This window comes from Anser anser, assembly GCF_964211835.1.
Source record: "Anser anser genome assembly, chromosome: Z".
In the NCBI taxonomy this organism is placed as follows: Eukaryota; Metazoa; Chordata; class Aves; order Anseriformes; family Anatidae; genus Anser; species Anser anser.
The window spans coordinates 43,288,036-43,360,124 of NC_139723.1; the positions used below are offsets into that span (position 1 = coordinate 43,288,036).

A 72,089-nucleotide genomic window follows, 5' to 3' on the forward strand; every position below is an offset into this window, starting at 1 on the left:
GCTGCTGGCATCAGGATGGAACATGTTGAATGACATTTTCAGGCTTCAGTCTCATTCGCAAAGCCAACAGCTTCCAAAGTCGGAAATGAGTCTGAGCACTCTTAGCACTATGCTCAGTGGTGTTATACCCACTTTGGATTCCCGCTGATGGTTTTCCAAATGCAAATATCCTTTCATACTCCCTACTTGCTAGCAAGGTAGCAACAACATCATCTTACACCACTGCATTATACACTGTCTTCCTGATCCATCATTACAAGACAGTGTAATGATATCCTGGTGTGATAAACCCATACTGTCAAGATGCCAGATGACAGAGGGCAAAACATACTTCTAAAATCTATATTTTTGAGGAGATAAAGAAGTATGCTCTGTTGACATCTTGCTGCCCACCCTGCATGGATTCCCAGTGTCCCCATGGATATACACACAACACTCCCCTGAGTCTGTCTTGTTACCTGGGCTGTGCCTCAAACCAGCAGTAGCCAGGCTAGTAGAGGCCACCTGTGCCCCCCAGGTAGACCGGTGGCCCCAACTGCCCAAGCACCCCATGAGGTTCGACCATCACCTGCCCCCTGCAAGGCCCTGTGTGGGAGTGGGCTGCTCTGGTTGAGCAAAGCCCACATGGGATCTGCCTATAAACCACCTCACAGGGAGGTGAAGTTTACCACTTGCTCTTATTCTGATCATCCCTTCCCACCAAGGAACCTGTAAATTCAATTCATCAGGGCCGACAGCAGAATCTTGGGGACATTTTGGCAGGTCTTTTTTTCCGTAATCACGTTTTCATAGCTGTGTTATTATATCTTGTATTTTATCTTCACTTGAAAAAGAGTTGAGTTTTTTTTCAGAGAAAAACCTACAGCCCTGGTATTATTCCTCATCATGGGTACAAAGCTCTCTAGCCTTATGCTCCTTAATATATGTAAATAAAACATTAATCACATTTGTTATTTAAGATTAGTTAAATGAACACTGGCCGCTGGCATTCAGTGTTATGTTTCAGCCAGAGGGGCCCATTAACTATAATTTTCTTTCCTTTTTTTTCCTCCACAATAATGAAACATTTTGTGAAAAAAAAAAATAACAAAACAAACAAACAAAAAACATTCTCCTGAAATCTCTTCTCTAAAATCCTTTAAAACTGGCAGAAAAAAAAAAAAAAAAGTACTATGATTCTAAATCCTCTCACACAAATGTCTGCTTGGGAATTTTTTCTTTTTTTGGGGGTAGACTTTAGGAAGCTGGAAGCCAAAACAAGTTTAGAATAGTAACTCAGTAGGCTCACAGCCACTTCTTCCCCTGCAGTGCAAGCAGGGAGTGAGGCACGCTGGCCCTAACTTCTGTGCCCTGGCTTTTGTCATTTTTGCGCTGACCCTCTGAGTTATTTAAATTTCTCCTTGTGTGTGTGTGTGCGTTTAATTTAATATAGGCCCGCATCTCCGCTGGAATGCCGGGGCCCAGCCTCACCGCAGCAGGCTGTAATGAAAACCACCCGCGGCCTGCTGCCATCGGGGGCTGCTGCCGCTGTCCCTGCCCCAGTGGGGACCCAGCCCACGGCCCTTGGCTGTCCTTGCTGGGCTCACCACGGGCTGTGCACCACCAGCTGCTTACCATGGGGGTTTGTAGCCAAGGGAAAGGCTTCAGAAGCCCGGCCTGCTGCTCATCAGTGGTTTTCAAGGTGGTGTTTGACTGTGAGGTCTGGAGTCAGGCCTCGCTCCTAATGTCCTTTCGGATTTCTTCCTGCAGCACCTTTCCAGGGGAAGGGAGCGAGCTGGCAAGGCTGGCTCTGCTCACATGCCCTGGCTATCAGCATGTGGGAATGCTAATGGTGAGGGAAATGATCTGTTCTTGAGCCCATGGGAGGGACAGTTTTAACGCTGCACAACACCTCCCAGGGCGTCTAGGAGAGCAGCAATTAAATTGTACGAAATTGTGTGAATGTATCTACCCCTGTTTTAAAATTAAGATCAACAGGGACTTACAGAAATAAAGAAAACAGTTACAGTCATGAATGTGATAGTATGTTTACTGTATTTGTGATCATTCAACATTTGTAAATTCTGCACTCTTCAGCAACCATTCAGCATATCAACCATTCATTCAGCAACCATTGGGCATATAAGAGCACGAAAACTTTCCTTCTGTGATATGCATTTTAAACTCATCATTTCAGGCATGTGCCAGAATAACTGTGTCAGTCAGGGTAGGGGTAGGTGTGATGTCTGAGAGCAGGCCCTGACTGGCAGCACTTTGCTGGTCAAAGCCCTTAAGGATAGACACACTTATGCCAGCAAATTGATGTTTCTGGCAGAGCTGCTTCTTTACTCAAAATATGCTTTTGCTTCTTCTTTACAAGCACAGTAATTGTCTCTGCATTGGACACGTCGTAGTATACTTCCACCCACACTAGTATTAATCCCTAACGTCATTTTCCATAAAACTACTTCCAGTGTTTGCTGTAAACCTGTGAATACAGCTGCAGTAGTGAGAACTCAGACTGGCAGCTAAGAGTTGGGCATTCCCTTCTATAGAGTCATCTGTATTTACCTTATTGTGCTGTGTTTTATTATACTGTATTTTCTTTTCTGTTCAGAAACAGGAATCATAGCTCAGCCAGTATGGGAATAAAACTACACAATTTGAGAAGAATGGCTCTCACGGCTCTGTACTGAGAGGTCTAGGCAAAACTGGAGATGTGCGTGGTATATTGCCAAAAGCATTAGAGTAAAAGTTACCCGAGTAAGTAAAATCTCTGGACCAAAGTCCAGTTGCCATATTTCAATTCAAAGTTAAGGAAAGAGTAAAGTAAAGAGACCTCCTTAGGACAAACATCAGGATTGTTTTGTTATTCTTCAGAAGCATTGCAAAAATGGCTTCAGTTTGTATCGCTCTCCAGAAGGACTGTGTGACTCAAAAATGCTATGTTGACATTTCACCTTATCTTGCCCCTGGTGACATTATCTATCACTGGTAAAGATTTCAAAATCATGTTTTTATGACTCATGTGAAAAAAACATTGGGTACCAATACTAATGATGAGTCATCTTTAAAATTTGGGAATTTTCCCATCTTTGGTCTAACCTACTTTAGTCAGCAATATTCATGAAAAGATCGTATGCTTATCCAGGAACTCAAAGGAAATCTCACCTGTATTTAACTAGACCTCTTATCCTTATTCACAACATTTTAGACCCTCTGTTGTTAGCAATATACAAATAATACAGAAAAAAAATTGAAATACAAAATAAGTTAACTGTAGCCTCACTGGCATCACTTTGATTTTTGGGGTTGGATCAGGGCTAGTTCTTACATTCATTCAAATCAGCTCACAGGGCTAACAGTAAATATGACTCTATTCCATTCAAAGATACAATACCAAGATCAGTTTCCCATGCAGAGAGGAATTTAGTGGCATTTCCATCCAGAACCATAAGGAAAATATAAGCTTGTTGTCCAAAGACTATAGACACGAGAAACTTCTGCCAGAAAAAATAAAATAAATAAATAAATAAATAAATCACAAATTAAACACATCTGAAGTTCAGAAATCCTTTAGAAAATTAGTAGTGTATCTGAGCAAGCCAGAAAAAAAATCAGAACAGATTTTAGGACATGGTAAAAAGTCTGTGTTGATTTTAAGGAGTGGTATAAATATCTTAGCTATCTTTCTTGCAGTACGGTAACATTTTTTAGGATAAGCACATCTGTCATGTTTAATTACATCTTGTTACAAACATAAAACTGGCCAAATTCTGCATCTGGTTTTGCTGGGGTAAATTCAGGGCAAAGCCTGTAAACTCAGTAGAATAGCCTATAAAATCAGCCAAATTGATTAAGATTTGCCTACTGGTAATTCACAGCAGAGGCTGAGCACAGTTGGCTCCAATCTGTGTAAAGTGACAGTGTGAAAAAATGACAAACCAAAGTCTCGCCAAATCAATGGAGTGACTCAGAAAATCATGCCACTGAATCAAAGTCCTCTAAGCAAGCTACTTACTGAAAAATGCTCTGCAGCCTTGCAACGAGACAGATCTAGCAATTTTTCCTTTAATTCTGGCAATAAGCTCAATGTTACATCATGTTTCTGAGGTAGAAAACCAGGATATTTCTTGAGGTTACTATTTTTTTTTTCTGTAGGACCTGTACAGCCTCTGCTTTGTGTATACGCTTTCTCTCCTTTTTTAAAAAAAAAAAATTAAAAAAAAAACAACTTTCATGTATTTTCAGGAAGTGATATCATATGAACATGCTGGTAAAATTAGCCTGAGGCTTTTATTCCATTTATATACAACAAAAGAAATCTTTGTCACTAATTACTTACAAACTTATTATTGGTCCCTTGTAACTGCATAGCCAATGATTACAGCAGAAAAACAATAATTTTATGTAGTTATGACTAAATACCAGCACAACCCTCATATTATCAATAATCACTGTAATAAAGCTGGCTTATTGTTTAGCATTAAAAGGTCCCAGTATATACTTGATGCTTATGTTAACCTGAGCTATGTTTCAGCTTAATATCATTTCTGGGAATAGTGAGATAATCAAAAATTACGGGCTTTCATATGATACACAGATGCCAGAAGGGACTGTCTCTGTTTTTCAGGCTCTCTTATTACTGTTTTTAAAGTTGGCCTCTTCAAAAAGGACTCACATTTTAATAAATCTCAAAGCCCAGGCTTTTTCTTTTCTTTTTTTTTTTTTTTTTTTTCCCTCTGGAGAACTTCAGAAAGATACCAGGCACATACAGCCCCTCACCATTTATTTTTTTTCTCCTAAGAGTGTACAATGTTTTCTTGTTACAGAACAGTACAAGTCAGGTCACTTTGAAACATATTAATGTCATATATAAAACAAATAGTGTTAGCTAAAAAAAAAAAAAAATTAGTTACTTATTGAATTTCAACCCTTACTGGAATGTTTGGATATTAAATTTTATGTTCATGTATGTTTTCTTCTGCAATTTCAGGACATTTTCTGTAGCAAGTAAACCCAATTTTGATAAAGTCAGGCTCACCTACATTGACATTTTCTCCAAATCTCCTGGAAAAATCCAGATTTACTTTTGGGAAAAGAAAGCAGGTCATTTATTTCACACCTCTCTTGCTTTGCAATGTCAGGACAGGACAGGATGGCATCATGGAGCAGTCCCCAGGGTGCTTGGCTATGCATTGAAGCCTCTCTCATGCCTAGAAATCTCTGAATGAGCACCACTGCGTGGCAGCCCCCTGGGCTCCCAAGCACAAAAGCTGCTGGGAGTTGGGCAGGTCCCAAATGCAGTGCCCACCAAATGCTCACAAGAGGGAGGACAGGCAGATCCTGGGGATGGAGACCAGCCACTCCAGCTTTAGAGTCACTCACCCTTTCTGAGTCCCTAACCGACCACATAAAATGCAACACTGTCTAAAGACTTGGGCATTCCTCACCTGCTTAATTTTAATTTTGGCCCACCACAGTGCTGGTGAAGGGCCATGGTTCTAACTCTGTCCCTGCTGGTTCTTTCACTCACGAAGTAGGTGTAATAGTGCACATGTATCAGCTTGAGAAGGAGGCATACTAAGAAGAAGCCCATCATTTCCTAATTCCACTGAGGAAAGTATGGAAAAGAAGCAATGTTTAATTCAGCCTGTGTTTTGGCACTTCATGCAAGCCATGAGTTCACTTTGTGTGCCTCCCCACCTAACTCGCCGTGGGGTGGCCTGCAGATAGAAACACGGGGGGAAATGTCTGCAAAGCTCCTTTCTGAGGACGGCACTGTTGCTGAGAAAGCATTCAAAACGAGCAATACTGCCTCAGGAAGGCTCTTCCCTCCTGACAGATCCATACCAAATAGGGACAGGAGAGGTGCATGCCTGGAGGACCAGGGCAGAGGCTGGACCAAGCTGTAGCATTAAAACACTGCTATAACTTTAAGGAAAAGTAACTTCTTTACAGCTGCAGGAGAACTCCATAGCCTGGCTGAGATGGGAACAGTATACATCATTTGCTGAAACCATGCCAGTTCGTTCTTCTCGTCTCCCCATGCTGCCCAGTTTAATAGCATGAACCAATATGCATGCAAACAGATAGAGGTTTGCCTGACAAAGCTCATTCAAAGTGCAGTATTCAGGCAGGGATATCATGTCAATCAGAAACATTCAATGGCACTGTCTCGCTATTCTTGCATGCAGTGGGAGGGTTTCAGCACTTTCATTTAGATCCCCTCCAAAACATTCTCAACCCCTAAACGCCACTGCTGCCTTTTATATTAAATAACAGAACCAAGAGCAGGAATGAGGAAAGCATGTAAGCATGTGCTTGCAGTTAATGACACTACACACATGCTGAAAATTAAATGTATACTTTGTGCTTTCCTGGATCCCAGCCAGAGTATTCAGCTCACAGGACGGAGTCACTAATGAGTGTAGTATACAGTTCACAGCACACCGCAGGGATCTTTTCCTCCTCTGCTGTCTAGCAGTTTTAAAGGAAAAGATTGTAGTCTTCGTTCTGAACACTGGTGTTTTACACAGAAGGAAAGTGTGATCTTTAAAGGGAGTTTATGTCATGGGTCTTGAGCTGAGTCACATGTGCACACTTCTGATAATGGCAGAGCATTAACCTACCCTGTTCTTACGTGCACACATAGGTAAAACTGAAAGGCAGTATTGAAAAAGAACAAGCCAGGGGCCAGCTCTGCTTGTCATCACCGTACCATTTTTCAGTGTATCTGTATTTCTTTTGTTTGGTTGTGCGTGTATAATTAAGTACAAATTGCCAGTCACAACAGATGGTGCCCTTTCCTGTGCTCCTCTCATCCCTCATGGGGTTGGGCAATAAAAGTGGAAAGAATTTGCCCACCCTTCCCAGAAACATTACAAGCAATTAATAAGTAAGTCTGGGTATTTCTTGCTCAAAACAGAAACCCAGTTCATTTGGAAGTTCCTTCTGGTGGATAAAGAAAATAAGAATTGTTTTGTTTCATTTCTCCTTCACTCAGAAAAAAATAGAAATACAGCATTCTTGCTTTTGATTTAATTGGCTTTCCATGGATTATTATTTCAATGGATTATGGATTACATGAAGGATGAAAGCCTGAAAATTTGAGAACTTGTGTTTATGAGAAGAGGCCAGCATCTCTCGCGTCCAGTGCTGCTTTGCGTTATTCCTTTGTGCACAGTCACTCACATTTGCTGCAGACTCTGGTCCCAGAGCAGAATACATAACAACAGGCCTGGATATCTAATGCTTTTGTGTATAAGGAGAAAACAGCACAGAAGGAAAAGCTATGAGGTTTATTTTACTTTTGGGATCGATCTATTGACTTCAGCTGCATTAACCAGTTCAGCCAATTCTAACCAAGCAGTGAGAAGGACACACTGATCAGCTGCAGGATTGATGTTGGCCTCAACTTAAGAGTTCAGGCAGCAGTGTGGTGCACAGTAAATACAATACACAAAAGCAAGATCAATGGGAAAACAGGAAGGGAGGGAAAGAATGCCTATGATATCTAATTTAAGTAAATACAACTGGACTGTGCCACATACAGTAAATGATCGCATCCACCTCCGTCTACAGTGCCTGCATGTGTCTGCATGTGGAAATCACCTCTGAAAACCCCAGTCCCAGAGTGGAGGAGCAGCCATGATATAGAGCAAAACCTTCAGACGGGAAAAAACACAGTGCTGCACTTGGGGCTTAGCAGGCACCACAGGCTAACCTCCTCTGTCTTCATTCAACACCAACTCTCTCTACTTTGCCTCCAGGAAAAATAGGTTCATCTTTTCAGCCCAAATTCCTTCTGCTGTAATGCTAAGAACTTAGAGAATTGATAGTCTCACCAGATAAATAAATAAAAATCACAGGTATTCAGACTACTGGCAAGTTTTTAAATGAAAAATGCTCTAAGGACATGTCTGTGACCCTAAGAAACTGTAGAACAGGTGAAGTTCCTTTTTTTTCTCTTAATCTGATCTAGTGGAGTGAGAATCAACATAATTAAAAACAAATAAAACATCTCAGTCTGTAGCTGCACTGACAGGACAATGCACTCTACTTCTGCATCAGAAACAGTGTGGACTTCAGGATGAGGGATGTGATTGTCCCTCGTATGCTACACTGGATAGACTGCACCTTGAGTTCTGTGTTCAGAACTCAACTGTTTTGGGCCCCTCACTAAAAGGACAGCGAGGTGCTGGAGTGTGTGCAGAGAACAGCAACAAAGCTGGTGAAAGGGATAGAGAACAAGAGTTATGAGGAGTGACTGGGGGAATTGAGGTTGTTTAGTCTGGAGAAAAGGAGGCTGAAGGGAGATCTCATCACTCTTGACAACTACCTGAAAGGAGGATGCAGCAAGGATGGTATTGGTCTCTTTTTTCAGGTGACAAGTCATAGGACACAAATAAACTTAGATTGGACATTAGGAAGAATTTCTTCATGGAAAGGGTGGTCAAGCATTAGAACGGGCTGCCCAGGGAAGTGGTGGAGTTATCATTCCTAGACGTATTTAAGGATTTAAGAGATGTGTGGATATTGCACTAGGGGAGATGGTTTGGTGAAGGGACTCAGTAGGTCAGGTGGATGGCTGGACTTAGTGATCCTGAAGGTCTTTTCTAACCTTGATGATTCAATGATTCTGCCTTCTGAATACTTGACATATCTTGCTTCCCTTCTTTCTCTACCAAATTGCTTTTAAGTGTTGTGCTGGAGTTCATTCTGAGGAGAAAAAAAAAAAAAAGTGAAAAAAAAAAAAGCTGTGTATGTTGTTTATCTTAACACTCCATGCTCCAATTCACAGATTTCTTTGTCCTCTGCCTGTGGTATTCTATTTATAGATAAGGACCAGCTTGGGAATCATGACTGTCTCCAGTGGCTGGGGACTCTGTCCAGAGCTGGAAATGATCTCACACTGGGTTTGAGGCTACTGATGTAGGTGTTGTGCATTGAACACTGCACTGAAGTGTCATGCAATGAATGCAGCCTTAGTACTGTCCTCTGTCTGAGGCATGAAAGTGTTTTGTCTTCAGAAGATCCACTTCTCTTCCGAAAGCACAGGTCTGTACCTCAGAGAGCAAAAAACATGTCACAAAAAAAACCAAACCAAACCAAAACAAAAAAAACACAAGCACGGAAAGGAAGATCTATGGGTGTATGTATATAATGCAATAGCCAGATGGTGGATGTCATAGTAGAATTATGTGCCAGCTTCTTAACTTATGGCAGTCTGTCTCTGGAACATCTACACTATGGTTGTTCAGCAGTACAGTTCAGCTACAACGTGGGTCCTGTTTTGCCCTCCTTCATCTTTGTTAGTGGCTCTTGTCTTGTTGTCCGCACCCAGTTTCAAAAGGCAAGAAATGGTTTGTATTTTCTTACTTGTCCTTCAACCCTGCATGAGCCCCTGGCTGTTAAGTGGTATCAGAAAGGAGACTTTTAATACATATTTCAAATTTTCCATTAATCTTCTTGTTTTCTTGACTTTTGATGGTAGTCTAGCCCCAAAAGCTGACGCAATTGTGAGGAGGTGTGGTGGTGAAGCAATTGTTGAGAGGGGTCAGACAGAAGTAGAATGTTTCATTCTCTAATCTTCCCCTTGTATATGGCTTTCACAGTGTTTGATTTTTTAATCTTATTTTTTTCTAGCTTTAAATATTTTAAAATCATAAACAAATAAAGATTAGAAAAGTCAAACAGTCTGAGCCTCCCTCTGTGTTAACATAGTGAATAGTTTCATAATAAAAAAAGTTTATTTCTAAATAAGGCAAAGATGAGTTCTTCCCACACAAGCTGGAGTACAAGACGACAAAGTCATCAATGTTGTTGTCCCTCGTATGTGCTAGTGAATTTTATTACAGTCTAGCAGGGCTTTGAGCAAGGGACAGTTTCTGAGACACGAGAATAGCTCATCGAAATAACATCATTGTAAGCACATGTGTGTAGTTACTTGGCTTTGTGAAACTGAACCAAAACTTTTCCCCATATCAGGCAGAAGAAGTACACCCTTTCCTTTGAATGTGGGCACGGACAACTTGATTGATTTGTAAAATGGAATACCTGGTGTCTGCCAGAAATGTTGCTGCAAAACAGACATAAGCAATCTTCACAACAAACCAGCAATATATGCGCTGGTTTTCTTGTCTTGTTCTTTTTCTTGCTTGGTGGGAAACCTGTGCTTGTGAGGGTTTCACCACTCATCTAGGCAAAGAGCTCAATACTGCCTACATTGCTAGACACTAGTAAGATCAGATGTAAAGCACTGGAAGTGATCCTAAAATATAGGATGTAAATACAGGACCAGACCTACATGCAGTTATTAAACATTGTACCTTCACAGGATGATCTCATTCTTTGCTCATTTGGAGTAATTTAGTCCTTTATTGTCTGATCCTTTTTCTCAGGAACTTTTGCCATGTGTCTTTTGTCACTGCTCTTGCTGCTTCCTGGGATCCTTTTCAACACAATCATGTCCAACACAAGCTTACTGGATTAAAATGATAACGTCCACTTGGACCAGTTAGAAATACAGATATTCCACAGTGGTTCTTCATGGCCCTTGAAAAGTCTGTAATCCGCTTCCATCACTCTGTATCTGAGGCATCACTATCTCTGGACATCTCATTGTCATCCCTGACAAATTCCTTCAATGTGTTCTGAAGGCCATGATCGTCTCCCTCATGATAAATCACTTATTGTAATGAGTATCAGTTGCTAAATCCAAAGGAAAAATCTTGGCGTTCTTCTCTCTGAAGAAACCCAACTGCACACACCGACTGTTGCACTGTTCTGAACACCCTCACAGTACTTTTCACAAGTGAAACAGGAACATTTTCCATTAACATTAATTTGCAAAGCATTGTTGCTTTGCTTGGATGACATGAGAAAATTTTTTTTCCACAGATGGTGTATGAGGAAAGCAGAATTTCGATCTTTGCAAATGCAAAAAGCCCCGGGCCCACAGGGGAATGGAGCAGCAGTGTTTGTCACAGCTAAGGGAGACTTTCTGTGGAGACCTCTTGTTTAAATGTTGGCAACACATTATTGATTAGCACCTGCTTCCCGTACTCAAATGGGACATTGTGAGTTTATAGATCATATAAAATGTTTCCTCAGGTGCAAGGACTGCAGTGGTGTGCTTGTGCAGTTATTGTTAAGCTGGGAGTGAAATTAATTCAAATTACTTGTGAATCCCCAGGGAAGCAGGAAAAGGGAAGTACCAATTTCCATGAGGTAGGACATGCTTAGCCAAATTGGGTTCGTGGTTGCACCTCGGACCTTTCATCAGCTCCAGGGTCCCGCAGAGATGGGAACGGAGCCAGGGCCTGGCCTGGAGTTGCTGTGCCTCAGCCCGTGTCTTGGAGTAAAACCTCGGTGGGTTCCCTTGCTCTTCTCCCCCCGCAAGCTTTCTCCTCTTCTGTTTTAATTCCAGCTAACTTATTTTTGGCCAGCGTGTTGCGGGAACCTATCCAAACTTTTTCCACTGACTTTATTCTCCACACCGGCAATCACAGCTGTCATGACTTCATAACTATGAAACAGTACTGCAGGCGGGGGTAACAGGCCTCGGATTGTATTCGTCTGGCAGGAGATATAACATGGCAAATGCAACCTGTGTAATGACTGACCTCATGCTGTGTTATTGCAGAAAAACACTTTTATCATGAACACAAATCACTTTACCTCTTTTTTTTTCCCTCCTTTTTTTTTTTTTTGCTTTTCTTTAGCTCAGAAGGTCAGTATTTTCAACACACTCTAACCATGCCAGAAAAAATGTGTTCACAAATAAAGTCCGTCAATAAGAGTGGGTTACTCTGACCCTGCTTGAATACCTGTGGTAAAAAGCTGGTCCTCCAAAGGCCATGGCAAAACTCCCACTGACTTTATTTGAGCCAAGAGTTCACTCTTAACTTTTATTTTCTCTGTACAGAATGTGACGCTGGCACTACATTCTGATGAAGGACACATGCAGATCTACTCATATGGCAGTTTTATTGCATTTTTGTCTTTTCAGTGGAAACTGTCTGAGAAATAATATGAAGAAATTACAGTCCAATGTATTGCTGATTTTTTTTGCTCTCTTCACCCAGTTTTGTGAGGGAGCTGCTCCACACAGTTCCAGCAATTTGGGTTTGCTTCTGAAATAGGGCGAAGGCTGGAATCCTCCAAAGCTGTGAGTTTCCGAGGTGGGGTAACAAGGCTTAGGCTGTATTATTCAGCAACAGTTGGCTTTTTTCTCTTCTGTCTGCAAATGATTTCCACAACAGTGAAATAGTGAATAGTTGTGACATTTAAGTTAATGACTAATTATCACAGTGAGGAGTCAGATAATTTATCTCTTTTTGAGGATTTCAGTCTCTGGATGCTTTAACAGACATCAAGGCATTGTTTTCCACATTGTGTCTATTTAGAAGAAATATCTGCTCAGTCACACAGGTTAGCAGTTTCTAACACAGAAAGCTCATGCTCTGCAGCACATTTCAAGGTGCTCAGGTCCGTCTTTTCTTTCATCTGTTTCTTTCAGTTTGCAAGCCTTATTTAAGCAATCATTTATATCTAATTTCAGCTTTCCACTGCTAACCTGCCAATGAGTGTGGCTGAACACACCTGCAACCCCCCACAAAACACTGAGTCTGGCTCCATAAAATAAGGCAGGTAACAGTACCAGCATTCACTGAGGCAGAACCTTTCTGTGGTCCATACCCCATCTTATGCTGTATGCTGCTAGCCATGCTGCAGCATTATGTGTTCTCATGAACATTTGAGGGATTTTGGCATATGTATATATATGTATACATTTATACATATAAGTTTTATACACATACATTACATGACATGACTTTTCTTCTCACCCCACATTGCGCAAAAAAAAGAATATACCCACATGGAATGTCCACATAATAATACATTGTCAGGGACATAGGATTGAAAAGCATATGTTTGGTCCCCTGTCTTAACTACTTTCTGTTGCTTTGGCAGTCACATTTTGCTGCAAAGATTTCTCAATGTTTTTGCATCAAGTTGACAGGTACAACGTCAGCTAGATTTTGCTTTGTTGCAGGTCTCCCTTGTCTGCTGGTAGATTGCATCTGTGCAACCAGAATAGTTTTCTAGGCCTTGCAAATTTTTAATTAATATGCAAATCATGCAGCTCCAATGAAGAACTATATTCTCTATGTTCTCTATTCTCTATTTCTCCACAGGGGAAGCTGGCCAGAGCAAAGCCTGTTTTCCTCTATGCAAAACATGACCAAAATATGCTGCATTTCTGTAGTTACTTTTGTTTTCAGTTCAGAGTAGAAAGGAGCACGAACCGAGGCTGAAACTAATTATTTGTAATCTACTTACAAACTCATGGATGTAATCTATGGTCAAAGTCATGCCAAGCACTAACTGCAAAAGGGTCAGCAGGATTCCACCCACAGTAATTAGCTGTAGCTTCTCAAGGGTCAAAGTTAAGGCTGAAATGTGCCTCCTTTGCTGATGGGCTACAGCTCTGAACTATAGAAGGATGAAGAGTTTTCAAACAATTAAAGTGAATGCATCTCCCAAAAGTCTGTGTTTTTGCTTTCTCATTTGTACAACTATAGGTAGCCAACCAAAAACCTCCAGCGAAAGCACTTTTACTGCTGCAGTGACACAAGGGAACATATGTGGACAAAAGTCTTTTAAATATTTCTTTTTTTTTTATTTATTTTAGGTTACAACTCCCTTGACTGAGAAAAACATTTTGCAGCTATAGCATGTTGATTGTACAGTTGCTGAAGAACCCACATAACAGCAGGGGTGAGGTTTTACAGGCTCCACAATAATGTCCAAGCTATTAAACATCAAGCAGCAGCATTTTTTTGGCCTAACCTGAGAGCTCTCCAGGGAGAAGCCATAAAATATAGCCTTGTACGAGATGTCACCCACAGGGGCCACACTGAGTTTGTGGATTAAACTTTAAGTGATTAACACTGATGTTTAATATCTGCTAAACAGTGTGAGTGCAGATGTAACCAGTGTAAGAAAATGTGGTCAGTTCCTTTGTTGCAAACATAGAGTGAATCTGCCCGAAAGCAAAATACTTCTGAAGTCAGACCCAAAGTCATTTACCAATAGTGAAAATAAATAGTCCCAAGTTTGTGTGTTCAATAAGTGCTTATTTAACAAAAGCCAACAACACAGAGCGCCATGGAAAATCCCGTGCTAGACAGGAGCTAGACAAAGATGAAGTGAAAAGAGCAATGGGAGACTTCAGAACTGACCACGATGCTTTGGTTCAGGTCATAGCTGGGAAATCCAGTCAATAGCGCAGAAAACAAAAACAAACACAAACAAACTAACAAACAAAAACAACAGAAGAGTGAAAGAACGGATGAATAAAGCCACTTTATCTTCAATTTAAAAATTGCTCAGCTGGGGCCTGAAAAAAAAAAGCTCTTTAGCCAAATAGCAGACTATCCATGACATGAATACAGTCTTGGGGAAGGAAAGAGTAGGTACAGTTCAACATATGCACATGCAGGACAGGATACCCACATGTTTTGCATATGAAGAACAGTTTGAGACTCCTCCTTTCAATTGGGCTTTGATACTGTACAATATGTTCTGGATTCAAGGCCATGTACATTTTCTTTAAATACACACTGAATCTATGTGGAAGGTTTTATTTTTATTAAGTTAGGAGCATTGGTTGCTGCAAGAGAGTTTTCTTATACCAGCCCTGTTCTCAGTTAACCATTCTAGAGAACAAAAATATTAGATTGACAGTCCTGCAAAGAGCAAGCCTTGAATTAACTGTTGTCTGTGCACTATTTCAAGTATGCAACATTTCAGGCTTCTGCATATCTTCCAACTAACTGACCTCCTTCCTTCCTGTAGACTGCTATGTGTTTAAAGAAATATTGTCTGACAACCATATCCACAGCACTGGTGCCTGTAGCTACTGGCTTTGGGCTTGGAAATATATAGGGTAAGCAGCCATGTATCTCCACCTGTGCATGCACATAAGCAGCATAGACTGCAGGCATCTGCTACTGGCTGCAGGCATCTGCTACTGCTGCTTACTCTGATACCAAGCAGATAAAGCCTGGAGATCCATTATTTTAGGAGATGCAGGTTTTATCAATGAATCTCCCTCAGTCACACCCCAGAGATGGCAATGAATAATCTAGGAAGAAGATGTAATCTTGTGCCACCTACTTCACACCTAGACTCTTGATGTCATTTCTTATTGGTAATATTACCAAGGCTGAGAGTCTTATCGTACTTTACAGTGAGCTGCACTCCCAGGAAACCCCATTTTTTCAAGTATTTAAAGAAAGAAATATGGGGCAGAAAATATAGGGCAGAAAAAAATAGAATTGAAACAGTCTTCTTGTCTCATTATATCCTCCACGAGCCTTCTGTACCAGTTTTAGTGTTGCTTGAGGTTTTGAGCATGTATGTGTGTGCTGTGTCATTCATTTTTCTTGTAGGAAGCAGATATACAGTTACACATTGGGGTGGGGGTACTGGGGAGGAAGGAGGAAAGTGATTTATTGTACAACCAGTTTTTGTCAGGCATTTGCTTTGTATGCATTAGCTCAAATAATTAAAACTGTTTGAATGTGAAAAAAATTACAAAATGATTACAGTCACCCTGTCTGAGAAAGTAAACAGGGGAATAGAGCTAATACATAATTTTAACTTTATGGAGTAGAATTAAGGAAAAATCATATATGCAGTCCAGGAGTCCTGAAGAATTAATTTCCAGCTTCATCTACCAGACAACCCTCCCTAAATTTATTCCCATCTGGGTAGCCATGCTACTGCTAATACATGGCTGACTTTCATGTCATTCCACTCTATTCACTATGGCTCTATAATGCAGCACTTCTATAGGAAATCATTCAATGGGGCATTTCCATGCCGTCTTCTTGCTCCATAATATGTAATGTTGGAACCTGGATCAGCAAAGATTGTGGACACGAGAGATATTGACCACCTGGAATAACAGCCCAGTAGACACATTGCATTCACAGCAAAGGAAAAAGAAGTTTACTCTTTTAGCAAACAGCAGTGAGGACCCTGTTCTGACTTTGAATGGGGAAAAAGTCTTTCGTATGTATATTTTAAAATTCTTTGTGTATTAAGTACCAGTGTCATTCGTCTCTGTTTGCATAGCAGAGGGTTGAAGAAATTAGATGCGCAAAAATGTCTTCCTCACATTCCCAGCCTTCTAACTATTCCTAAAACTCATTCTCTTCTCCCTTGTCTGCAATCTAGGTTCCATTCCAGCCTTCTACACTTAATATATATTCTTTATGAAGTCAAAAAACAGACATCACCAACCTCCAGTTTATTTCCTCCTCCTAATGTACCAGTTGATTACTAGTAGTTAAAATCTCCCATTACTGCCACTTGGCCTCTTTAACTTCTCTTTTCTTCGTCATTATTATTTGTACAGTCATTTCACAGAAGATAAATCACAAATTAGTAATGCCACGGTACTGACAGCTCAGTGTACTTTCCTGGATCTTCAGCATGAGAAAACAGATATGTGCCTGTAGGTCTGTCCCTGTACTCTTTGTGCTGCCTTTTAGTGAGCAGCCTTGTTAGCTCAGGAGCCAAGCAGCAGCAGGAAGTCATTCAAAACCTGCCTAGAAGTGCTACTTATCTTTTTTTTTTTTTTTTTAAATATTACTTTATATTTACAGGCGTGAACCTTTTCAGGCATGAAAGGTATGAAGGGACCATATTTTTAATATGCTTTCATGTATTTAGTTACATTTTATTATATTTAAAGGTTATGTAATGTGTGCGCAGTATAACCGTGAGCCCTGCAAGTACAAGCAGGGCTTGTGTTTTACGGGTTTACCACTACTTAAAGTTGGAGGCCTATTTACAGAGAAAGTTATGCACCTTTGACTTCTCTCCTTTGTTATAAATATTACTGTTGTCCTCATGCACCTGAAGGATGTGTTAGTATATCTGTTCTACTAAGAACAGTCCCTAAGAATTGTACGTTTTATTTTGAATAAATATGAGACAATTGGTGTGCCCCAGAAGATCCTTCCGTGGTTCTACACACTCACAGAAATGGAAAAGTTAAAAAAAAAAAAAAAAAATCCATCCTGTCTCATCTGAAAAGGAAAACAAAGACAGCTCTTTGTACATGTAGTTTCCCATGAAAAAGCACAAGTAGAATTTGTGGTAGCAGCTGCAAAGTTTGGTGCATAATATAGAGAAAATTAATTAAAGAAAAAAAAAAGTCTGATTATTTTAAAGATGGTTACAGATAAATGGAAAATAAACCAAGATTTTTGTTTTCTACAAGGCATTTTAAAACAGAGTTTAAATCAGAAGGCGGTGTCTTCTGGTTCAGTCAGACCTACATGCACATTATGAGCATCCAGGGGTAAGTACAATGGTTCAACAGACAAAGCTAAGCTTATTCCTAGTAAGAGACCTTTAAAATGGATAAACCTCTGGATAGAACTCCCTTGAAGAAAGAGAGCTTTATAAAGTGCCTACCACTATGGCACATAACCTTAGACGATTTCTCTTATTTTCAGTACAAATCAGCCAAAAATCATATTTTGTAAACCAGCACAGAGCTATTTCAGGTCATCATCTTCTTTAAGGAGTGCTCTGTGAATTCAGTTAAAGAAATTACAGTTATATTTCCCCCAAAGGTAAGATATAAGAAACAGTGAGCATTTCCATCCATTCAAAAGACTATCTGAGGGAAAGGCGCTGCATTTTCATCTTTAAATACGTACAGGAAGATGCTGAAGGGAAGCAAGCTAAAATGTATCCTTGGGAAAATATAGTGTTAAAGGGGCTTACAGCAGTGATGAAACTGTTTGCTGAAGTAGTTAATTGGGGAATGCAATGGCCCCAAAGAAATGCATTTAAGTTGGAAAAAATACAGTAAAATAAACGCTTTTCCGACTCAAGTGTTTAGAACTGTGATTGTGATAAATGAGATGTCAGAGGACTAACAAACTGCTCAAGCAACCATGTGGCAATGAAATAGACACACTGTCTACTATGGTAAAGTTTAAAGCAGTTTTAAAATCCTTGAGAGTGTTTTATGGATTTTATGGCTTGGGTCTGTGATAGCTGATACTCTGACATTTGACATGAATTGGATAGGGCATATATACAAAGAATTGCAAGTGTAAAAGGTGACAAAGAGTCTGAGGTCTGTTGCCTTTCAATGAGCTTCAGCCTCCTAAGTCATTATGAACACGGGACCCTTGAAAATGCTCCCCAGTGGCTCAGTCCCCACTTTGTCTGCCTTGTCAGGGTAGACCATAAACCCCTTGGGACCAGGACTGTACCTTGTTATGTATAACATCACACGCAATGAAGTTCTGGACTCCAGGTCCTCTAAGTGTGGCAGCAACATAAATAATTTGAAAAGCAACGCTTTTATGATACTTAATACATAAATGAACGGGCATCACTAGAAAGAAGAAAACACATCAAAATATCAATCGGAATTGCTGGAGAACCACTGGGTTACAATTTGATTATAATGAGAAACTGCATGCTTTCAGGAATTTCTAGGTGAAGGGCAAGAATTTACACCACAAATTAACCTGCATTTCATACCCAGAAGGCCTGATTTCTTCTCCCATACACCATAACAAATTGGGAATACTTCAAGAAAAGGAATTATACCAAAGTTAGGATAAGTAGGCCAAGGAGCAACTCCTGAGCCCTTAATTTCATACACTATCACCAAGGATAATGTGTAAAAAAATCCATGAATAAACAGAACTGTGTGTTCTGCCAAGTAGCATTTTCTGGTGTTTGTAACGTATAGCTCTGTGCTGTAATACAAGAGGACAGCTTCCCAGCAGCATTAAAACTGTCAGCAAAGTAGCTAGTCTTCACATTTCTGTTCATTTTGTTTTGTTTTAAAATTCTCATTTGTTATGCCATTTGGCTTTTCCTTTCTGTCCCACCAGCTTTCAGGGAATCCAGACCTATATATTATCAAGGTGCTGCTCCCAGCAAGACACTAGGGTTCCCTTACATGTAGCTGCTTTCTGTGCTGCAAGAGTCGCTGAGCAAGTTCAAAGTCCAATGTTTTCACTTTGTGAGGGGTTTGGTAGGTATTATAGGATTATCGATTTGACAACATTCGACAGGGTTATGCACATGACTGGAGTACTCACCCAGAGGAGCCCAGACATATGTAAAGGCTTCCCTATGCATATGGGCTTGCTCTAACACAGCCATGACTCGTCTGGACTTAATTTCTTGTATCACACCAACCTCATAGAGCAGAAAAAAACAATCAAACCACAGCATCTTTGCAGAGAAAGCAAACAGGCCTATTACCACCCTGTGGAAAGTACACAGTGTTCCTGGGATGGGCTAGTACAAAAATAATTTAGGGAAAATGTGATGCTTTTGAAAGGATCCTAATTATATTGTCTTCAGATATGCAATTCTTTCCTGACTTTCAATAGGTTGTAATGCAAGGGCCTGGAAAGATGCGAAAGACAAGTCCAGGTTCCAAAAATGTCTGTGGTTTTAGCCCCACAGAACCTCTGTGAATACTAAAAAGTGGGTTGAGGGCACCATGTGTGCTCACTCTCTTTTTACTCTATAAACTTTTCCTTAGGGAGGCAGAAGATATTATCATAGGATCATAGAATAGTTTGGGTTGAAAGCAATCTTAAAAGTCATCTAATTGCTACCCCCCCTGCCATGGACAAGGACAACTTCCACTAGACCAGGCTGCCCAAAGCCCCATCCGGCCTGGCCTTGAACATTTCTAGGGATGGGGCATCCACAGCTTCTCTGCACAGCCTGTGGCAGTGCCTCGCCATCCTCTGAGTAAAGAATTTATTCCAAATATCTAATCTAAACCTACTCGATTTTAGTTTAAAGCCGTTACTCCTTGTCCTATCAATCAACCCCCTGAAAAAGAGTCCCTCCCCAGCTTTCCTGTAGGTCCCCTTTAGGTAACGGAAGGTTGCAATGAGATCTCCCCAGAGCCTTCTTTTCTCCAGGCTGAACAACCCCAGCTCTCAGCCTGTCTTCATAGGAGAGGTGTTCCAAACCTTTGATCACCCTCATGGTGCTCCTCTGGACCTGCACTAACAGTCCCAAGTCTTTCTTATGCTGGGGGCTCCAGAGCTGAATATCATCCTCCAATTTAGAGAAAGGGATATCATGCAGGACAGTGTCAAATGCCTTGCACAAGTCCAGGTAGATAACACTAGTTTCTCTTCGCCTACCCCATTTTAATGGCTACTACTGTTGCAGGGATATACAGTAATACAAAATAAATAAATAAATAACTTAAAAAAAATTTACTTGCTGTATAGTACATAAATGTCTCTAAATCAGAGAGACATGGATTGAACAGATGGACTTCTTGGTGGGTAAGGAATTGGCTGTATGGTCTCACTTAAAGAGTTGCAGGCAATACCTCAATGTCCAGGTGAATATCTCCTCAAGGGTCAGTATTGGGACTGGCGCTATTTAACATCTTTGTCAGTGACGTGGACAGTGAAATTCAGTGCAGCCTCAGCAAGTTTGCTGATGACACCAAGATGTGTGGTGCAGTCAACACACTGAAGGGAAGGGATATCATCCCGAGGGACCTGGACAGGCTCAGGAGGTGGGCCTGTGAGAATCATGAAGTTGAACAAGGCCACATGCAAGGCCCTGCACCTTGGACAGGTTAATCCCAAGCACAAATACAGGCTGGGAGGAGAATGGATTGAGAGCAGCCCTGAGGAGAAGGACCTGGGGGTGTTGGTTGGTGAGAAGCTCAACATGAGCCAGCAACGTGTGCTTGCAGCCCAGAAAGCCAACCATATCCTGGGCTGCACCAAAAGAAGTGTGACCACCAGGTCGAGGCAGGTGATTCCCCACCTCTCCTGTGCCCTCGTGAGAACCCTCCTGGAGCAGGGTGTTCAGCTGTGGGGCCCCCAACACTAAAAGGACGTGGACATATTAGAAAAAGTACAGAGGAGGGCCTGGAGCACTTCTCCTATGAAGAGAGGCTGAGGGAGTTGAGGTTGTTGAGCCTGGAGAAGGCAAGGCTCCGGGGAGACCTCACTGCAGCCTTCCAGAACCTAAAGGGGGCCTGCAAGAAAACTGGAGAGGGACTCCTTGTCAGGGAGGGGAGTGATAGGACAAGGGGTAATGCCTTTAAACTAAAAAAGGATAGGTGTATATTAGATATTCAGAAGAAATTCTTTACTCAAAGGGTGGTGAGGCACTGGAACAGGTTGCCCAGAGAAGCTGTGCATGCCCCATCCCTGGAAATGTTCAAGGCCAGGCTGAATGGGGCTTTGAGAAACCTGGTCTAGTGGGAGGTGTCCCAGACTGTGGCAGCAGGGTTGGAGCTGGGTGATCCTTAGTGTCCTTTTTCAATACAAACCATTCTGTGAATCTATGAAAAAAGCAGATTAATTTCCAACTCTCTATTCTTCCACATATCCTGAACTAAGGCTGGGTGGAGATCATGGGGAGAAGGACAGGAGAAGGAAGTTGGCATTAGGAAAAGAAGAGCACCTGTAGTTAGGTCATCCATATGCGTCTTCACTCTTTCATGTCCCAGGATATTGAGAATCATGTGAAATGAACATTTGGCAGCAAAGCCCATAGTTGCTGGGCTTTATATATGATATTTGCATTGCCAGCCTGATCTGTTACTGCTATCTGTGGGACCAGGGGAGTTACAGAGAGTGAAGGAAGATCACGTCCTGCTGAGCACCAGCACTGCTCTGTCTGGGTCACTGTTGCAAACACAGGGCTGCCCTCCCTCCAGTCCGGTGGCTAATCTCAGAGACAGACACAGATATGGAGAGAGCAGCCAGGCTTTGCATAAGGAACTGTTCATCATTTCACCCTGGGCCGCACAAACTGAGCAGAAGCTGGCTTTACCGGATCAATGATTGCTGGGTACATGAAATTCCTACTGAACTAATTCACACCTTAATAAAAGGCAGTGTAATTCGTAGGCTGTGGTCCATAACATGAGAGCTATATCATATTGTACCCATGGATACAAAGCAACTGCTTCCTCTCCAAGGCTGGTGTCTTGGGTTGCTCTAAAAGGCCTGATCAGGAATGCTGGTGTGGTAATGCAGGGATATAATAGGTCCTCTGTGAGGCAGCCCTCAAATATTTCTCTTAAAAGCTCATCTCACCATGGTAATAATCACCTAATAATCTTAACACATGCTACTTTGAGAATGTAGAGTATGTTTTATGATATTTGCTTCAGCAGACACCTTCCTTAATGGAGCTCTTTTGTGACCAGACATCCAAAAGAAAAAGAAACTTATGCACAACTATAGGGTACATAACTTCCTAATGTAACATTTTTGTTTTCATTTAAAACTGCCCTAAGTAGGAGAAAAGTTACATGAATAAGCAGAAAAGAGGTGGCTCAGTGGGAAAGTTGGAACGGTTTTGATGTCTAAGTTATTTTCCATGTCTAGATTCTTTTCCACAATATCATTTTGATTTTTTTTTTCCAAGAGCATGTTAAAAGAACAACAATTTTGTGGTCAGAGTATAAAATCATGAACAAATTCTCAATGGGAAGCTGTGGATAGACTGTAAGTTGGGAAAGAATCATTTATATCCCTGTACAAACAGGTGTAATCCCCAAAGGCTCTTTGCACTTAGCCATACTGTTTAGTATTCAATTACACTTAATGCAGTATACAGCCTGCATGAATGTATTTATATAGTGAGTTCATACATGTAGAGAGCATACTATATAGTTCACTACTATACAGTACACAATGGATTGTATAGTATCTGCCTACTTTAGAGACCTCAGTGGGTATTTATTTGAGTGTAGGCTAACTGAGCACAGACATGCCATGGGTATTTAGAGCTCATAGACTTGGTTTACCCTTAATGACCTAAAAATAACAAGCCAAGTTCATGTGGGAGTCAAAGGATGCCTACAGTGGGTGTAGCTCTACCTGTTGATTCCTAACATTATATAAATTATATAACATTTTAAACTCTGCCACATACCAGTCCTCACAAATTCACATCACTTGCAAATCCCACCTGCCTCCCCGAACTAACCCTTTTCACTGTTTAAAGAAAAAAATGAATCACGGATAATAATCTCATTAATAATAGGGAAGAACGACGACATACTGAGCAGCTCTCACCTTTTCTTTCTAACCCAGAGCAGGCAGTCCGGTGACTGCCCCGGCAATGCTGTTGTCACCAACAGCCACCTGCCACTGAACAACAACCACAAGTGAGCAGACCGGGATGCACATTGCCCAGCTGCTCCTGTCGTTTCCTTGTAGCACCTCCACCACCCCTGCTGCACTCTGGATCCTGCCCCTTGCGCATGCACCACTGCCCCGTTGCTGACATGCATTTTCCTGTCCGTGGTTAGCAACCTTCTCGTGGCTGCACTGCCTTCTCCTCCAGCGGCCACTTACTCCTCAGCACAGATGTTCCTGCCTTGTGACTGTATGAACGACACTCAAGCCCATTGTTGGTCCTTGCTGGTATGCTTAGAGGTGCTTGTGGAAACTGTAGCTGGTGCCAGTTTCCCTGTGCTTGAGCTCAGATCTCAGCACGGGACAGTCTCTCTTCTCATTCGGTGAAAGGGGAACAAACTTCTGGTTTTGGCACCATTCACTGCAGAAATGCTGATAAATTTCCATGGTCCAATGGAAGACCAGGTAGCCACCAGAGCAGCTCTGGTTTCTTGGTGTTTGGGGAAAGTAATTGAGTGAGTAATGCAGTGACCTTATCAGATCATCTGGCTTCTAGGGAATGTCACAGGTTGTGTACTTCCAAATTTCTGAATCAGGTGACAGAAAAGCAAAATCACAAGCTACAGCATTACATACATATTTTCTGAAGGAATACTGTCTGTTAATTAACCCTCACTGCTCCATGTTTTCTTGCTTTTATGTGTACTTTTAAAAAAACTCTGTAGAATTTTTTATTACTTTCTGCTGTTTATGTTTTTTGAATCACTACCTTTGTCTTTCCTCTGGGACCATTCTGATGCAAATACAACATTGAGATCTGCATAGCCACTTGTTCCACCTGGGATTTCACTAGCTGATTAAATAACATAATTAAAAACATAGTCGTGAGGGATAGGCATATTATATCACTGCAGTTGTGTTCCAGTTGCAAATATTTTCCAAGTGTCCCCTCCTGTATTTGGAAGTTTGAAGGTAAAGATGAATGGTCTCTAGCAAGACAAAATACTAGCAGATTCCTCAGAGAAAATTACTGCCTGAGCCCTGCTGTGAAAAACCATTTGGTTGCTAGAAGTAGTTGGGATGTTGTCATTAAGATGGCTGTTGTTTGAGATGAAATGATTCGCCATTCTTTGGTAAATAAGAGGGCTCTGTATCCCTCTGATTCATTGTGAAAGTGTCCTCTACAGCCCAGGAATGTACATGTTTTGAGGCTGAAAATCCTCTTCTAAATCCTACTTATCCAATGACTGCACAAAAACTTCCTGTACACCACAAAAAATGAAAATAACAAATATATATACTGACTTTAGACTAAACTTGGCTGCCCTCTTATGTGTGGACAGCAGTCCAGTGCCTGAGAAATCCCACTCACTGGCATATAGATGTTGCCAAAACAGACAGTACCCCTGGTTTTAGGCCTTTATAGCAGAGTTCATTCAAAGAACATTCACCTGGGATGGCCAGCACAGCAGCACCAGCCTCTGGCTGCAAGTCTTCTTCATGTGGAAGCTCCCAGGGCTCATCTGAACTCTAAAGCAGATCAATTAAACAACAACAACAACAACAAAAATCATTATAAATCTACATATGCACTGAGATATGGAGGTTTATGGATATTTCATCAAAGCTTTAGGTCATAGTTCCCAATGACTTTAGTGTCTTTTAGCCGCTTTTACTGTGCCCCTCGCTGTGGCTGGTGGCAGTGCTGCTCCTGTGGCTGCCTGCGCTGAGTGCTGTGGGTGGAGGTAGCAACACCTTGTGGTATGTATGTTATGGATGGATGCATGCAAAAATCACAGTCTTCTGCAGAGGTGAACCCAAGTGGCTGCTGTGCACCACGTGTAACATCATTCTTGGGAACAATTCCACTAACCTGGTTTGAATAATACAAGAAACTGCAAATGACTTTGGAAACTGTTCATACCATTCTTCCCCCTCACCCCTCTCTCCAAGTTGTCATATGATGGCAGAGAAACTCTAAAAATCCCTTATGATCACAGTTACTGGGTTTTATTGCTTTTCAGTTCCAGTTGTTTGGTGGAAATAAGAGAAATGGAAATTGATTCAAAAACCAGAACTAATTTGAGATTTTTTTTCTGAGGTTTTCATGTTTTGTGTAATTGCATGTGTTCTGGAATTTAATACTTAGTTGTTGTGAATTGCACAGACAGCCCAGCACAGACGGGTCTGGGCTCTTTGCACATTATGCCTATGCATTTGTATGTTCAGGCCACTATAATTTGCTTTTCAAAAAAAGTATGGAAACAAAATCTCACAATATTTAGAGCCAAATTTTTGTAAACTCTTTTGCAAGTGGTTTTGATCTGGCTTCTACAATTGCACTCCCCATTTTTTTTGTCCACAAGTCTATGTGCAAACAGTGTTTTTTTTTGTTTTGTTTTGTTTTGTTTTGTTTTTCTGTCTGTGGTCTCAGATGTATGCATGATAGCTACATATGCACGTACTCACATGATCAAATAGAGGTGATGTTTCCCCACTTAATTCCAGCACAAATGCAATCTGGAGGTAAAAATCAAAGATGTGTTTGCAAAAATCATGTGATGATGTTTTTCCCGCAAAATGCCATTGTTGTAAAAGTGACAGCGTGTTTTAAGAGCACTTATGTTTACTGTACACTGATTACAATGCCCTTTCTGAAAAATGGTTGACATGGACATATGTGTTACTAGTTTTAATATAAATAAATAATATCTACAGAAGATTAGGATGACATCATTACATTCATCTTCAACATTTTTCTCCACTCAATAAATGAGCCCTAGTCCTTCACACCATGGAAGTCCATTTTAAGATCCTGAGAGAGGCTTAAGAAACGTGTATGTTCTCTGCACAAGAGGGAACCTCTCTGTTAGAAAGCAGTAATAACTGTGCTCAAGAGTACACTGTTCTGAAATAACGTGTTTAGTTAAAAATTTCAAAAGGATATCAAAAAGGTGAAGTGGAAAGAAAGAAGTGTTTGCTTAAACACTATAAAAAGAGAATTTGAGACCAGATTTCTCAAGACTTGCAGTCTCTCAGGCTGCTCTAATTTGAGAGGGGAATGAGAAATGAAAATTAATATTTCACTTGAGAAAAGAGTGCAAAAGATGTCCTTAAATGAACCACCTAAAAGACTTTCTTTCAATTACCCTTGGACTGAAAACTAATCTCAGAAACTGTTTTCCTTACATTCAGTAATTAAAGCCAAGTTCTTGTTCTTTTGCGAGAGCTACATCTCCAAGTGAAATGTCAGGCCTTTTCCAGAGACATCTGTGGGGGTGATCTTTGAAATATTATAAAATTTTTACTTTTCCTTCCTGAGCTTCTTGTGTGGTAAGCAGCACTGATGCCTCTGACTCCCATTATGGAGAAGATCCAAGAACGTCCATGTATCAACTTGGCATATTTTCAAGAATTTCCTTTTTTTTTCTTTTTTGTCTACTGTGGGACCTAGGTTCCCTTGGAAAAAAAAAGAAAAAAAAAAGAAAAAAAAAGCCATGCTGTTTAGAATCCAGTGTTCGGTAGTCTGATGCTGGAGAATTATATATTGTAGTTCAAGAAAATTTCTGTTGGATGAGAACAGTAAAGGGAGTATCCATGAAAGCCACATGGACATGTGCATCCTTCCAAATATAATTCCTTTCCAAACTAAGCAAGGATTAACTAAAGATGTTTTGGAACCACAAAATGTTATTTTTAAAAGGTAGCTAGTGATTGAGATAGATTAAGACTAAACATGGCTGGGATCGGCCAAAACCACGAGGAGCTTAACTTGTTCACATATTTATGGCTGGAGCAGAATTTGAGGGCCTTCAGCAATCCAAGGCCTGAAATCCTCCAACATATTTTGTGGTGGAGTGATAGGCTGTTGGTCTTGCTTTGCCTTGTCTTTTTTGTTTTTGTTTTTTTTTTGCACAGACTTGTCCCTTCCTCCCTCCCACGCACATCAACAGATCAGTTCAAACAGTGTCCCTGCAGGTCACTGAGTCCCAAAGCACTGTCCAGTGCTTTTTAAAAAGCAAGAAGGACTCAGCTGAGAGATGCTCCATAACCTTGCGACCAAGGTCACATTCAGCCAGTAGCTCCTCCCCCACGCTATCTCTTGTTCCCAGGGGGACAGGGCACCAGGGCAATCTTCTCATGGGCATTTATTAGCCTAATGGTGGAGAAAGGGTGGTGAGAATGAGAATTAGGGTACACATGTGTGGACATGTGTCCGTGATGAGCTTTACGGGAACAGGCAATGATTACTTCTTCTTAAGCCAAAGGAAAGAGTCTCTCAGTTTATCCCAGTGGGAGCCATTGTTTATTTATTTGTATTGCTTTCCAATCATACCTATTTTAAGAGTGATATTGTGACCTTTCACATTAACAGCAACAACATCAGAGAGCTTTGATGAACTCCAAGATCCAGACTCCAAAACCACTCATTCAATTTATCTCCACCACTTGCTCAATGAACATCATTCATCGTTTCATCAGCAGACTTGAGAAAATTAGTAATGTCTATAATCATGCTGAAATCATCAAAACTTTTCTTAAATATAAAACAACTGGCACCTATTTCAAGACAGACACAGACACTAACGTTGCTCTGGTTTCACTTCAGTGGAACAATGTTTATTCACCTGGGCTGATGTCTTTCCAGGACAGGGCACTAAATGGTAGATAACACCACTTACTCATTTCAAAAATGCACTCAATCAATTTTGACTATGGTTTTGTGTGTTTTAAAAATCACTTAAAGGCCTGAAACAAACCATTTGTATGTATGTATGTACATACATATACACATATATACACATTTACATATATATATGGGAGGGGGAGAGTGGAAGTGTGTGAGTGCGTCAAGCGTAATGCATTGTTGCACCCTTTGCTAGCTAAAACAGAACAATCCAACTGTCAGCAGTTACACAGAGACTGAGAACGAGAACTAGATCCAGCCTCACTGGCAAAAGCAGTAATAAAAATAACAACTTGTACATTTTATTTGGCCAGTGATTTTAAATGATAAGTGTTTTTGTAAATGCAAGGCCAATATATGATAGAAGAGATATTTATATACATTGTCTAACCACAATACTGGGATTGCTTTAAATTTGACTTTACTCTTTCTTCATTCGTGTGTGCTGACTGCATGTTATGATAACTGTGAGAAGGTTTCTCAAGGGACTGGAGTGCTTCCAGCACAGTGTGTTCTGCTGATGTGGTGAGTATCATTTTACCAATAACAAGGGGGAAAGTATATGCTGTAACTGCAGTTAATTTATTTGATTTCCAAGGACACTGAAAGAAAAGTTAAATTACAGCAAATGAAATATTAAGGCAAATATCTGGAAAAAGAAGATTCTTTCCCATACACTAGTGGAAGGAGAGGTTGTGACTAACTATCCATACATGTATAAAATATAGTGGGGCATACAAAGCTTCATTGCATCTTCCATGGAGAAAACTGCTGAAATCAAAGTTTGCATGTCCTGTAACAGGTTAGATGCTTCCAACAAGGGAAGAAGAAAGGGAAAGAGGAAGGTATTGATTTTGTTCCTTAGTCTCACATCACACCAGTGGCCAGAACAGACCTGGCAAAATGACAGGGCATCTGATGCCTTCCTCAACAGGTTTCCTCAGCCTCTCCTCCTTAGGTTCATCAGACTGGCATGTGATCTTTGGTTCATGCCAATAGAGATGATGGCAATCAGAGTTCAGAAAAGATACTGAGTCTTGGAGGGAAAAAAATAAATAAATAGAAAATGGCTGAGATTTGGAGAAGCACCACAGAGTTGTATCATTTGCATACAGGTTGGAAAACATTGACATTAGGAGGAGTTTGTAATGTATCCCCTGTGGCAGATATAATATGTGAAATAAACGTTGCATATCTTGTGTACAATATCCTCTGTCCTTCAAGGGAACATGGGTTGACAGCTTAGCAGTTCCACCCATCTCTGAAAGTAACAGGTTGCCACACAAAAATTTGATGTTGGGAAGGAGTCTAGCAGTGCTGGCCTCTCTTCCCTGGGGTCTACATCTTATCACATCTCTTGCTCTTAACCAGGCTCTGTCCCTGCACCTGCCAGCCCTCACTCTTTCTATCAGAATCCTGTCTCAGAGCCTCAGGCCACCAGGGTGAGCAATCTGTATCTAACTTCTGGAATGAACATATCCGTGCCTACTGTCTCCACATTAATCCCTTTGTTGTAATTATCTTTTAAGGAACTCTTCAAGTGCCATGTGCAGCAGATCCCCAGGGGTGTTGTATGGCCCTGGCTGCTACTCAGCCTTCTTACTCCTTGTCACAAATCAGACTTCTTTTGTGAGGCCACAGTCTCCCAGTTTTCTCACCTAGGACTGATTTGCCACCACCCAACCCTTTTATGAGCTCTCTCTAGCCTTAGGTCCCATCTGAATGAACCACTGTTCATCTGGTGTGGACATAAGTGTAGCCAGCTCTGCTAGATACCTAGCTCTGAGTGCTTCTTGCCTGCTAAAATCCAGACCCACAATTGCCTTTCTTGTGTTTCTCATCTAATTATGTCTGGCAGGCAGTGAAGCTTTGTTTTTCCTCCAAGTACTTTTTCCATCGATCATTAAAGCAGCTTTGTTCCAGCCAGCATATCTATTGTGCATGTCAACCTTTCCTTAGGGCAGGCAAAGCCCACTTTCATGCTTTGCAACACACCAAATGTATTTTGGCATGAAACAAAGACATTAATAACGATGTATAAATTCAAATGCACTAATTAGTTTGTGAGTAACGCATTCCATCACCAGTGCATGAGCTGAAGGAACGCAGCCAGAAAATCCAGATTACAGTCACAAGGAGGAGTCTCAATTATTCTAGTCTTAGCATGCGTAACTATAACACCATAAGGCACAGAATTGTCTAACTCTGTTAAAAAGTCAGTGTAAAAATTAAAGAAAACTGAAAATACCACCATATTTAGAAGGAAAAACATGTTTCAGGTCAATCTGGAAGGATTCTGGGGAGTTATTCCCCAATCTTGCCCCCACGTCCTTTAACAAATTGATTTGCCTGTGATGCCAAACATGTATGTACCAAGCATGAGGGAAGGCAACCTTCTCTTTTTATTTTACTAAATCTTTTCAGCAAGACTGAAGAAGTAATTGACATTTAGCCAGTGTCCTAAATATTCCAGTAATAAATGCCTTGGCAATACCACAGCTAGACAAACAGATTAAAATAATGAGTGGTACAGAGACTGCTGTGCAACACTTTTTCCCATTAAAAAGTGCTTTCTGTTGCTTATCACTTTGCCAAACAATTCAAGCTGAAATGTTGAGTGTCTGCTATGAGGTTGATTTTTCTGGGAAAAAATTCTGCTAGAATGGAAACATTTATGAGAATGAAATTGCAAGATGGGAGAGGGAGGGGGAATCAGCTGCTTGCCCACATTAAAAAAAAAAAAAAAAAAAAAAATTTACTCCAGACATTTCACTGAGTTTTTGTTGCACTCTGGAACTGGGATTTAATATCAGGCCAAAAGAGGACTATTTTGTATTAAAGGTATTTGGAGTTGAATTCCAAGGTTATGCCTTAAGACTGAATCCAAAGCAATAATACTGACTTGGTCAGATCATTAATACTCCAGAAGGGATTTGGATACACCTGAAGTTCTGAGAGAACAATTACTTTGAGATTAAATCTGTGACAGCAGTTACTTCCACAAGGCCTGAATTTCAGTCTCAACTTGTTCTCAGATATGAACCTGTCCAAAACCATTCCCAAAATATACATCTGAACAACACTTTTCAGGTCTATGTTTAGCCAAAATGGAGAAGGGTTTGTTAAAGAAAATGTTATTACTGAGAAAAAAATAAAAGACAATATTTACTCATGTTGGAAATGAAAGGGTCTACAGATCTCATGCTTAAAGATTCAGAATCATATTGTGCTGTTAGTGGTGGATACATCCATCAGCACAATACCTTGAGAGGAAAATGTACTCCTTGCCCAAGTGATGCAAAATATAGGAATTTGTCCTAATGTTCCCTGCATTCATCATGCATAGCATAGCCAAAACCCTTGAGTGAACGCCACAGAAGAACAGAGCAGCATTATTTGCTAGATTGGAAAACCGAAACTGAGAAGCCCTGGGCTCCCTGGAGGCACCATGTCAGCTCTGCTGCAGCACAACATGCTAAACATTGCGGTGTACTCACTTTTGACTGTTTCTCACCCTTTCCAAGCTGATGATCTTGTGCAGAAAGTGCTGCTTTTTTATTTATCTCTTTCAACAGATGATTGAGCTGATTCCCAAAAAGGATTCCCATGAAGTCTTGTTTGAGCAGGCACTGAAGGTTTAAGGTAAAAACTGCATTACTACTGGGTTTTGTTACGAGTAGGAGTAGTTGTGGCAGTCATAATAGTAGTAGTTATTTTTGCAGTGATAATCAGGGCCCAACATAAGCTGCAACTGCTCCTGTGCCAGGCAACAGAGGTGATCACAAGTATGCTGCCAAGGGGAGCCAAACTGTGGTGGCTGGCATCCTTGCTTGAGGTCCTTCAACAGCCCCCATGCTGTAGGTTTTGGCTATAAAGCTTGGGCAAGAAGGGACAGGCCATGGCAGGCCAGTACATCAGGCAGGCTTTAGGAGATGCCAAAGCAGCAGCAAGAGGAAAGAAGGAAGGTGGGAAGAGTGGTTTATACAGAGGTATCCTAGGACTAGATCCACAACCGTGGAGAAAAGCTGCAGTCCTCACCCTGGGGATGCTGGGCAGGCAACAGCTAAGGAAACACAAGAGAGGAGGGCACATGACTGGTCTCAGCCTCTTGGGAGTGAGAAGGTGAACCCGGGGCTCCCACCACTCAGCAGATCACCTGCTCAACTGCTGGGGATAGCCACTGGCAGGGATGAATACCTGGTTTGTTTTCACAAGTTGTTGGGGGCAGTAAGCAGGGATGTCTGCTAGCACGGTCTGCCTTCAGGTTTTGGGTTGTTTTTGTGTTTGTTTCTTGTTAAAATCCCAAGCCTCTGTCTGAGTTTTTCCTCAGCATAAACTAAAGAAGTGAGGCTGTCTGTTTTCTTACAAGGTGAAAGCACAGCCTAATTTGTTTTCATTAATCTTTCACTGGAAAAATTATGAGAATTAATTTTTCTCCTAGCTGCCAGCTAAAACTGACAACTCTGTCCGCTCTCTAGAAGGTTTTTTTCTCAGCCAGAAGGTTTAGCTTTCTCTAGCCCAATGCTTTCTTGGAGCTTTCAATTTTGTGGTGAAAATTGTCATTTTTCTCATACAACAAAAGTTTTAGTAACATTTATTAACAATTGGGTAGATCTTGAGCCTGTAAGGAGAGGTAGGAAGGAAAGCAACATTATTTGTTTTAGCACTTGTTGCTAACATTCCAGTGGCAAATATTACCTAAAATCAAATATTTTAAAAGGTCGTTGTTTTCCTTCCTTCCTTCCTTCCTTCCTTCCTTCCTTCCTTCCTTCCTTCCTTCCTTCCTTCCTTCCTTCCTTCCTTCCTTCCTTCCTTCCTTCCTTCCTTCCTTCCTTCCTTCCTTCCTTCCTTCCTTCCTTCCTTCCTTCCTTCCTTCCATTTTCCCCCCTCAACATACATATTTGGAAGATAAAGACTGGAGACTTCTAGGCTCCCAAGTACAAGACAGACCTAGATCTATTGGAAGGAGTCCAAAGGAGTCCAATGTAAGATGGTCAAGGGACTGAAGCCCCTCTCCTATTGGGAGAGGCAGAGAGAGCTCAGACAGTTCAGCCCGGTAAAGGAAGGCTCAGAGGGGATCTCATCAATGTCTATAAACACCTGAAGGGAAGGTGCAAAGAAGATAGAGCCAAGCTCTGTTCAGTGGTACCCTGTGCCAAGACAAGGGGCAATGAACATGAACTGGAACACAGGAGGTGCTGCCTGAACATTCAGAAATGCTTCCTTACTGTGCAGGCAACAGAGTACTGGCACAGGACGCTCAGAGACACGGTGAAGTCTCCCTTCTTGGAGATCATCAACAACTGTCTGGTTCTGGGTAACATACCCTAGGTGGAAGAGTTGGACCAGATGGCCTCCAGAAGTCCCTTCCCTTCTCAATCATTCTGTGATCCTGTGATTCTGAGTCACAATACCTGTAAATATAATCCATGATACAGAGTACCAGACACTTTCCACTGATGTTTGAAAGACCAGAGGAGTCTTTCTTTCCTGATGAAATATATTATGCCTTCTAGTAGGAAACCTCTTCTAAGACAAATGAAAGCTGAGTGAGAGGGACTCAGAAAAGCAGAGTGAAACGGAGATCAAAAAATAAAGGAGACTTTCCTAAAAATACTGAAGTAGGAAGTGGCTTCCTAATAAACATGAGTCTGGTGAAGACTATATATATATACTAGTGTGTCCTCCTTTCTAAAGACAGAAAGAAAGACACTAGAAATAGTATGTCTCTTTACTTGAAGCTGATGGCAAAACTGCTAAAAATACCCAAGAAATATTACTTGTGTTTAAAAAAAAAAGAAAAAAAAAAAAGGAAAGAGATTATCATAGAATAGAATGGTTTGGGTTGGAAGGGACCCAAAAGATCAATTAGTTCCAACCCCCTGCCATGGGCAGGGACACATCCCACTAAACAAGATTGCTCAAAGCTCCATCCAACCTGGCCCTGAACACCTCCAGGGATGAGGCATCCACAGCTTCTCTGGGTGACCTGTGCCAGTGCCTCACCACCCTCTGAGTAAAGAATTTCTTCCAAATATCTAATCTAAACCTACCTTTTTAGTGTAAAGCCATTGCTCCTTGTCCCACCACTCCAGTCCCTGACAAAGAGTAGGTCCCTCACCACCTTTCTTATATACCCCCTTTAGGTACTGGAAGGACACTATAAGGTCTCCCCGGAGCCTTCTCTTCTCCAGGCTGAACAACCCCAACACCCTCAGCCTGTCTTTGTAGGAAAGGTGCTCCAGCCCTTTGATCATCCTTGTGGCCATTCTCTGGACTCATTCTAATATGTCTATGTCCTTCTTGTGCTGGAGGCCCCAGAGCTGATCACAGTGCTCCAGGTGGGGTCTCATAAGAGTACAGTAGAGCCTTGACCTGCTGACCACGCCTCTTTTGATGCAGCCCATGATATGGCTGGCTTTCTGGGCTGCAGGTGCAGATTGACAGCTCATGTCAAGCTTCTTGTCAACCAATTACATTACGAACTCTCATTCCATGAAATATCTTTCATGAGAAGGCAAAGTTCAAAATCTGGGTTAATGCATTCTCACCATGAGATGCTTTTGAGTTGGGGGAGAAGTTGAATGTGATATAAATTTAAAAAATTTCTTTATCAATCTTCAACTCCTGATCTCAAGATCCAGGACATGCATTTTCTGTAACGCTTACCCAGATGTTCTACTCAATGCCTGACCTAGCCCAAGAAATTCCCCAGCATAAATCTTTTTCTTATTTGAACAAGTTGGAAGGCCATCTCCTAGACATGGAAACATTACTGTTGAAATACTGGATTTATAGCAAATTTGTTTTATTGAAGGTTCCTCTTGAATAAATGCTTGCAACCAACTGCATGAGGTCAACCAAGATGAGAGAAGTGCAAAAAAAAAGAGCACAGTTTCCTTCATAAGAAGTTTAAGAAATGTGTGCAACTCATGCTACCTGAGGTGCTCTGTTTTGGCTTCTATTGCTGCGTTGTCTATTGTAAGGGAGGCCTGAATTTTAAAGAGTTGGACAGAGCTACATTAATTTCCATTGAATGGATGTCTTCTTATGCTTTCCCTTCCCTTCCCTTCCCTTCCCTTCCCTTCCCTTCCCTTCCCTTCCCTTCCCTTCCCTTCCCTTCCCTTCCCTTCCCTTCCCTTCCCTTCCCTTCCCTTCCCTTCCCTTCCCTTCCCTTCCCTTCCCTTCCCTTCCCTTCCCTTCCCTTCCCTTCCCTTCCCTTCCCTTCCCTTCCCTTCCCTTCCCTTCCCTTCCCTTCCCTTCCCTTCCCTTCCCTTCCCTTCCCTTCCCTTCCCTTCCCTTCCCTTCCCTCCTAAACTCCTCAAGACTGGAATGAATTGACTCAGCCACCTAGGCCAATGTTTGACCAGTGATTTTGTGTTACAGCTGCTCATTATATATTTTCCACTCCTTTATTTGAGCTTGGTTACTAGCCACAGCAAATCAGAGGGCCATATCCCACTCTGATGAACATCAGGATCTGGACCAATTGTTTGCAGAATGCACACGTTGTTTATGCCAGGACTAGAAAGCAAGGACTTCATATATTTTTTTTCTTAACTTTTAACTGTGCAGGCACAGAGAAGCCCATAGAAACTTCTTGAATAATGCAGCAATGAAGGATGGGAAAAACAAGAAAGGGAAAACTTAGGTGGAAAAACAGCATAAATAATGGAGATGTATAGAGAGAGTCAGGGAGAGGATAAGGAAAGAAAATATAAATGAGAGTGTTAAAGAAACAAGAGAAAACAAAAGAAGATAATACATTATATCAGAGGAGAAATATAAATGGAAAAACAGCAAAATTGTTACCTTTGCACAAAATATGCTGATAATTTTATTATTATTAAATTTTATCTATTAACATATACCTAGACGTGCATAACCTGATTCAACATGTAATGAACAGATACACAGGTTTAGCTGATTTTTTTTGTATGCCAGGAAATGAAATGAGATGTATTTATCAAGCACATAACTGAGCAGCATCTGCTCATTAAAGCTGACTGAAAGGCGGAAGAAATGACCTTCCCCATCTGTAACTCATGGAGGGATGATCTTGGGGAATATTACCATATGTATTTAATAAAAAGTTGCCGTCATTGGCATTTTCATAAATAAAATAGAGACTTTGTTATCTTGGCAAGAGGTGTTTTTCTGCTGTCCTGATTCAGTCAGGCTTTAGAGTTAAGTGAAACCTGAAAGCTTATGCTTCAGTTTTTCCAATGTAACACATGAATGTCCCTGAATGTATACTATGATAAGGAAGGATGGCTTGCTGAGTTGGAACCTTGAAAAACATAGCTCTAGTACTTACTCACAAAAATAATCCTATTTGCTTATCTATTTAAACCCATAAACAGATTAAAACTTAAAGGCATGATATCCAGTCCTGTTTTGCTTGAGGAAATAAGCCTTGCATGTGGTGGTGATGTTGCAGGGACAGTTCTTTATAGTAAAGAGGGAACAACGACTCTCTGGAACTTTCAAAACACTGCCAGCTCCCTGTTGCACAGGATCTTTTGCTCCTGTTATCTCTTGTAGGTAGTTTGAATTATGGTTGATCCACAAAATCCATCTGCTTTTGCAGGACACAGTAAGAGAAACCTTCTGGGAAAGACCCCAAGTTCTCAAATTCACCACAAACTGACGAAGTATTTTCACACATAAAAAATGTGAACTAGAAACATTGCTTAGTGTTTCCCAAACTTGCTCCCATCATTTGAGACACTTCTGATGTCATATTTTGAAACCCAACAGCTGCCCAAAACAGAAGTAGATGGAGGCCATTTGGTGCCTGATTTTCTGCACAACAGCACTGGTGTAGCTGTAGGTATGTAACTCAGAGGAGAGTGCAGGTGAAGTGTATAGTTCCAAACTGTCTGGTTCTGTCCTGTCTTCTGCCCTTTGCATCTCCCTTGAAGTTCAAAGCAGGATTTGGTTTCATTACCTATGCCCCTTGGCACTTTAGATAGTGTTTTTGTTTGTTTGTTTGTTTGTTTTGTTTTTTTCCCCTGGGGGTGGGGTGGGTGTTCATCAGAAGCTGAAATCTTATAAAATATTAGCAGTGCACTTGCCTTCCCAGGGATTCATTTTGTCACTTACAATACAGTCAATCTTAAGCTATTATTATTAGCTGTGATGAACTGTATTGGTTTTACACATTGGCTTCCTGCACCTTTTGAGATATCAAAGGACTCCTTTCATCAGAAGGTATTGTCTTGGACCCCATCAGCCCTGATTACATGCCTAATTCACTTGTGAGACGGGTCATTAATTGCTTCATAAGCATTTTCCACTACAATGACTCAGCAGGTTGCTCTCACCAGCAATGGGTATTTTGTCTACAACCATCTCTTCTTTCTACTTTTCCAAGTCAAGCATTTCCTCAAGGAATGTCATGCTGCAGATGACAGAGCTCGGTTGCTGAGCTTGGACTATTATTCGCTGAAGCTCGGTCTTGCATCTCTCAGCGGATCAGGTCTGGACTCAGGAGCTCAAAGCCTGGGTAAACAAAAGGTAAATCAAGAAGTACAGTTCGTTCCTGGCTGAGGAGGAATTTGTGGTCAAAGACTAGGTGATGTGGTAAGAATATGTTTCAATATATTTCTCCATAACCTTCTGTTAAGGTGAACAGAGGGATACAACCTGTGGAACGGGACCAGCAGTCACTGTATTTCAGTCCAGTAGTGTCTGCATTCAATAGGGAGCAAGTCAGCTCCTAGGTTCAGATATGAAAAACAAGGAAACTGATGAAATGCAAAGGAAGAAGTTGTGTATTAGGCATATATTTCATGCACCCATATGAAAACTATGAGCAATGATTCATAAGTAGCAATTGTCTGAGTACTAATTCTCATTTGATTTGTGTTATGCAGCTATTTGTGATATGTGGTGACTCACCCCTGCTCAATGGCATTGGTCTTCTGGTTGTTGTTAACACCACCCTCCCACTCCACCGGCCTTCCACTGCTGCTTCTGTCCTCTTTTCGAATTGTTTGTTCTCCCAGATGCCAGAGGTCTTCCATAATATTGTTCTTGAATAAGACAAAGAGAACACAGTCATTCAGTGCTTGTCTGGTTGCACCTGGACCGACACAAACCATTTTGTCAGTGGCCTCTCTAGATTGTGTGATTGGTTTTAAGCCACCTGAACTGATGCTGTCTATACTACTACACCTGGGAGCTGGAAACTAAATCTTGGCAAGGGTCCTTTTGCTCTGAAGCCATTATACAGACAAGAAGCCGACTGTGACTTGGTCACTGAGCATTTTAAGTGTTCTATCTGTGCAGGCTTTCCATAACACAGCTTGAAAGGAAGACAAATGCTAAGGAAAAATAAATTAATAAATAAAATAAAATGCTCTGGCCATTATTTTCAGACATCTTTGCCAGATCTTCAAGTGTGCGCTGATCTCGTCCACTTGCAAAGATATTTGCCTGCCTGTGCTGGATATGCCAGCCTTGCTCTATTTTAAGCCCAACAGCATTTGCGCAAGAGAGGAAAACAGATCAGGCTGGTTCCAGCCCTCTCTAACTCTTGTCCTTGAAAACACAAGGTGTTCTTCTGCTTTTAGGGGTGCTGCCTCACACAGAGCTTCTTGTTTTCTGTAGCTGTTTAGTATTTGGAAAAAATTGTGTGGAAGATCCGTTGCAGAAAGAAGTTCGTGCAGGCCTAATCATTTCTTGTATCCCCAAGGACCTTTTCTTCCTCATTCAGCCTGTTTCCTGTAATCCTTTTCAGTCCTTCCCTCAGTGCTTATTCCACATATGTTCTTCCTTCACTCTTTACTGCTCCTTTTTATTTTGGTTTTAATCACCTAGAGGCAGATGCTTCCTCCTATTCTGTGTCTAGCAAGGTGTCTAGCACAAGGGCACACTGTTTTCCATGGGCCTAAGCATCTCCGGCTGATATAAGCATGCAGTAAATTTGATTCACTCTGGGGGCATGCTAGATTTACGGCTGCAAAGAATTCCAGCATGTGCTGTTCAATATCTGGTAATACTGGACATGGACCACAGCGCATGCTCTACCATAATAATAATTTGTAGCACAAGCATGGTTTTCCTTTCCCAAAAGCCACAGAGTGGCTTCACAGCATGCTTTCATGCTGCATTTGAGGTAGCGGCATCCTGCTCAGAAAAAAATATATATATTATCTTTAAAAAAGATAAAAAAGTGTTCCTGATATATTTTGCTTTCTTTTGGGACTTTTTCCTTTCAAATATGGAATTGTAAAAGGAAAGATTTTTCCAAATATAACAAAGCCCCCAAAGTAGAAAATTTCTTTTTCCTGCCTGTACCTGCTAGCATTGTGTGGTTATTCCTAATTATTATAGTGTAAAGTGTGCATTGATGACAGCAGAGGCATATTCATATTGCACAGTAATAACAAACAACTAATGACTATGTTTTAAAAGACATTCCTTATCAGGCCACAAGTATGCCCTGATCTGACTTGTTTGGTACAAACTTCAGGTACAATTTCAGCTTCCACTTCTGAAAAAATAAGCATAAAATTGATTAATTTCTATTTGGATTCTGTGACCCACTGAAATGGTTTTATACTGAGAATGCTTGAAATAATTACTTGACACCAAAGGGAGAATGATAACAGCTTTTGCATTCTTCTTCAGATACCTTTTCCATGGTTTAATTAATTAATTATTTTATTTAAGTGAAAATACCTTCTCTGTTACATCCCACAGAGAGGAGAGGTGACTCGAGGAGAGGAGAGAGGAGAGAGGAGAGAGGAGAGAGAGGAGAGGAGAGGAGAGGAGAGGAGAGGAGAGGAGAGGAGAGGAGAGGAGAGGAGAGGAGAGGAGAGGAGAGGAGAGGAGAGGAGAGGAGAGGAGAGGAGAGGAGAGGAGAGGAGAGGAGAGGAGAGGAGAGGAGAGGAGAGGAGAGGAGAGGAGAGGAGAGGAGAGGAGAGGAGAGGAGAGGAGAGGAGAGGAGAGGAGAGGAGAGGAGAGGAGAGGAGAGGAGAGGAGAGGAGAGGAGAGGAGAGGAGAGAGCAGAGTTGAGCACATCCAGAGTTAAGCATTTAACAATAGTTAAGTAAAGTTGAAATTTAGCTCTGTCTTTATATGTTTAGCGACCTTGCTCTAGCGATTACACCGGGGCACCTTGCTTGGCACAGAGCTGGATTTTCCTCCCTATCAGGGCTGCAAGGGAGCTCGACAGCTGGCAGGCACCTTTGAGGAGCATGGCTGGATCAAAAGCAGCCAGCAGGACCCTCTCACCCATGCTTAAATTATGACTTTTTAAGAAAGGAGATGAAGGCTGTGCAAAGTACAATTAATAACACCTTTGCTGCCTCCCCTCCACTGCCAGTCTCTCAGCTCATTCCTCTCACAGAAACAGACAGTTCCTCCTTGACAGCAGCCTGAAATATAAACTCACACAGAGCCTATATCTTGTCTGTCACTGGGATTTAAATATTTCAGGCTGTGGCAGACCAGCTGGTTCCTCACTGATTAGAGCCCGATGAGGCCGGTTTCCTAACATGGATGGGTTTTATTCATGGACCTTCAGGTTCGCCATTTGCCATCTTTATTCCTTTCATCACTCTGGGTAATACCTGGCTTTCCTATCTGCCCTGAGAAACACTGTAAGAAGAGTCCCATTGTGCACAATCAATGGAGCCCTTGGCTCTTTCCTCCCCTGATTATTACGGGAAGGGAAGCCTCTTTAGTCCTTAGCCAGACAAGAGGGACATTATCTTTTTTTTTTTTTTTTTTTGCAATAATTATTATTACTTGAGAAAAAAATCATGGAGCTGGACAACATATTAATTGCATTTTATATTCATATATGAATTTTTTTTTCTTCATGAAATTTGTGTCCTGTCCAACAGCTTGAAAAGAAAGAAAGTAAGACTGGAAAAAAAGTTTATAATCTACTGGAAAGCAATCCTGTGCACAGCTGGAATTGTTGTTTCACTGAACACCTTGGCACTTGAAGGTTTAGTAAAGCACTCACAGAACTAAGCTAATGGATCAACAGGTGAAAGACATATGCAGAACAAAAGAATCATGTTTTTTCACAGTGGTGCCTTTCAGAGTACCCTTTCTACCTGTAATAAACTTGATATAGCATGTGACACGGCACATCCCTACGTCAATTCCATCCCTGGAAGTGTTTAAGGCCGGGTTGGATGAGGCTTTGGCAGCCTCGTCTAGTGGGAGGTGTCCCAGCCCATGGCAGAGGGGTTTGGAACTGGATGGGCTTTACGGTTCCTTCCAACCCAAAACATCTGTAATTCTATGATTGTGCAGAACCCTAGGACTCCACAGCTATGGAGGTGACAGTTCCTCCAAGGAGATAAATCTTGTGGTCCACCCATGCTCAGATGAGTGTGAACCATAGTGATAACCAGCAGTGAGCTTCCCGGATAGGATCATAATAAATTCCAACTCTGTCCTATCTTCCCACAGGTAGGAAGTGCAAAGGAGAATAAGGACCCCTGCAGAACTGATAAAATGAGCACTAATACAGCTGATCATTAAGTTGCTAAACAGTGATAAATACAAGCCTTCACCTTAATTCAGAGCTGTCTTCAGCTTCAGAAACAATATATAGGTGGAGCACAACCCCAGAACATCTATATAAAAGTAGTCTATTCATAACAAGACAGATGACAGTGCATGATTATGAACAGTATCTCTTTAACTACATTTCACTGGTGCAATAAGTGTTCTTAATAAACATTGCCTAGCTTATCTCTTGGAAACAAAAAAAAAAAATGTGATTGATGAGCTTCTGAACTAGTGTTTCATCTGAGCCAAGGTTTTCTCTGACTGATAAATACACCAGACTAGCTCTGGTGTTCCAGCTTATCTCTGCTCCACAGGAATAATGCTACAGAAATGTCTCCACAGCCTTTAGGAGAAGAAGCAGGATGATATTTTGGAGGCTTATCAGCTCACACTAGAGTCCATGCAGCCCCTAAGTCTTATTGCTAATCTTCAGTAAAAACAGATGCAAGTTTGCTAATGTTTTTAAAGTTAACTGCAAACCCTTTTCTTCAGCACAACACCAGGATGATTTTAATTCCTTTTCTCACAGTGCTTGTCAGTTTTTCTTCCCCTGTGTTTCCCCAGCTTGTCTTCTATGCACCATGACAGGGACTGGACAACAGAGAGGGAAAACACAGGGATATGACACCAATTCAGGGCCCCACAGCACAGACTGGGAATGAATTGAAAAGGACTCAGTTGGAAGGTGATCTTACTTTGCTGTGATAAAATTATCAGTTTTCTAATCACACAGTTGTAACTTCAGTCAGTGTTTTGGATTTCTTCAGAATCTGCTTCACACACATTTGAAACCTTAAAAATGGTACTTAAAGACATTTATTAAGGGGTTAAGCATGGTAGGAACTCCTTAAGAGTTTTAAAATGATATTCTTTACCCAAGGCAATAGACAGCTTCTTCAGAGTCATTCCATTCTAATGTGTAAATGCTGAAAGTAATTAGAATGTGTCCTATGTGTATTAAAGTATTCAGGAGAAGTCATTTGGAAAAAGTGACTTTTCATGAGAGGCTGCCAAATATTTGCTAGAAGTTATTGCATTACTAATAATATAAGAAGTTTTGGTTTTTAAAATGAAGGCTGTTTCGAAACATATAATTACAAAAAAGCATTTTGTTGAGATGAACTTTTTTTTTTTAAAACTTTTCAGTAATAGAATGGACAATGCAAGTGTCCACTGCAGTGTCTGCTGGTCAGAAAAAGATGTTAAATTGAATTATTCATGAGAAGAGTTTACAATTTTGTTAAAAAGATACAAACTATTTTGTTCTGAAAACAACAGCCTGAAAAACTCCAAAGAAAGGCTTAGATGTTATTGCAGTTTTGCAGAAAAAAATATTCCTTCAACAGCTTTGAATATCAAGTGTGGTTTTTTTTTTTTAGAGATGTCTTCTGTAGTGCACAGAGTTTCACGTTTTGCTGTTACTTCAAAAAAGGCAATAAAGAGCATTTTTTCTCTTTCCTCATCCTTTGTTGCAGAGTAGACATACAGACTCTCTAATGCTGTTTTATTTACAGAATTCAAATCCCTCCAAAAAGATCACATGCCCTCTGATGCCTGCAATAAGCCCACTGGCTGTTTATGGCTAGAAAGTTGGTATTCATATAGAGACTGCACATAAATGAGAACCAGACCCTATATTACTTCAATCACCGGGGGAGGGTGTCTAAATTAAATGAATGCTATAAAAAGACTTCGGTATTAGTCATGTCTACTTGATGAAATAAGGCCATGTCTGCTTGATTAAATATTATCAATAGTCTTAAAATGTTCTGCTGGCTAATGAAGCCAGTTACCACCTGAACTGTTTATACAGTTGCTTTCTCTGCCTTTTGATCCTCTCCATCCCACATATTCTGTCATTGAAAGGCAGAAGGTGGAGCCAGGGGTGCTTGTGAAGCTGTCTTTCTTAATTATCACTTGATAATTATCAAAATAAACATTAAACATGATATGCAAAAGGCTGAGAACAAGGATACCAGTCTCCTTATAATACTAGCAGTTTTATTGTATTTAAAAGAACAAGTAAAATAAGTAAACATAAAAAATTCAGTACCCTCTTAAATCACAGTGTGCTTTGGCTGGCAGCTCTGCCTTGTTACTACTATAGGCAGTGCATAAATATCTCTCTGCCTAATGTAAGAGCTGCCAAGTAACCACAGATTTTAATTATAGGAAGAAGTAATTGATCTGGGGAAAAAAGAAAGAAAGAAAGTAAGAAAGAAAGAGAGAGAGAGAGAAAGAAAGAAGGAAGGAAAGAAGGAAGGAGAGAAAGAAGGAGAGAAAGAAGGAAAGTAGGAAAAAAGGAAGGAAAGAAGTAAGGAAAGAAGAAAAGAAGGAGAGAAGGAGAGAAGGAGAGAAAGAAGGAGAAAAAGAAGGAGAAAGGAGAGAAAGGAGAGAAAGAAAGGAGAGAAAGAAGGAGAGAAAGAAAGAAGGAGAGAAAGAAGGAGAGAAAGAAGGAGAGAAAGGAGAGAAGGAGAGGGAGAGAAGGAGAGAAAGAGAGAAAGAAATAGAGAAAGAAAGAGAAAGAGAAAGAGAGAGAGAGAGAGAAAGGGAGAGAGAAATAGAGAGAGAAAGAGAGAAAGGGAGAAAGAGAGAAAGAGAGAAAGAGAGAGAGAGAAAGGAAGGAAGGAAGGAAGGAAGGAAGGAAGGAAGGAAGGAAGGAAGGAAGGAAGGAAGGAAGGAAGGAAGGAAAGAAAACATAAATACTGCAATTGTATTTACTTAAAAAGGGAAAAGAGGGATCACCTACCAAAAGCACAGCGACTCTTTCATTAATGGAGTGTCATAAATTCTCCATGCTTTGAGCCCTCTTTGCCCAGTGGAAGGTGCATCTTTATACATTTACATTTAGACAGAGATCCTAGCCCCATCTTTCTGTTTCCCTTGGCTCCCTTTGCAGGGGAGCTGCAGCTTCCTTCCTTGAAAAAAGAAGAGGGAACCTAGCAAGCTCTTCTAGCATGCAGAGCTCCAGAAGGCAAATGGTAGGGGATTAACAGACACTGGTACATCCTCTGGTTCCCAGGTTTAAAAAGAGCCTGTAGTGCCTGCAAGGAGTATGCAGTCCATGGGAGGTATTCAAATAAGAAATGTTTTGTTTTGACAGAAATTCCAGAAAATTCATTAAAGTGATATTTTGAACAAAGTTGGACTGGAACTGGGCTGAAGCTTGGAAAGCAATCCAATGAGGATGAGAAGATTAATGGAGCAGGTTGGTTGGGATTATAGTGCTTACAAAACTGACAGTACTTATAAAACTGATTTTGCAAAATGTCAAGTGATTCTATTATATTCAGCATTTTGCTTTTTGTTCAGAGATAGCTCTCCACAGAGGTGCCCAGATTTTCAGCTTGCATCCCTTGTAATGACTTAGCTCATGCATCCATGCAGAGGATGTTGGGTAGGGAGAGCAACTCAGATTATTTTAGATGTCCTTTGAAAACACGGAACTACAAAGGAAAAGTTAAGTGCAAGAAATGGATGTTCATCTGAGGACAAAACTGAGTCATAAGGATATTTGTAGTTAGCACTTGCCAGTGGTCCCACATCAATGCTTGGATTTTTCATAAGCAACGAGTGAAGTTGACTTATTCACTCCTTTTTTGACTTCTCACTGTCACAGACTTAGACTGTGGATGGTTCTTAACTCAGTTGCACATACCTTTTACAAGCTAAGTCCAATAGTAATGACACTGTTAACTGCTGATCTTAGAATGTCTTACGTATACTGAGAACATCTGTACATTTATCCTAGCAGTATAATGTTTACATAAATCTTGTCAATGTACTATACACATACATTACACGTGTAGTCTTTATATTTAAAATTGTGCTTGCTTGAATATAAATATCAATGCAAAATGTAATATTTTATGTAAACACATATTTTACTGTTGTATATATTGTGTGTATACAAAATTTGTTAGGAGACAGATACCAAATGCATTTTTAAAGATGATCTTACTCGGTAAGATGAGAGCTCACTTGAGGCACTGAATGGCTCAGGGATCCGGTAATGGGATACAAACCTTCACACCTCCATATCAGCACTTTGGATCCAGCTGAAACAAGAAACAATAAAAAGTTATCACTGTACTGACAGTTTGGTGGTCAAGAAGTTGTGTGCTGCTTGTCTTGGCCCATCCAGATGTGTGTCTGTCAGTCCTGCTGGCATGCAGAAGACAGAGAGACACAAAACCAGCCGTGGTTTCTCCTGACGGTCCCTGGCAGGGCAGGAGGCTGTCCCCCTCAGGAATCCTGTGCTGTTGCCCCCAAAGCAGTATGGCATCACCAGCTTCTACTTCAGGTTTGCCTAACTGCTCTACGTGACCAGGTAGAAGCTACAGCCCTGATGGTAAAATTCAGTGCCAGGGGTGGGAACAATCTTTTCAGGTCCTGCACATATCCCTGTAATATCAGGCTCTTGACAATAGGAATTCACAGAAACCATCCTCAAGCATAGGTGCTGCCTGCAAGATGTACCTCAATAAGCAAAAAAACCAACCAAACAAACAAAAAAAAACAAACCATGAAGTGGTGCCAAACATTATAAGAGCTGATCCTGTTGCATGAACAAAGAGAAACTTTGTCTTGAGGGCTATATTTGTGTCTTTTATGAGCACTGAATTAGTCTGATCCCTGATATGAGACCTAAGCTACCAGCAACATTCTCAAAACTCTTTCCATGTTATTCTTTTTGGAATAAGCCATTATTTTCATCATTTGAACCGTGTGACAGATAGAAGGCAACAATATAATACCTGTGAGAGTGAAAATAGGGAGATCTTTAGGTCTCTTTGCCTCGGTTGGAATCCATAAACTGAGGTAAGAAAACAAACAATATATATGCCTCCTGTGATCATTAAGGCTGGCAGTATCACAGATTCTGTGCTTCTGGTTGGAAAAAGGGTAAAGACAACATGTATTCCTAGGCTACATAAAAGGTATTTTTAACACAGAAGGGCTTTATTGTCATTCTTTACCAGCCAGCCTGGATCTGACAGAGCTGGTGAGAAGTATTTGCTTGAGGAACTTGATTTACACTGCTGGGTGGATTGGCGCAGGATACTTGCAAAGAGATTGCAGATGACAGCAGCGTTATCAGGATACACCTAAGGAACTGAGGCAACACCCACCTCCCTGCAGGAAAGTCACCCACAGAAAGAAAAATACCCTCTGGCAAGGAGAAAGGAGGTTGTGCCTTGCCCTCATTTGCACTGGTGACAGTTGAAGATTGCTCTCTGCCCTTTTTTCCTTCCATCACTCACCTACTCAAGCATGCACAGACATTTTGGTAATTATGAAACTGAAGTGTTATAGACATAATGAAAAGAAAACTTTTATAGTGTGATGTCTAATGTGATATGTAAGGGAAAAGGATATTCTCATCTGGCAACACATAGCAACCAACCTGCACATCACTACATCCTAGGCTTTACCTTTTACAACAAGGCACCCCATGTGGAATGGGTGGAGGAGAAGGACAGGAGACATAGGCTTTCCCTGACGTAAGTGATGTGATGTCTGGACTCATGTATCCCACTGTGCACAGCCAGTCTGAAAGCAGCAGTTGGTGCATTACCTTGAGCAATAAGCCAAACCCTTCCTAAGTACAGTTAGCAGTGCCTGGCAGCAGCACTCTCAAGATAACAGGATAACGGCCGTGAGCAGGCAGCTGTCCTGCAGACAAAGCTGTGGTCACACTGCATCATTTCACTCCATCCAGTTACTAGGAAGAAATGTTATTCTTGTTACTGCATTGCTTGCATTTTTATTCATCTCTAAGGCATCTGACTGCTTTACATATGTTGAGACATTCAAACTTTTAATTAGATACATCAAAAAACTACATTATCCCTGCTGCCTGCAGGTTTAAGACTAAGATTTAATCAGTGGGAATGCCTGAACAAAGAGCTATCATTTAGCTCCTCATGAGTGTCATAGGTATAGTAGCAATCCACAGAAAATGGCAGAGTTCTGTCCTCTACATGCTAGGTTTTCATCAGCACTGTCTTTTCCCCAGTCCTCTGTCCTTTCTAATTCCTTGTGTTTGTCTTAATTCAACCATTATTATTATTATATTTTAATCTAGATTTTCTGCTTTGCGTTAGTATATTCTCATTACAGCATTTTCCAAAGGCCTACTGAAAATAAATAAATGAAATAATCTAAATTTTCAGGTGCTAAGGTCATCAGTGTTCCCATTTTGCTTGTATATGGACTGTGTGGCAGCAAACCAGATGCCAAAACTAGATGACAGTGAGCAAGAAGGCCTTTTGCTTAACTTGAGATTTTGTCACCCACATGCCAGTTCTTCTAGTTGCCTGCTAATGAGACAGGTAATTAAATGAGACTTTTAAGGCATATAAAAATATTATTATATTAACTAGTACAAAATTGCTGGTAGAGTATTCTAACACGATAAAATACAAGCAGTGTCCTGTTTTTCTTACTGTTGTGAATTACCTGGTAGAGTCAATGTGTTTGAGCCCGTGCTTGTATATGTCAGCAATTCCGGGAAATTATTTTGTTTCCTGCTCTACAGTGATGTAAAATGTGAGATTTATCCAGAATAATAGTTTGGGACTGGTGTCTGGGTGAATCTTGCTACAAAAGATGACTGTTTTTGCTAATCTTTCTATTAGATGATTGGTTCATATACTTTGATTGCTGATTTTTATTTCCTCCTTCTCCCACATTTCCGTTAGATTGTGCACCTGGAGTTCTATTCAATAAAAGTATCTATTTGTATAAGGCACTGTGATATATTTACAAATAACCAAGTCACATCACTTTTAAATAAAATCAGGACTCTCACATTTTTCAGGCTGAACCACCTCCATGTGCCACAAGACTGTGAAGAGCAGTGCCCCTACGCGAGCTCCAGATGTGGTCTGCAACATTGGAGATGGGCCCAGAACAGAGGCCAGGTGTGAGTGCTCCCAAACTTGGGCAAAGCCAACATTTTGCATTCAAGATCTCCAGTACAGGGAATATAAATGAAGGTTTGTCATTTTCAAAAATGAGGTGGAGTCTCCTGGCTTCTCCACTCTTAAAAGTGGTCATTACCATCGTGATTAGTTTCTAGACCAGAACTCCTATGTTTGGTTTATTGAAGAGTTTCATTAAATGAGTAAAAGCGATTGAAATAACAGCCCACCTCAGGATGACTATACTTCATATAGAAACATGCTGAGTTGTCATTGTTTCTTTTACTTTTATTTGACAGTCTTCTACAGGCAGATCAGCTTATGGGGAGTACTTATGGGGCTCAGTAGTGCCAATGACACTGTGTCTGTTGGTGGAACTTAACAGTACTGGCACAAAAATTACGGCATTTGTCTCACTGACTTTTGTCTTTCTCACCTGGGGTTTCAAACTGAACACTTAGGAAGGTAAACTCAACATCCCACCTGTCTTCTCTTCATTGATATTCAGTTAATTTGAGTAAATCAGCATTTGACCTCCCTTGCCAAACTTCTCCCTGTAGAGGAGCTGTGCTGCTGCCCACCTGCTGCACGGCAAGATTGTGCTTAGCCCTGATCCCTGGTACACACCGTGTGCTCACGGTTGATGGCTTGCTTGAAGAAGAACAGACCACTAATAAATTGCACAGTCATTACCCTTTATGCATACTTGTTCTAATAGGTGTCGCAGATTCCTGCCTCCTAATAAGGAAAGGAAGTAGAAAAACACATAAATTCTCCCAAGGGAGTCAGACAGCCTGAAGCCACGTTCGACAGCTGTTACTGTTACCATGAACACCAAGAGCAAAACAAGGATTAGAAAGGGAAAAAAAAAAAAAAAGGAAGAAAAAAAAGAAAAGAAAAAAAAAAGAAAAAAAGAAAATAAAAAGAAAAGATGCATTGCCAGGGATTTTGGCAAGATTTTCTTGGATACGGAATGTGTTTTGCACTGCCCCAATCTATAAAAGCACAGCACTCCTGCGGCACATGATGGAATTTGGAGATTAAACAAACATTGGCATTAATTAGTCTTAAAAGGAATTACTTCATTTAGCCGAAGTTTGCATTTCTGTATCTCGCTCTTTTTAAAAAAACTGTCACTTTAATCTCCAGCAGTAAGATTTTGGCATTTGATGGAAGCTTGGATACTTCCCCATGCTATGGTGTTATTAAATCTAATTCACAGGAGGTTTCAGAAAATGTTTTCACAGGGTTTACCTTTCATCTTCTATACTCAGCTCTGGTCTTTCTCCTCAGGGCCAGCTGATAGGAATCGGGTGATTCCCCGGGTGCCCTGGAGCTATGCTGAGTTACACCAGCTAAGCCTCTGTCCCTCTGTGTTATAGCTGAGAAATCCAAAGGGGAGATTCATGTCCTTTGTAAAGAGGTGTATTTAGTCTACCCCGCTGAGATAGTTTATGGCTTTGGCAGGGAAACTGTTGACAGTGCGTACTGTGAATACAGTTCAAAGTGAACTTGAAGTCCTGGAGCTGCAGCTCTCCCTATGCTCGTTACATTAATTTGTTAAAGGTGCTCAGTGTAGGTACATATGTATGTGTGGAGTCATACCATCAATTAAACTGACTCACTTGATATTCTACTAAAAGTGGGAACGGGGTGCACCACACTGCTGCCTTTTGGAGCAAGGCATAAAAGCAGGGTCACACCACATCTGGGCACTAAGGCACCCATGGCACTTGTCACGAGACTGCTAGTCTGAGCACCCTGGCCAAACTCCAGTTTGTGTAATAGCTATCCATATTCTCAAAATATGTCCCCCATAGTTTCAGGTCAACACAGTATTTCTCACTTTTGACTTAAATCATTGACTGGGCATGGCTCAGTCTGTACTTACTGAATGTCTGCTGCTTTTCTCATCCTAGCTAGTTTCAGGTGCAGGCAAAGGGATATTTTTTTCAGGCCAAGAGTCACACCTGCTTTCATCAGAAGCCCAAGGTTAAGACAAATCACAAACACAGGAAAAACTGAGCAATAGTATACTTTCTCACAGGACAATCCAGTGAAAGGGCACAGGGAAGATTTCTCTCCTAGCACCTCACAATTTCTGTGTTTTCATACGTATCTCCTGCTTTCCCCTCTGCCCTTTGCCTTGTAAACCTCCCTGAAGAGAAGCATGGCTGGGGGATGGTCTCTGGATGCTAATGACTGCCCCACCCCATTCAGAGACACATTTCCATCCCACTTCAGGATTCAGTCTGCTATATACAACCACAAATCTTACATGCTCAGTTAATCAAAACACTGTGTGTCCAAGGGCCGCTCCAATGGAATAATCAGGCCGAGAAATGACATTTCTGTCTGGATGGAGCAAAGCAGCAAGTGTCTTAAAAAACAATTATAAGGTTGGCCGAAAGCTTAAGAAGACTATATAGAAATTCTTAACCAAGTTTAAAAGAGGATTTTAAAGAAAAAAAAATGTGAAAAACTTTGATAACAATTATCAAAGCACACTTTTCTAAAAGTATTTGTGACCAATGAGAGTAAACAGTAATATTTCTTAATATTCTAACCCATTTAAGTTCCTGTCCAATGTCAGTCTTAACACAAGCTAAAAATATGCTACTTATTGAGTTGGAAGAAGGTTTTGATTTACAATTATGCCTTGATGGATTACCTGAAAGCGCAACCTTCAGGCAAACTGTGATTAACTTGACCAAAGACATCTGGGAGAGCCATCTATGGCCTAAAATTATGACCTTGGTATTCTGGGCTGAAACTAGACACCATTCAAATTGCAGTGCTGAAAAACTCTTCTACAGAGGCCTTTGTTTAGGAGGCCAACAGGTTTTTTAGCTCCAGCAGTTGAGCAGAAACACCTCCTGTGAAGTTATAGGGGGGAAAGAAAGTACTTCCTATTTTTTTCAGTCATTTATTTAAAAGCAAAACTCCAAACATTCCCATCTTGTATGAATAAAGAAGCAAAAACAATTAATAACTTAATGATTAGCAAATGCTGTAGACATAGGTTTGTATTTTACTTAGCAAGATTTATGGAGTTAAATATAAAAGTATGACTCTTGAAAGCCATGTGCTCATAATTAGCTCAAGTTTTACCCCTGGATACTGTAAAATCACAACATGCTGTCAGAGCCCATTTTCTGATCCTGTTATCAGCATGGAATAAAGTTTTCCATTAAATGCAAAACAGATTTACAGGTGCTAAAACAGCTATTTTATCAGTGGGAAACAGGCTACCTTTTGTTCTCTAGAAAGGCATTTCATGATTTTACATTGGTCAATTGATTGTACAACAAAGGGAAACAAAACAATTTAGTTCATCTACTGAAACTGAAGAAGATATAAATTGAAAATAAGGACAAGGAAAATTAATGCCTCTTTGAATGTAGGATGAATGTTCTTGCATATTGTCACCTACTGTAAAAGGAAAAGAACAAGATAAAAGCAACGCTGTTCCTTTCTTATTGCTGAGTATGTTACATAAATCCTCAGTGTTCCTACAGTCAGGCTCAAAGGATAACAGCATTCCAGGCAGCAGCGAACATTGAAAATTAAATTGCTCTGTTAAAGAGAAGTCCTGCAAAGATAGCAGTCCTCTTGGTGTATTAATTCCTCTCATGAGCTGTTGAGTGAAGGGGCTCCCAAGCTCCCCAGGGGAGGTGATTCCTGCGCCCTGCATCCTTATCCCGAGCAAGGAGCCCACTCCCCTGGACCAGGAGGGTGGGTGCCCTTTCAGGGCAAGGAGCTAACATTTTGCTGATACTCCAGAAACTGAAGAGGAGAAGAACAACTTTTTGCATGTTTGCCAGGCTGACACAGAAGAGGTGGTCCCTGAGGACCAATCTGAATGTTTTGGGAGTAGGGCATTGGGCCTTTTAAGAACAGCTGCTTCAGAGTTTGGTGACTTCAAACTGTCTGCTCAAGAAGAAGGAACATCCTTTGGTTTCCCATAGTGTGAAAGTTTTAATATGGTGGTTGATAGAAACTGCATTTCAGGGACTGTGTCTGAATATTAGACCTAGCCATGCATGACCCTGAACTCCAGAGCCATTTGCTAAGTTCAGATCAAGTCTTTAGCTTGCAAGATGTTATTTATAACTGCTTTTAACAAAGTGTTTGGATGGAGGTTTTGAGAGCACTCTAAGGGATTCAATGCATTTCTTTCTCTGAAATATCCCAGGCAACTTCAAAAAAACACATGACCCATCTTTGTATCCAACACTAAGAGCCTGAAAGCACAGAAAACAGGAGCCTCATGCAGAAACTGTACAGAGCACTACATAAAAACTCAACATTGCCTTACAGCTTTGGCAAATGCAGAAGAATTCAAGAACAGAAGAACAGCTACGCTGAGTCACAAGGAGGCTTCATCTGACCCAGCTTATTGACCAATTTCCAAAGTTTATCTTATGGAAACAAGGTGATACTTCCTCTGCCATAGCCTCCAAGCTTCCAAGACCCAGTGGGAGTGCAGGTTTCTGAACTGGAGATTGTTTAGGGGCCACTAATTCATCCATCCTATATGTTTATCATTTTTAACCCTCTGCTGCTAGACTGTGTTGTCTGAAAAACAACTTCTCATTTGATTGAAGCCTTCTGTGTAGCAATTCCTCTAGGTGCTCAGCAGTTATATTATTATGAAAAAGACTCCATAGGCATTTCCTTCTTTCCTTTCCTTTCCTTTCCTTTCCTTTCCTTTCCTTTCCTTTCCTTTCCTTTCCTTTCCTTTCCTTTCCTTTCCTTTCCTTTCCTTTCCTTTCCTTTCCTTTCCTTTCCTTTCCTTTCCTTTCCTTTCCTTTCCTTTCCTTTCCTTTCCTTTCCTTTCCTTTCCTTTCCTTTCCTTTCCTTTCCTTTCCTTTCCTTTCCTTTCCTTTCCTTTCCTTTCCTTTCCTTTCCTTTTCCTTCTATATTGCAGTAACTGAGAAGATATTAGTGCAAAGAGCCTGTCTACCTTTCCTTAAGAAGATGGGACATTTCAAACTTTCCGTGACTTGTTCAAGGGCATTCTCCTCTTCTAAACAGGGAAAACTGCAAAAGGACTTCAGAGATCATTAAGGCTGTTACTGATGTTATATGAAATGGTTTACAAGTAGGTGTACAAGATGATCCTTTACTGCTCAAATGAAGGGTAATGTAAAGAATATAACACAGCATTTGCACATGGTCTTCCATGTCTGAGAACAAACCTTTCTTGGAAGCATTTACATGAAGGCTATACTGTGGTGCTGTCTGTTGGCACCTCTGAGTGACTCAATACAGTACAATAGAGAGCACTGCATTGGTCCAGAACAATTAAAAGAAACTTCTACCAAATGCTAGCCCAGTCTTAATTTGGTAGTAGACTCACAGGTTTACATACATGAGTGAAGGGAACCTGTGGGATCCAGATACCTCTGAAAATGTAGAAGTTGCACTGTTATGAGTCCACTTGGTTTAAGAGAGGTAGCCAGAAAAGAGGAGCCAAAGCTGTTGATCTGACTGACAAAATGATGGTTGGAATTGACATTGTCTGCTTTTTCACAGACCAGATGACAGATACATAAGGTCTCAGGTTCCAGTGAGACAGAACACAGAGAAAAAAGTTCTCTAGATTGTGGGTTAACCCAAAAGAAGAATGATATGACACTAAATACAGGGGGATGCAAGATTTCATTCTCGTTCTATGATAGAATGATAAGGCCCAGAATCAAGAGAACTTTTGTCTCTGTTTCCCCCAGCCTAAGAAATAATTTCTGGAGAGTGAACTTCAAAGTGCTTGACCATTTGTCAGAAATTATTGCAAAACTACAAAGAAATAACCAAACAGTAAATCAAAAATCTGAGAGAGAAACCTCTTGCAAGGACTACAAAGGAAGAAAAAAACAAATGGCATGGAGAGTTGATTATAACACCAGCAGTTTGCCACGGCAAAGGAGAAACTGATACCAGATGCTGCTGAGAGCTCTTTCATTACCTTGTGCAAGACCTGCAGTGCCGTGGAGGGGCCCCATGCAGCACTACATCTCTAGCTGGGATAAATGTGAGGCACTTGGGGAAAAAGATTCATTCTCAAAAGAGATCTGCAGAGCCAATTATTATTTTATTTGAATGATGATTCAGTGACCAACTCATAAGTTTGCTGCATTCTTTCATTATCTCCAAGAAAGAATTTTGCAGTTGTCCTATTTTGTAATATAAAGCTATGTCAGTGCTTTTAATGTCAGCAGCATTACTATTTAAAGTGAAAGTAACAGATGAAAAATTAATAATTTTTTTTTTTTTTTTTTTAATATTGAATGCAAAGTTTTCCAGATCTTATTGACCTTGGCATGTTCTTTCTAGCTTTTTCAATCCTCAGACATTTTTGTCTGACCCTTGAAATTTATTTTTTATTTGTCTGGTTATTCAGCAATTTGTGAATTACAGCATTCAATTCCACCATTTTCTTCCACTCTCCTAGAAAGTAAGATCGGCTAGAAACTGGATGACTTATGTTTAGGCAGTATTCCCTGCAACATTACTCACTTGCTCATACTGTGTCAGATGAAGAAAATGTACAGTATGCTAAGGGAGTGAGGAATTTTTATCTGATTTTTTTTTTTATTAGCATATTTACAGACAGTTGTACAGAATTGTTTATCTCCTCAAAACTTGAAGTGTACTATATACAAACCCCATGAGGGAGGGCTGGAAAGAAATGCCTTGTCTTAGCAGTCATAAGGTGTTGTGTTTTGTGTTGTGTTTGTTTGTTTTATTTTGTTTTGTTTGTTTTTGTTTTGTTTTAATTAAGTCTCTTTTTATTCCCCTTGTGGTTTCTGGTCTTTTCAGGTTCACTTGCTTTGTGTTTCCATGGTTTTCTCTGCAACCATGAGGAATACAAATGCTCTTTTCCAAACTAGTAAAAGCAGAAATTATATGGAATCACTAGAGTCTGACAGCTGAGGTTTTTTAGCAAAGCATATCAAATGTAACAGCTGTTGTAATAAAACTGTTAAATCTGTCGATACTGTGGCTGAGAATCAGATGAAGGACAGACATGCAAAGAGATGGCAGCAGCGAGTCACAGCAAGCTGGGGAATAAACAGCAGGAATGTTCTGAGCAGAACTGGTAACCCTAGAAGGTAAATGTTATCAGTGTTAATGATTTGTTTAATTTTGGGAGACACTTGGCGGCCTATGTGGAAATGTGAAGTCTACAGCAGCTGACTGGAGGACATGGGCAGGTTCCTTCCTTGAATATGTATCTCATATGTGATGCTCTTCCAAAAAAAATAATATATATATATCACTTTAAAGGCCTCTGAATGTTTTCAAAAACTTTGTGCGAATAACTTCTTGAGTTATTGTTACTCAGGGAGAGAAACAGGACAGCATCAGTGATGCAGGTGCCACTGTGCCTTGGGAGTGTCCTCACTCTTGCCAGGCTCTCAGATAGGTTCAGTTTCACAGAGTGGCTGAATGTGGTATGGTGCTGTAATTTAATTAGGTTTGGCAACAAAAGCTTCATCTCCAAGTCGGCAAGGGAGGGAATGATTACCTTATTCATCAAAGAGAAGCATACTGACTTGCTCTTGGCCAAGGAACCTGGTGAAAGAAACGTGTGGAATTTGTTACTGAGTGAACCTTTGTATTGGAGAGAGAAAAAGAGAAAATTAAAAGAATGTTTTCTAAGCTTACCACAGGTTCTGTCCTGTCTGGGTCGTTGTTTCTGACAAATAACTTCTCAGGAAACAAAATGATGTCACTGCAACACTGGATATCTCAAAGTTAAACTATCAACATAAAGTATGGTGAACTTTTCCTTTACTGCTTCCTAAATTACCTTTATACCATATTTCTCATATTTATACACACCAAATATACAGAAACAAAAAGAAAATGCTTCTCACTTTGTCACTAATATTGTAAAAGTCATCTTCTTTTACATTCATACACGTTGTGAGGGTTGTCTTAAAACATCTTTCGATAAAGTCATACAAAACAAGCCAAAAACATATTAGAAATGGTGCTATAAATGTGACCAAAAGCCAGAGGGATGAAATATAACACTCAGGGTTTCTACAGTGCTTAAACAAACATATTCTCATTCCTTTGGGCAAAAGAAATACTTCATAGAATCGTAGAATCATTAAGGTTGGAAAAGACCTCAAAGATCATCCGGTCCAACCTTTGCCCTACTACCAATGTCACCCCTTAAACCATGTCCCTAAGCACCACACCCAACCTTTCCTTAAACACCCTCAGAGATGGTGATGCCACCACTTCTCTGGGCAACCCATTCCAATGCCTGACTGCTCTTTCTGAGAAGAAATGTCTCCCAATTTCTAACCTAAACCTCCCCTGGCCCAACTTGAGGCCATTCCCTCTAGTCTTATCACTAGTTATCTGTGAGAAGAGGCCGACCCCCAGCTCCCCACACCTTCCTTTCAGGTAGTTGTAGAGAGCAAAGAGGTCTCCCCTGAGCCTCCTCTTCTCCAGACCAAACAACCCCAGTTCCCTCAGCCACTCCTCACAGGACTTGCGCTCCAGGCCCTTCACCAGCTTCGGAGCCCTTCTCTGGACACGCTCCAGGGCCTCGATGTCCTTCTTGCAGTGAGGGGCCCAAAACTGAACAGAGTACTCCAGGTGCAGCCTCACCAGAGCAGAGTACAGGGGGATGATCACCTCCCTGGTCCTGCTGGCTACACTATTCCTGATACAAGCCAGGATGCCGTTGGCCTTCTTGGCCACCTGGGCACACTGCCGGCTCATGTTCAGGTGAGCATCGACCAATGCCTCCAGATCCTTTTCCTCTGCACAGCTTTCCAGCCACTCTGCCCCAGGCCTGTAACATTGCATGGGGTTGTTGTGACCAAAGTGCAGGTCCAAGCACTTAGCCATGTTGAACCTCATCCCACTGGCCTTTGCCCATCGACCCATCCTGTCCAGGTCCCTCTGCAAGGCCTTCCTACCCTCCAGCAGATCGACACTTACTGCCAACTTGGTGTCATCTGCAAACTTACTAAGGGTGCAATCAATTCCCTCACCCAAATCATCAATAAAGATATTAAAGAGGATGGGCCCCAGCACCGACCCCTGGGGAACACCACCAGTGACCAATCACCATCTGGATTTCACTCTATTCACCACTACTCTCCAGGCCTGTCCATCCAGCCAGTTTTTAACACAGCAAAGAACAGCATCTAACACACAGTACTTGTAATAGGTACCCCATCTTTGTTGTATTTAGATACCCCACAGCACAAATGAGGAATAAAACATAACTTTTGTAGCTGTTTTCCTCAGTAAGAAATGTGAAAATGAATCAGAAGTCTCATAAATATCTAGAGGAATTAGTTATTTTGGCCAAAACAGAAAGCAACTCCCAGGTAAATATTAGCTTTCTGTTACATTTTCTCCTACCTAATTGCAAAAAACTACATCAAGGAATAGAAATATGTTTCATTTTCCTTTTGTGGGTTTCTTTACAATACTGAGAAAAAACAATGGGGGTTTTACTGCTGCTGAAAAACCACCAGCGTCTTCCTGATTCTTTCCACTACTTAGCCAAGGATCTAGGTCCAGAATCTTAACATATTTGCAGCTGAACCATCTGCCCCAATGTAAAGTGGAGAAGTGGCATTGAAGCTGATGGAATTTGTCTGGTTTTCTGTTGGTGGAACTGACAGCACGGTTTGGCTTTTGAGACGACCTATCTAAAGAGTTAGGAACCACACAAACTACATGCCTGCTGTAAATGAAAAAGAGTCTCAGGACATGTCTTTGAACAGAAGGAAAACAATAATAAAAATATGGTGTCAGTACTAGAGTGGATTTTTTTACCCATCCTGAGTGACTTTGTTGTTGTATTTTACAGTGTGGAGTAATGTCTTTTGAGAAGTGGTCAAGAAGAAAAAAATGGTGGCTTTAGTCTCTTAAAAGAAGTTTGCCCACCTGAGATAAGAAGAAAAGTTTGTACTGATATAAAAATAAGTGAAAGGATACTATGGTTGCAAAGCAGAATGGTGTTTTGTTTTTTTTTTCTTTTTCTTTTTTTTACACCTGAGAGCAACATCCATTAAATTGTCAGATCTTTTCCTAATAGTTCCTAGTATTTTTCTTACTGCTTTGGACCAAATATGAACACATGCACATATGAACTTATCTTTTACTTCAAGACATCCTATCCAAGCACAAACCTAATTCACTAATTCACTTTTATGGGAGAATATCAATTGAATTAATTCAGCTTCAGGCAGGGATAGCTGAAGGTTGTTTTATAATATGAACATCAAAAACTCAAATGATAAAAAAGGTATAAAAGAATACTGTTAATAACCTCAAGAAATATTTACAGTACAATGATAAAATATATATTACACTGGAATATATTCTTTTAAATAACAGTAATGCTTACTATATTCTACCAAAAATACGTAGACGGGACATTCAATTATATCTGAACGGAATATTAATACAAAAAAGGAAGGAAGGAAGGAAGGAAGGAAGGAAGGAAGGAAGGAAGGAAGGAAGGAAGCAAGGAAGCAAGGAAGGAAAGGGGAAATATTTTAAACTCTGAAGAAACATCTGAGGCAACCAGGTAGTTTGGAGGCAATATCTGTTGAAAATTCAACATACTAAAAATATCCAAAACCTAACAGAAAAAAAGATATGGAAGATTGAATACAGGGGTAGAAAAATGACAAGTCTTTTACATCAAACTCATTGGAAAAATACCACAAAATGAAGTAAATTCTCACTAAACAATGAAATTAATCCTTAAAAGGGAGGAAAAGTGTTGAGCAAATTTGGGTACAGCTTTTGGGTGCTTCAGAAGAAACTGCAGTCCCTAACAGGCTGGTAAGCAGAGATTTCAATAGCGCCTCTAACTGCTGCATGGTATCTTGGAAAACTGAATTGCACATTTGGATGCATTTTACTCAAGTGCTGAAAGCAGATACAAGGATTCAGACAGGACCCATCTCCAGTGGAAATTATGCTGCATTGGTACCTTTAGGGATGTTGGAACACCATGGAGATGGGTGTTATATGTCTCTCCTTCTGCAAATTTTGGTGTAATATCAGGGAATTATTTATTTTTCCTGGGTTTTAGGTCTTCATCTACAAAATGGGGGAAAGGTTTCTTCCCTCAAAGGTGTGGACATGTGCTGTACCTATTCTAGTACTTGTAATGGCAGCTTCTCTGTTCTAACTATAGCTCCTATTCAAACTGGCTTGTGACTTTCTTATTGACTGGTAAATATAAAATGAAAGTTGTTAGAAGACTAAAGTGAAATCAGTCCAAAGACAAGAAGCCAAATAACTATTTGGCTATGCACTGAAAGTCAGAACATACCTAATGTCCCCACATTTTCATAAAAATTATCTCTTCTTTACTTGAAGCCGTTGGTTAATTAACTCAATATAATCTAAAACCGAGGCTTTAACAGAGGTTCATCAAGCACAAAGAAATGCTATGGAAGAGAAGTGAAGAAAGACAGATTGAGAGAGAGAGCATTCTGACAGTGAAATATTAAAAGAATTGAAACAAAATCTTTTTGTACTCAAAAAATCATATTAAAACAAGCATGGCAAAACAAGCTTACCACTAATGAAAGCTGAAAAAATCAGATGCTGTGGCAACACGTAACACTGAATTCTCCTCTTGCACAGGTACCCCAACTTCTTTTTCAGTCCAGGCTGTGGAAGTGGAAAGTCTGAGCATGCAAAGTTGCATTATCAACTCACTAACTAAGCTACCAAGCATTGGAGAGCTCTAGCTTCTTTTACTGACATGGGTGGAATTTTTTAACGCAAACAGTTTCTATGTAAGTTTTCTGAAAAAAAAATAGTAAAATGGAAGCACTGAGGATATTTAGCTAAACTCAGTGAAACAAACGCTTTTCTAATATCACTTTTTATTCTGTGCTATTTCACATTCATGTACTTATATCCACCAAGGAACATTCATGTTTCAACCAGAGTACAGCCATATCTGAGGTCAGTTTTGTCTTTATGGGTCAAACACAAAGTCTGGAGCCACCACAAGGTGGGCAGAGAAGCAGTGCCTAGGGAATACTCCCACATGGTGCTCTTCAACATCTTCTCAGTCCACAGCTAGCAAGCTTCAAGCTTGTCTTAACACTGGAAGGAAGATCAGGAAATATGAAGACATATTTTGGTAAGGACAAATGCAAATCTTCTGAGATATGAAGAACTGGCTGTTCAAAGGCAGGATGATAAAAGACTAGCCAAACAACCACAGAGCAGAAAAGAAGCTGTGGGCCATGGTCACTGTGAGTTAGCACTGCCAAGAATCTCTGAAGAGATGATTTTGTAATCCATGCAGAGTAAAGATCACTAAGAGAGAGTCTGAGGGACAAAGATTAGAAGTCAAGAAAATATGAACTGGAAGGGAAAACTGAAGCAAGTGGGAATGCTTACTTTAAAGAAGAGGTAACTATGTTAGTTAGTATAGTCTTAAAATTTACAAAAGAAAACTATAAGCAGGAAGGCAATACTTTTTTTTTTTTTTTTTTTCATGTCCACTGGGCCTAAGCTATACCGAGGGTATATTAAGTGGTTTGGAGGAAATGCTTTCTAAGGCACTGCAATAGAGTGTATCAAGGGTTTTGAAAATGCCATTACTACAGATTTGTAAAAACAAGTTGAACAAGTTGCAGCAATGGGCATCAGTGCTGCCCTGGCTTCAGGCAAGGCACAGACTAAGTGACCTCTCTGTACCCTCCATGGAAGTCCGTTCTTTTAAAGACTTTTAAAGGAGCAGCAATCTTTTCCCCACCTTTTTTTCTCTTTTCTCCAAAAGGCATTCATATGCTTCACAGGAGACTTCTCTACTCTTGAGGCAAATCCAGATAGAAAGAGCAGAATTTTGCACAAAACACATTTTTAAAAACTGCTTTAGCAGGGACACAGACAGGACAAGGTGCAGGAGATGATCACTTTTCCCAAAAGTTTGGGGCAAATAAAGTCAGTGAATGACTGCTGGCAAGGTATCTTGGGCACATTTGCAACAACCTAAGCACAGTTTTCACAGTGAATTTTTATCCCAACTGTATCATTTTACAAAAGATTGCATTCACAGGTGTACCTGCTAGGGAAATTTTTCCTAAGTTTTAGATGCTGGCCTGGTTCTCAGCTGGTAAAAGTTAGTGCTAGCCCCTGACCCTAAAAAAAAAAAAAAAGCAGAGCTACTTATACTGTATGCAGGTTTGGCTCCATAATTTTATCTCTGCATCTGAAAAACTCATTTTACTTGGTCTTGTCAGAGGTATTTGATGAATTACTGTTGGTAAATAAGTGCTATTTTTAAAAGCGAGTGTGTTAATGAGACAGGAAAGCCTCTGGAGACAGGGAAACACCACAAGCTGTTCCTGGTTCCTAATGACTCACCTGAAAATCTGGCCTGCAGATAACTTCTTCCATTACTGAGGGATGCACATTACCTCTGGAGCTGAACTAAATGCTACAGGGCTTCAAGGAGAGATGGGGAAAGAACATCATCATTTCAAGGAAAATCACAGCAAAATAAGCATTAGCTTTCTGGGAGTATTTTAATCACCTTTTTTATTTAACAAATCTGGGAACATAATGCTGTTTTATGAGCTCCCCTCCTCTCTCCTCCTTCCCCTCTTTCCCCCAAGTGTCATTTATTGCTTTTGGGCTTTTTCTCTCTCTTTTTTTTCAAGCATACTTTATATGCCTGCCAGAAAAGGGGGGAATATTATACCCTGGAATCTTCCTGCGTATGTTAAAACAGTGCTTGGCAAAATGGTACTAGAATAACAAGCAACAGCTTTCTTAAGATAGAGTCAATCGATTCCATGGGAGGCTATTTACTGGATTATATACAGTCCTCTTGGAAGAAGAAAATCTCTCAAGTGCTCTCAGTTTGACAAACATTTTTTCCATCATCTGGTTAGAATTTTTGTGCCAGTCAGCTTGCAGCCCTGCTATTTCCTCCGCATGTGTTCTGCAAGCCGTGGGGAGGATACATTCGTTATTTTGAAGGAGTCAGGAGTGAGATGCAATTATGGGGGCCTAAGCACACAAGAGATAAAATCTCCTTCCCGCCAGCCGACATAGAGGGCAGTCTGTCTGGGCTCTGAGGCAGCTGATCAGATCTGAGCCTGAGTATTTGAAAAAAGTCTTAGCAGCCTATGAGCCCCATTTGTTTGTTTAGAAAGAAGCCATTGTATCATTTGGTTATTCTAACAAGGCCTGCAAAGCAAGTGCTGGCTTCGATATGATGAATTTCAAACACATCCAGCCTGTTTTCAAGTGAAGTGGCTTCATATTGTGCTGCCTCTTAACATGTACCAAATCCTGCACAAGCTTGCCAAGGTCTTTCAAATGTACTTTTGACATTTCAGTGCAGTTTATAGGCTCCAAATGAGAGGTAAGTTTGAATGAGGGCAATTTTTGGTAATTTGCCTGAATTCTGCATTTATGCTTTCTTTGGCCTAATCTATTTAATTGAGATCTGCTCTCTGGCTGACTGCCAGTATTAGCAGAGCATGTGGGTAGCAGATTGGTTTACCTATGTACTGCAGAAAGACTTTTTTTTTCACACTCTTTGAGTTTCACTTGCATGTTAAACTAGCAATGGTTCAACGAATGTCCCCCAAACCAAGTATTTACAATTTGTCTCTCAACGTTTCATTTTTCAACGTATAAATGTGGCAGATAACTTTTTCTGCTGGTTTATTCAGTAAAGCCTACTTCAGTGCCTGACAGTGCAATACTTAGTTTTCATCTTTGAGACCAGAAAAATCAACAGTGACGTTTTGTTTTATGAGGGTATTGAAGTGCTAAGAGTGCAATGTGAAAACTATGGGGCACTTGACCATTTTGATTACAAAGTCACATCAGCTTACGTGAAGGATTTCAATGAATTTTAACACTTCAGCAAGCTTGGAAAATCTGTAAAATTATTTCCTTTTGATACTGAATGCTGAATTTGTTAAATGTCCTTAAATGAGAGATGTAAACTCTCAGTTGAATGATTTACTCTGAATCCTTCAGGAAGACATTTTTATAAACACCAAAGTTTTGCATTTTGGAGCAAAGATGCTGACTTCCCCATGCTGGACAAGGAGGTTTGGATCCTGTCAGTACAGCTAGACCATGGTAAATGCCTCCATCAAAAAAAGTTTTCAAAAGTTTCTAAAATCAGATTGTCTTCAGGATGTCTCATCCTTTCTCTTGAGCTAACGTAATACTACTGGAAAGGAAGATGTGGAAAAATGTTTGATCCCAATGCATCACTGTTTATTGCCTGCAGGAGCATTCCTCCAGCCCCCTTCCCTGTCTTACATTATTGTCCAATGCCTCTAAATATTTCATATTGCTTACCAAGATTTTGGGAATAATAGCACAGGCACTGTTTGACTTACAAATTTAGGATGTACCATGAAAAAACAGACTGTCTAAAAACTGAAAGTGAACACAACCTCACCATGTCATGAGTGGTGCAAACTTCTGCAGGATGATACAAAAACAGCAACAATATATGTCTTTAAAATACTAAGTATTCATTGGTTCTAACCTCTATATTAGCATACATTCTCAAAGAATCAGGTCTATGTTAACAAGGAGGATGGAAAATCTGTTGACCTAATGAAAAAAAATGAACCCTCACTCTAAGTGCAAAATAAACTTATCCTGGTGAGTTTACTCGTGCTTCATCCACCCCGTTTCTTCTATAAGAATATTTCTACAGTGCCTGGTCTGAGCAGACCAGTTCATTTAGAGTAACAATCAGTGCTTGTTTCCTCTTATCCATTCCACCATTATCTTCCCTTCCTTCAAGCAGAGCTGGACCCTAGGTACCTGTGGTTCTCAAAATGCTGAGCTAACATCTGCCCATCAGTTTTCTTCAGCAGGAAACGCTCCCACAGCTACCCATCTTCAACTGCAAAGTTTTTTTAACAAGTCTCTGAAGAGGGTGAGATTAAGTAAGCATTAAACCTTCTTCTGACCTGAGCCTAAAAATTCAAAGCTGGCTGCAGCAATATCTGAAAGACTGCTGCCAATTGCTGCTGCTGAGGTCAGATGGAACAGACTTCCCTTTATAAAGAAAATGCGCATTTCTGTTTCTCCAAGGAAATGTGTAATAAACCAAGAGATCAGGTGTTTCACTGTTAACACATAGAATAGCTCGAGGACTGTTCCTTACCCTTGCTGATCCCTTGAACACATCACCACCATGATGGCACTACTATCTTGAGGACACAGCTACTGGTTAGGAGCTGAAGCACAATCCACAGCCTACCTTTTCTGAACTGATTAGCAAAACGTTTATAGGGATTTCACCAGGAAGCACCAAAAGCCACCTTAATTTCTGTTCTGTGTAAGCATGGCAAAATCAACTGGACTGTATGACAAGGAAGAATATGACCTTTGATGTCTAGATGGACAATTATAGCTCAATACTCTTGCCCTATGGGCATTTTATGTTTTTTTATACTTTTCCTGTTGCCATTAGTGAAAACATTGCTGTTTGATTATAGGGCTAACTATTCCCCTGTGTAACAGTTCACCCATAAACATAGGTGTGAAATCACAGAAAACCACATTTTTTGACTTAACAACTACAGAAGAACTGGCTTTATTTTTCCTTATTTAGTGTATTTCGTGTTCAAAACACTTCATAAATGTAAAGCCTCTCAGTTCAATTGTGAAATACAAGAAATACAAATTCATGAATTCATAGCATCAGAGAAGATGCTGGTCAAAGATAATGAGCCTGAAATGCTCACAGAAAGAGTCACTAGAAATGTGACAATGAGAACAGTGTCCTAAAACCTCTTAATCTTATGCTTGGGATATTAGGCAATGCTCCTCTTCATCCCAAATGGTTCTACTGGTTGTGAACTCATCAAGAACAAAATTGTTAATTGCAAATTAAGTCAAGATGCAAATGAAGACAATAACAAATTAAGGAAATAGCCTCAAGTTGCACTAGGGGAGGATGAGATTACATATCAGGAAGAATTTCTTTGTGGAAAGGGTGGTTAGGCATTAGAACAGGCTTCCCAAGGAAGTGGTGGAGTCACCGTCCCTGGAGGTGTGATGAAGAGATGTGTGGATGTGGTGCTTGGGGACATGGTTTAGTGGTGACATGGTAGTCTTAAGTTGATGTTTGGATCTGGTGATCCTAAGGATCTTCTCCAACCTAAATGATTCTATGATTTTATGGTAATATGCAGTATTCTGATTACCTCGCTTTAGTGGAAAATTTCTTCCCCACCTTAAAAGAGTACTTCCATTTAGTCCAATAACAGCAATGACACAGAGTAATTTCTACAACTGAAAAGTGAATACCAAATGTTTGCTGAAAGTTTGACATTTCTTTCATTCTGAGGGCTCAGATGTTTCAACTAGCCTTTGAGAAACCACACATTTAATAAGAAAATGCCATAAATTGGGATTATAATAACTAAAACAGGCACAGGAATAAAGAATACATAAATTTAAAATTAGTCACAGAACCAAAACTTTTGAAGGACTTGATGAATGTGGTTCCTTGAAAGCTTATTGATCTAAATTCATTACATACATCCATAAATCAGAGCAATCTGCCAAGCCTACCAGCATTCAAGTATCAGGAAAGCTGTCTGGTTACCGAGCAGCTTTAGACAACTACACAACAAGGTACCTCATGTTGGACAGTATTAGGGTTAGCAGCAAAGTAGGCTCAGGGCCTGGCATCACAGTAGATTTGCCTCTGAGAAAGGTCTGACTGAATGAAAGATGGGTGGCCATATAGCAATAGGTAAAGAGAAGTGGAAAAAGGTGTCTGCCTGACAGAGAACCAAGCAAAGAAAATCTTTTATATTTTGTTTTTGCATTTGTAACCAGGGTTAAATGGAGAAATATATGTTTGGACTCCAAGGAAATTGATAGTAAACAAATTTCAGTTCTGTACTTGCTGTGGCTCATGACCACCTCCAACAGCATTGCAGGGGAAAAATACCACACATTTGAAAATAAGCCCTGTTGTTATGTCATACTCTTAATGACTTTCTCCATTATCAAGTCAGAAATCCACTTACAAATTTCATTTTGCAAAATCTAGCCTTCTTTGGAATATGGACCTCTCTTTGCTCCATTTTCCATAGCCTAAGCATCTATTAGCATCATCTTATGTGTGTTATTTGTCTGTAAGTAATCCCTCAAGCTTGTATAAATACACCTACTTGTGTTGTGTGCTGGAGCAGAGCTGTGCATGTTGTAACAGCTGGCATTCAACCATCTAGTGAGTAAACATCATGTCCAGGGGTTAAAGTGGACTGGAACAGTTCCAACCTATGTCTGCTGGAAAGCTACTGGGTTAAATATTTGGTCCTTATCCTCACCCTTCAAAAAAGTAAATCATGTCTAAAAAATAAACACCGTCAGGTTGTTATCACCATCTTGTGAAAAGCTGTATCTGTGGCACCCTTCTGTATCAATAAGCATTTCAGACTTTCAGTACTTGCTTACATGGTAAAATATCGTTCAGATGCCAGAGAATATTTATGTTATGCTTGGTGTATACCACACAAATTAAGGATGATACAAGCTATGTCAGGGTATTAGCGAACTGTGTAAAAATATTAGAGACTGCTGTTGCATGATATGCTGGTACCTCAGAATGCTCTTACCCCTTCAGGGTGCTCCTGACCCTTGTTCAGAGATGCATCTGTCTCCCTGGCAGGTCAGGGAAGTCCTGGGTTTGGCAGTCCCCACTTGCACACATGCAAGCTCTAAGAAGGAACAGCTACAGAACAAGTCCTCTCTGAACCATCAGGGCATTTGGAGTGGCAGGAAGGTTTGGAAGCCAGAGAAAAGAAAGTATGGGAGTTAATAAGCCAATGTCAGGTCTGGATGGAGGGGAGAAAGAGTTCTCTGCAGAAAGGGAAAGGTGGAAATGAGCATGAGGTGTGAAATTGAGGACACTGAAGTGAGCTTCATGCTCACACAAAGAATAATACACATCTAGTCAGATTCTCATGTAAATCGTAAAATTATTCAGAGAGACAGTACTTGTCCATTTGAAAGGACAATTTGTAGAAAGAAACACAAGTTTATAAGTGCTTGGTTGCTGTAATTACTGAGGCAAGAAGCTGTTTTATTCCTATTTAAAAAAGATAAAATAAAATTACAGCATTCACCCAACATAGCAATTGTCTTTTAGTCCAGAGATAGAATTACAACACATTTTTTACCACTCTTTTAGCAATTTTCTGTTGTTTCTGCATATCTGTCTGGAGCATTTATTAGTTCCATCTCCAGTTGCCTTCACACTGTCAAAGTGTATTTCCTTCTAGAGCCAGACCAATTACTGGCTATGTCAGTGGGACTCTTTTCTTCTATACCAATGGGAGATGGATGAACATTTTCAACAGCTGAAAAAAATGAAAATGACATTATTTTGTCACTGTTCTAGCTCTCATGCTGATAGATGTGATTCTTTTAATAGCTTTTATCTTGCTTTTACCAGTGACCTTTTTACCTTGCTCTGGTTGTGACCAAGAAACAGGCCAAAAAAAAGAGTTTTTCTCAGGGCTGACATGTGGCAGTTTTGGACCTTCTAGAAATCTGAATAGAGCTCAAAGAATTAGGTCAATATATTGAAAACTGACCACTCACATTGATGTGTTCTGTATTGTCTCAGATATTAAAGACCAGAGATTATTTTAAAAAGAGACAAAAAAAAAGACCTATTTGAAACACACAAACTAAATGGCAATAAATAAATAGATAAATAAATAAATAAGTGAAAAGGCCTGTTCCAGAACTCCAAATGATACAAAAAAAGTTTCATTCCACATTCACTACATTTAGATGCCTACTGCAAGCCAGTTGTCCATGCTCCCTTCAGGGGCAGTGATAAGAAACAAACACTTCCAGAAGTGGCACAACACATTTCTCTATGCAGGGACATCGCAAATAGTCTTCTGAGGTCCTGGTTTTGCTGGTCTGACTGCAAAATACTCTTAAGTAAGAATGCTGGACAAGATGCCTAACTTTCAGAGGACAGAAATCTACAGCTAACTGGATCTCACCTAACTAATTTTGCCTATACTTGGTAACTCAGGAAAAGAGAATCATCACATTATCGGCAGATTAACTGGCTGAGTACTGGGAATACAGTGTACTAGAGCTGCACATGTACAATTTCAAGGGGGATACCGATATTATAACCATCACAACATCACATTATCTTTTTATTTATTTATTTATTTTGGTCTTTTCTTACACGTATTTGTTTTGATAACAGCTAAAAATTAAGGAACTATAAAATTTGGGACTTACTGGGAAAAAAATGCTACTTTCCAGCCAACACTACAGTAGGAATAGTACAACAAAAGCCAGAGGTCTGCCTGAGTCAAAGACACAGGTCAGGCAGGAATCTGGGTAAAGTACACCATTTTCTACAGCCCAAAGCACACCAAGAAAGGCTGAATCTACTTTAAAAGTCCTCTTTATCTATGTAAGCCCAACAGGCAGACACTTTTTCTTCAGCTTGTATCTCAAAGAAAGTTCCGTAAATACATTAAATGAATTGCACATCAGAACTTGACAACATCAGTGGGCATAATTCAGATGGTCAGTTTGCTGTCATCAGAAGGCATCTAGCCCACAACACAGTGAAATCTGTATTTGAACATAAAAGTTTGAGTACTTCCAGCCTAACTTTTCACCTCCAGCACAGGACATTTGGGGCTCCAGCCTAGGTTGGCTGTCCTACCACCAGTGTATTTCTAACTAAAGCTGGCTGAGAGCATGGAGAAAGGGAATAGCTAAAGAATCTACTTTTCACAGAAGATTAGGATGGACATTCATGTTATACCTGCTCTGACACAATTGTGGGTTGCCACCATGCCTGTACATTTGGTGTATACTTCTTTCATTTCCATTGATTTAAATCTAGTCTTCTTCTTTCCCACCATTAGATTATCAGACTAGCTGAGCTTATCCTATAGCTGTATGACAGCCAAAGATAACAGAAAGAAAGAGGAACAGATTTTTCATCGGACTAGGTAAAAGCTTAATATGACAACTGTTGTGGTTTAACCTGGACTGGCAACATAAAGGTGAATTATTTATAGCCCGATGGGCCCATGACACCTCAGGCCATCAAGGTAGAGATGCAACATACAGATGGGCTCGTGATCGAGGGGTGGACCTGACCATGGACACTATAGCACAGGTTCGTCATGATTGTGAAACATGTGCTGCAATCAAACAAGCCAAACGGTCAAAGCCTCTTTGGTATGGAGGATGATGACTGAAATATAAATATGGAGAGGCCTGGCAGATTGATTACATCACACTCCCTCAAACCCGCAACGGCAAGCGCCACGTACTTACAATGGTGGAAGCAACCACCGGATGGCTGGAAACATATCCTGTGCCTCATGCCACCGCCCGGAACACTATCCTGGGCCTTGAAAAGCAAGTCCTATGGCGACATGGCACCCCAGAGAGAATTGAGTCAGACAATGGGACTCATTTCCGAAACAACCAGCGGGTGGATCAGGCTGCTAAGATTGAAGTGGCTCAGGTGGACCTGGACTGGCCAGAAGGCAAATTCTTTGGGATACATATTTGGCAAAGGCCACCTGGTTAGTCAATACTAGGGGATCTGCCAACCGAGCTGGACCTGCCCAATCAAACCTGTTACGCACTGTAGAAGGGGATAAAGTTCCTGTAGTGCACGTAAGAAACATGCTGGGTAAAACAGTCTGGGCTACTCCTGCCTCAGGAAAAGGCAAACCCATTCGTGGAATTGCTTTTGCTCAGGGACCTGGATGCACTTGGTGGGTAATGCAAAAGAATGGGGAGGTCCGGTGTGTACCTCAAGGGGATTTAATACTGGGTGAGAATAGCCCATGAGTTGAATTGTAGTATGTTAATTATTATATAATACTGTATGTCATCACTACCATGATTGCTATATATCATAGATAAAAATGGTGAGTGGAGACTAACAGTGGACTATCGTGGCCTGAACGAAGTCATGCCACCACTGAGTGCTGCAGTGCCGGACATGCTAGAACTCCAGTATGAACTGGAACCAAAGGCAGCCAAGTGGTATGCCACAATTGATATCACTAATGCATTTTTCTCTATCCCTCTAGCAGCACAGTGCAGGCCACAGTTTGCTTTCACTTGGAGGGGAGTCAAATATACTTGGAATCGGCTGCTCAGGGATAGGCTGGGCATCGGTCAGCGGGTGGTGAGCAATTGCATTGTGCATCACTTGTTTCGTACACATTATTATTATTAATACTATTATCATTATCACTATTATTATTATTGTTATTATTATATTCCTGTCTTAATAAACTGTCTTTATCTCAACTCACAGGCTTCACTTTCCCGTTTCTCTCCCCCATCCCAGAGAGGGAGGGGGGAGGGTGAGCGAACGGCTGTGTGGTGTTTAGCTGCCAGCCGGGTTAAACCACAACAACAATATAAAATATCAGTGATAGACAAACAAGGTTGCATGACTTCAAGCACATTTTATCAGCATTTACAGATATTCTTCTGAACTTTTCCTTTGTCTCCAATAGCTTTGGGAAACAGCCATCCCATAGGCATAGCTTTATTGAGCTAGACACTTGTGTTTGTTGTCCTGCCTCTGACTCAGTATTACGCTGGGCATTCAAGACCACAGAGGTGATATACTCTCTAGAAATCCCAGGGAAGAGGATGTTTCCCCATTCACCTGCTCTCCATTAGCTTTGCTAACTGGTGGTTGCATGTTTGTTTAAGCATGAAGCTTTGCATTTATTTCAAAATTGTATTACGAATAAACTGTGTATGTTAAGAAAAAAAAAAAGCAAAAACAAACAAAAAACTATTTGCACATGAACAATAGAATTATTTTAGTAATTCATATTCTATTCTTCAAAAAGCTTACATTGTCCTAAAAATGGATCAAAACCAGTATCATAGGACCAGACTCCACTTCTACATTATGGTGTCTATATACTGAGGCAGAACAGCTGAATAACACCTAGTAGAAAAACAAATGACTAATTAAACTACTTAGTAATATCTGAGAATAGCAAGTATGTTCCAAGAGTTGACATCAAGATGTCCTCTGCTGTCTTTCCACTGACATTATTCCAAAAAATATATGTATCAGTATTATTTTTACGCTAATGTTATTTTGTGTAGCCTTCATCAAAGAAACCAGATTTCTTTCTTTACAGAAAAAAAAAAAAAATGAGAAAGAAGTCGGTTACTTATGGCATTGAACTGAAATTCCAAAACTGAGATTTTGTTAGCCAGCAGGTTTTGTACCAACTTGAGTAATTGTCATTACAGAGGTTCTTCAGCAAACAAAGCTTTACTTTACTTTACTTTACTTTACTTTACTTTACTTTACTTTACTTTACTTTACTTTACTTTATCCAATAAAGGAAGATTTAAACAGCAAAATTCAAACAGAAGGATGAAGACACTAAGACAGACTAGAGAAAGATGAAACACAGGAAACAACGTGTGACTCATTTCCATGGGGATCCTCATTCTACCTGCCCCAGGGTAGCAGAGGAAGGAGAGAAAGAGGTAAAAAGGGAAAGACTAAAAAGTGGCCATGAACAAGATAAAGGGAAGAAAACAGGACAAGGTCAACTGAAACATAATTATCTGTCTTGGGATAGGCTGTCAACTGAAGTGATAATACTCAGCTTTCGGAAAATCATAAGCTACCTTAATTCACTAAGCATCCACTAAGATGCTTTGCAGATGCTAAATAGACTC

General features: G+C 40.5%; 2 long non-coding RNA genes across 2 annotated transcripts; one reads left to right on the forward strand and one right to left on the reverse strand.

The window, feature by feature from the left end:
• The first annotated feature begins 31,032 nt into the window (after positions 1-31,032).
• LOC310889840 lies at positions 31,033-50,783 on the forward strand. Its single transcript, XR_014576836.1, has 4 exons — positions 31,033-31,509; positions 37,244-37,386; positions 44,510-44,614; positions 48,230-50,783. It is a non-coding gene; the product is annotated as an uncharacterized lncRNA (long non-coding RNA).
• LOC310889839 lies at positions 37,381-57,598 on the reverse strand. The gene is made up of 3 exons (XR_014576835.1): positions 55,864-57,598; positions 45,368-45,464; positions 37,381-37,904 (listed from the first exon to the last, which is right to left on the reverse strand). It is a non-coding gene; the product is annotated as an uncharacterized lncRNA (long non-coding RNA).
• Positions 57,599-72,089: the final 14,491 nt, after the last annotated feature.